This window comes from Manis javanica, chromosome 8, assembly GCF_040802235.1.
Source record: "Manis javanica isolate MJ-LG chromosome 8, MJ_LKY, whole genome shotgun sequence".
NCBI lineage: Eukaryota > Metazoa > Chordata > Mammalia > Pholidota > Manidae > Manis > Manis javanica.
The window spans coordinates 187,285-258,325 of NC_133163.1; the positions used below are offsets into that span (position 1 = coordinate 187,285).

Below are 71,041 nucleotides of genomic sequence, written 5' to 3' on the forward strand. Positions count from 1 at the left end.
CTCCAGAACCAGTAGACCCACTCTCCTCCGGAGCAGCAGGCAGACTGTGCCCTCAGGCAGGAGCAGGCTCCCTTTAGATGCTGGTGCAAGAGACGTGGGAGCCTGAAAGCGTAGTAAAGAAGGGACCACACAGCCCGGCCGGTCCACGTTTTACTACCTACCCTTCCCCATGGCTGACCTCCTCACTTACACCCCAAAGCCAGCTCTTGTTTGCCTTCAAATGGACTGAACCGGATACAGGGTGGCAGGTGCAGTCAACATGGACACGGCCTCCACAGGGCTCAAGAACTCACCCACTCACGGTGGAGAGGCATTGGCCCCACTACTTTCCTGCTTTCTGAGGGAAGCCACACCCTGCACCCTCCTGCAGTACATAGACGACCTCCTCCCTGCCAGTGACACCCAGGAAAATTGTGCAAAAGGCACAAGTCCCTCCTGCACTTCCTTTCACACTCAGGATACCGAGCCTCAAGGAAAAAGGCACAACTCTGCCACCAAAAGGTACAGAACTTGAGCTTCATCCTCACCCAGGGAGAGAGGGCACTAGAGCTGGAGAGGAACAAGGTCATGAACTCCCGACCCCAGCCCCAGGCAAAGAAAGGCAAAGGACAGTTCCTTTCCTAGATTCCCTATACTCAGCAATAGCAAGGCCCCTCTACAGCCTCCTGGGGTGGGGGTGGGGGGCAGACCGAAAGCCCCCTGGCTGAACAAAAGAGGCAAGAGCCGCCTTCCTGGAAATAACGGCTGCTTCAGAACAGGCACCAGCCGTAGGCCTGCCAGATACAAAAAGGCCCTTCAATCTCTTCACACATAAGAAAGTAGCAGTTCTGCACTGCATAGAGCATCAAAAGGAAAACCCTGTAACACAGGGGAACCAGCTTGCAGATAAAGCAGCTAAAACAGCAGCCAAATAAAAAACAGATGAAGCTCCTTCCCTCGCTATGACCCTAACACCCCCAGTGGGGGCCCCTCCACCCAAGTACACTGAAAAAGAGAAGGACTGGTCCGTGGCTGACGGAGCCACCCTAACTAAAAAGAATAATAGATGCTGCCTGACAGACAGATCTTTGTCCCAAGGGCAACCGGAAGGCATCTAGTCAGCGAATACCACCAGCTCACCCACCAAGGAAAATCTGCACTGGAGACCCTCCTCCAAAACCAATACTACATCAGGTGGTTGCCAGCATTATGCCAAGCGGTAAGTGAGCAGAGCATGACTTCTGTCAGAAATAATGCTCCATCTGCACTATGACCCCCGCCCAGTGTCCAGAGAGCAGGAGTTGCCCCCTTTGAGGACCTTGAGATAAGACTTCACAGATGTCCAGCCAAGCAGAGGGCTCAGATCCCTCCTAGTAACGGTGTGTCCATACCCTGGGTGGGTCAAAGCTTTCTGAACCAGGACAGAATGAAGCCGGAAGGCAAAGTCCTCCTGACTGAAATTGTGCCCCAGGCTGGCCTACCATCTACAAATCACAGCGACAGTGGACCTGCCTTTGTAGCAGATGCAGTACAGATTTTAACTAAATGTCCCAACATTACCTGGAAACTCCCCACTGCACACAGGCCACAAGTTCAGGGAAAATGGAGTGAATGAATGGCACCCTCAAAGGAACCCGAGCTAAGTCTGTGTCCGGACCTACTGCCCCCGGCTCTCCTGCGTGCTCGCTGTGCACGTGGGACTCAAGGCTTTTCCCTTTTTGAATTAGTGTACAGATGCCCTCCCCCGTGTCCAGGAAGCCTCCCAGGGAACCCACAGCAGATGGGAGATAAGGGAGCAGGAGAACAGCTTCAGGCCTTGGGAGCCACCCTAAGTAAACTGCAGCAATACAGCTTAGAAAGAGCTCTGATCTCCTTGGGGACCCCAGTGCATTCCCCTCAGGCTGAGGACTCAGTCCGGTTAGAGATTGAAAAAGGGACTCCCTCAAACCTCAGTGGACTGGGCCCCGCATTGTTGTTCTAACCACTCCTACTGCCCCCAAAGTTGCAGGCATCACCCCGGGTGTGTCATTCCAGAGTGAGAAGGACCCATAATCTGGGCAAAAAATACATCCGTGGGAGGCCCAGTCAGACCTCCAGAACCCTCTCTGCACGCAACGATTACCCTCTGACTGATGAGCTCACCAGCCCGCCATGGATCCAGGCCCTCGCTGGACTGGTATCCTTCATCCTGGGCACTGAACTCTCTGCTGTTGCCCCCCTGCCAGGACTGGACTATTCCTCAAAGTTGCCCTGTTTATTGTCTATTAGGCAGTCGTAGGTTGTTTTGCTGTGCTTACCTGTTTCTCCTAACTACACTCAATCCTTGCCTGCATCTCCCCACTACCAGTCTGTCGTTATTTCTACACCTTCTTTCCCTTCCCTTCCCCCATCTCACACCTGGGGAACCTCAGTGTGGTCACACAAAGTCAGACAAATGGGGGACCAGGTTCAGTGCCAATACCTACATGCCTGCTAAATGCTATGGTAAGAACAGGGCCACCCTTTCCCTTAAAGACGGGAGAAGATACTGGACTAAAACACTAAATCAATGAGACACAGACTGTGCGATTAGGGGAAGAAGAGACCCACTGTCTGCCGGATATGCCTCACCTGCACAGGAATGTCTGACGGTGGGGTCCAGAGCCAAGCACGGACAGACAGGGATGAAAAGGTCAGGCAGCCCCCCAAGGCACCGACTAAAGGGGCAGCTGACCACAATGCTGACCTCTCAGGTTTTTCGTGACATTTGGTTCCCTGATTAAGCAGGTGACTATTACTACGGGGTCAGCCTTCAGTCCCTGGAGCATCCTCAGCTCCCACTGCACAGTCAGTGGAGGGCTGGGCTGAAGGAGGGCGCTGAGGAGGACTCTGGGTGGGGGTCATGCACCTCCAGCTGCTTTCTCATTTTAACCGGCCCTTAAAATAGGTGCCCATCCCCTCCAATTGCACAAGGCCCCTCTGACATTAGCGCCTCCCAAGCTGCAGGTGTTAAACTGGAATCTGTAGCTAACAACTCTTTTAAGGGGCCTTTCTGGGCCCGCAGCTCTGTTGCTCTGTGAGCTGTTAGTGGGACCCTCCCTGCACCTCTAACTGGCTCATAAACGTAATCAGGGAACGCATCTCCCCTGTACTGGCTCATGCATATACAGACCCATTATGACAATATCATAAACCTAGGAGCTGATGCCCCCTAAAAGGAAGTGTGGAAAGGGGCATCAGAGGGGGAGTGACAGGGAAAAATTACAAGGACAGCAGGCTAGTCCAGGCGGCTCTCTCCTGCTGCTCTTCTGAGCAAAGATGACAGAAACTCCCTTCACTCCCCGCTCTGCCAGGACCTCCCTCCCTGACCTCCACCCCCCTCGTCTGCTCCCTTGCTGTGCACGTAGAAATGTTGCAGATACGGAAGCAGAAAGATATAAACTGCTCGCCTTGACTTTCTTTGGGGCTCAGACCTTGGGAGATGACTCCCCTCAGGGCCCGCTGGTGTGAAATAAGCCTCAACATCCCAAGACCTCCGAGTGCTGCTTGGTTCTTCCATCAGCGACCCAGTGCAGGTATTTCAGGTTTTTCCATAACATTACCAGCAGCATGTTCTGGGCCCCAGAGGGGGGTGGGTGTCTGGGCTCCAGGCCCAAGTCAGCATCTCTAGAGACACAGTCAAGCACCAAGTGATCTTATAGCTGCCTAGTGTGATGGCTGAGGACCCAGGCCTGTACTGCAGGGCCCAGGGCTCTGTGATGAGGATTCAGTGGAAGCTAGACACACACCTCCCCTGGGAGAGCAGGGCAGGCTGCAGGGCCTCAACTTCTGCAGGAGTCACACCCATGCTCTGGGGCTCTACCCCCTGCATGGAGGTGCAGCCCCAGGGCTGCTATAGAGTCAGAGCTCATGCAAATGGGGACCTCCCTGCCCTGACCCTGCAGCTCTGGGTGAGGATCCCCATCCCTGGGAGGCCCAGGTGTCCCCAGCTGGTCATCAGGACTCAACACACAGAGCTCACCATGGATTCTGGGCTGACCTGGGTTCTCCTTGCTGCTCTTCTAGGAGGTGGTTAATGGGGAACAGGAGAGCCTGGGGTGTGGGTGATGTGACTGGAGGAGGCAGTGGATGAGTGACAGATGTGTCTTGCCAATGGGTTTCAGCCCTGGGCAAGTTCACTATGGATTCAATGTGACCAAAGAAATGACAGTAGAATGTTCTTGGAGTAAAAGGATTATACTCACTTTATTTCCACAGGGGCAGGTTAATCACTGAAATATTGTTCACTCAGAGCGAGTCTGCAGGCTGCAAGCCGGTCTCCGCCTCTGGGCCTCTCTGCCCCCACAGCCGTCGCAGGCTCTGTCCTCATTGCTGCCACCACTCCAGCCTCTGCTCTGCTCCCCTGCAGCCTTGAATCCCATGCCGCTGTGTCACCCAGAGCACGGCCAGGGCTCTTACTATAGAGTCAATAATGACATATTCCCCACACGTGTGTAGGGAGCTAGCTATCCATGCCCAGGTGAGAATCCTGGCCACAGGAACCTTCATTTTATCCACAGGGTGAATGAACCTTCAACAGCCTGAGTCTATAGGAAGTATGTTTACATGTCAGCAAGCAATAATAATAGCAAAGTAATACTAATAATGCAATTGTCCAGGGGTTGGTCCAGAGTCTGGGTGGAAGCTGTCTACTCCCCAAGGTCATGACCCAATTATGAAACAGATGCATCAGGCTTGTGAGTCCAAAGATCAGAGGCTTCTAAGGATCCGTGAGATTCCTCAGGTGATGGGCTCTCTCCAAGCAGCCTTCCGGTTGTTTGGAATTATAAATTTATTCGTCAGGGGTCCTATCTGCTGAAAACTGCAACCACCCCAAAATGTGCCCTTTGAAACTTAATAGCAAATGTGTTGTGTTAGGGGTGGGGCCTCTGGGGGCACTGAGGTCAGGAGGCGGAGCCCCAGGGACGGGGTCAGGGCCCTCATGAAGCAGCACTGAGAAGGCTCCCCTGTCCCCTCCCTTCACGTGAGGTCACAGGAGGGACAGCCCCCCAGGAAGGAGGTTCACCCCAGTCACCCAACCTTCTGGCACCTGATCTTGGGATCCCAGACCCTCAGCTGTGAGAAAGAATTTCCTGCTGTTTATGAGCCACCCCGTCTGTGGATCTTCACTACAGCAGCCAGAGCACAGGAAGACACTGGAGGGCCATGAACCAAACACTGACGCTGGGGCTGTGCAGTGAAGCTTGGTGTCAAAGTTCCTGTTAAATCCCTTCAGTGTGATTCAAGGGCTATTTGTGTGTGATGTTTCTCTCAATACATGGAATGAACAGGATGCCTCCCACAGGAGTCTGGGGAAAGGTGGAGTGGGAGGCAGCCGTCACCTGTTGGTGACGTGAGCAGGTACAGTACACGGATTCTTTTAAACATAATGCGGTGTCTGAATGGATTAGGGCCAAGGCGGCTATGGGAGGAAACACGTCTAAGTGCACGGTCGTCCCCGGGACCATGTCACAGGGGGCAGGAGTGTGTCTGCAGGGAGGGGACCCTGATGCCCTCGTGTCCAGTGGGAACACCTTGGCACGGAGGAATGTTTGGATTGTTTTGTTAAAGAATATTATTTCTTCAACATTCCTTGAAAACTGCGGGTGTGGGGAGAGTGGCATTTGAGAGGTAATGACACCTTGCAGGGCTGGAGTATGATGAGGCTGGAAGGTGTGCACCTCCGTTACTGGAAGTAACAGCAGGTCCACTGCATGCTGGAAACGTGAACTCAAGCAGTGAATTAGGGACTTGAAGGGATGTAGGTTTTTGTCAGCGAGTCACTTCAGGACAAGGAGAAAATACACAGCAAATAAAACACATTCAAATCCATGGCAGGTGGAACTGGACAAAACTCATGTATGTGTACAGGGGACCATTGAGGACCGGCTGCTGGCCATGTCCCTCTGGACAGAATTCCCAGGAATTTGATGTTGCTGGTGTCACATGACCAGGAATAACCTCCGCTGTCTTTGTAAAGTGTCCTCACAAGAATTGGATTTAGGTAGAAACCAGTTGTCCACACCATGTAGTGCAGAGAAACAGAGGCATTTATATAACAGTCACTGGAAGTCCTCTGGCGCCACCACGGAGCTGTGAGATTGCAGATTCTCCATTCTCTTTATTCAACTCCATGTCTGGTCACCTTCAGGGGCTCTGACCCCCACCCGGCATGCACCTGACAACATGGCTCCAAAAGTCACACGCAAGCAGGAGCAGGGACAGGGGAAAGGAGGGGATTTCCCCAAAGTGAGCTTTGAAGAACCAGGGGAGTGACCCCAGACCCAGAGCTGTCACAGGGTCACACTGACAGGTTCCTGGTGGGCTGTAAGGCTGCACCCATGAGGAGGACCTCTGTTCATATACAGCTGGACCCATCAGATCCTATACTGGGGGTGTTTGCCTGATCCGGTGGTTTTCCAATAAGTGGCTCAGAAAACTGAGGCTCTTGTCATCACTGAGGGTTTCTGTTAACATGTTTCCATCTCATTAGAGATCAGCCTCCAGGTTATCATGAACAAGATTCCCTTAACCTGACCTTAATCACTCCCAACGGTCTATGGACACTTAGCGAAAAATTTCTTGTCATATTTGAGTCTCTGCTTTATTTCCAATGTTGGCAACTGGGCTTCCAAGAACATGAGGTAATAAAACCAAAACAAAGAAAAATGGTGACAGTGAATTTTTTATTCTTTCAGGAGCAGAAACTCACCTGAAGCAAACACACCCCAGCAGCAGCGCCATCTCCCTGCACACATTGTCACACGGTTGTTCAATGAGTCCCACAGCCTCTGCTGTGCAGACGTGAGGCCCCCCTGTGCTGAGACCAGACTCTGCTCCCAGTCCATCCTCTGAGCCCTCTCCAGGGGACATAAGACCTCAAGGGAAGGTCCCATCTCCCCTGCATGAGAGCCACCTGCCCCTCTAAGTCACCCCAGGTCATGGTGGCTGATTCCTTTCAGTGTGCTCATCACTGGGGACCTTCAATGGCATCTGTTTTACAGGTTACCTTATGTCCTTTTAATGCTAAAGACCCTTCTGTCTTTATTTTTCTTCCATTTTTGTCTTCCTAGTATTGTAACATGACCTAGTGTCCAGCCACAATCACCATGAATAATGCCCACAAATGCCACCAGCACCTCAGAGCCCCACATCCCTGTTTCTCCCTTCCTGCAGCTGAGCTACACTTGAAACCCACCAGCACCCCCATGAGCAAAGGCACACCTACCCTACTGTCGCCTCTGTGAGTACATGAACCCTGTCTGTCCAGGTGCCCCCATCTCCTGGAGGCAGGATGGGCCCTTCATGTATGTTTGTCCCGTTCATGCCCTGAGAGCACCTGGACACTTACAGACCCACATGGAGGTGGAGGTGGGGGCCTGTTCCCCTCAGCCCAGAGCAGCTCTGCCCACATTTCCAGGTCCCACAGTGGTTGCCAGGGTCCCTCAGGCCCACCGGAGGCATCTCAGGACTCTGGGGCACTGAGCACACCCAGGGGTGCTCAGGATACACCAGGTGCTCATGACACCCTGGGACACGCAGGATGCACTAGGGGACATTGGGACTCCAGGGGGCGCTGAACACCCACAGCACAGACAGCAGCCCCAGGAGCAGGTGCTCAGGGAGGCTGCTTCCTGCCAGAGTCTGTGGTTTCCTCTGCATCTAACCGCTTACCGTGGACACCCTCTGTGCTCCTCAGGCCTCGGGACCTGGGCGTTTGTGGCTGAGGAAACTGTTGGGATGTGTGGTCACTCTATCACATGCACCAAATACAGGGGTTCACCTGTGGAGGCAGCAATGGGTGCAGGGGTCCCAAAGCAGAGTCTCGAGAATGCTCAGGGCCCTGCAGGGAGTTTCTCAGTGAGGCTCAGGGAGGGAATCTTAGGAAACCACCAAGGGCAGTCTGAGGATTGGGGTGACACCCAAGCCCCCAGTGCCCCCACTTTCTCTGAATTAGTGTCTTTCGTTGCTGCATTGTGTAGCCACATCTCTGTCTCCTGCTCCTTGATGTGGGTTCAGGGGTGAACATGGGGCTCAGTCATTACCTGGGGTTCACCTGTGACCTAGGCTGAGGAGCCCACAGCACCATAAAAGGCAGACAGTACACCCTCACCACCCTTGCCCAGGACTTGCCTGCTCCCCTCCACACGTGGACCCCGGGGAAAGGCAATGGGGGTTAGAGGCCCAGGGGGAGGCTGGGTCAGTACCTGGGATGTGGGTGCGGGTCCCGTGAGGCTCAGCTGTCCTGCAGAGGCCACCCTCCCTGTGGGGTTGTAGGGTGGGCAAGGGTGGTGACTGAGGGCTCAGGGCTGGGACGTGGGGCAGGCTGGGCACCCCCGCCCCTCAGGGCCGCACTGGCCCTCCTGAGCCACAGCAGAGGCGTCTGTCCCCTGAGCACATTGTGTCCCTCAGCCCTGCTCTGACCAAAGCTGGGACACCCCGGTTTTCTAGGACAAAACCTGAGTCTCAGGGCACTGAGGAGGTGGACGTTCATGACATCTGCAGACCCCCTTACAGGGACTGTGCGTGACTGTTGGAGACAAGTACTGGAGGGGATGACCCAGCCAGGTGGCCCAGATCTCAGCATGGCCGTGGTCAGTTTATAAGACACCTGCCAATAGGAGCAGGTCTCTATCAGTCACTGGGTGGCTTTTGCCTTAATTCCTGTCACTGTTAACGCAGTCATAACAACTGGATTTAACTGGCCCGGATTCTTTATTCGGGTAGCCAGTTTGACAGGAAGAAGGCAGGGAGCTGGGCAGTGCTGAGAGGTGGCAGCTCCCGCAGCTACTCTGACCCAGAGGGAGGGGCAGAGGCTGTGGAGGGAGGGGGTTTCTGACACTGTTCTGCATTCCAGGGAAGGTCCCATAAATTCATGGGAGTGTCTTTGAACAAAGTGTCCCTTCAGAGACCCCTGTTCATCTCCCAGATCCTGCAGTCACTCCCAGGGACAGATGGCAGCACTGACGGCTTCAGCAGGAGTAGAGGGTGGGTGTCCGGGCACCGCTGTGGGGAGCGTGCCCAGTGCGTCCCACCAGGAGCCACGTGCAGGGCAGCCTTAGGCCAGCGCAGCGTCCATGGGTTTATTTGAGAAAAAATGGGTTTACTGATCTGTTAGATGAGAAACACAGGCAGCCTTGTGGTCTACAAACATTCATTCCAAATACCTTATTCCTTCATTTTCTTCAAACTCATGGCCAAGTCTTGATTTCACCTGAAGGAATTGTGAAAAGTACCTGAAGTACCTGATAGCTCCTCACCCAGGCTCACTGGCCCCTCAGCATTAAAGCTCCTCTGGGCACCCATTCATGTGGATTCTCCAAGATGAGGTCACCTGTGAAGCCCTATAAAGACCATGATCTCGTGGGTGTGAGGACGAGGGAAGGGGTTGGGGGGAGGAATCCCCAGGACACAAGGACAAACCTGGGGGAAGCTTTTGTCCCCTCGGTTGTAGTGATGGTGGCGCACAGGAACACCTACATCACAGTCATTGACATAAGTGTAATGATGTGCATTATCCTGGGCGCCGTACCTCCACAAGGTGGGGTGGGGAACTGTGGGTATCAGAGGGGCAGGAGGGCTGGAGGGTTAGATACGGACCCGGGAAATGTTAGAGCCCTGAGCACAGGTGTGTGGGCCTGGCTTCCTCAGTGTTCCAGGTAGGACTGCAATGCAGCAAAGCCCACACTGCCAGGCAGGAAGGGCCTGAAAATCACTAGGAATGTGGCAGCTCTTCTCTGGAGGTGGAGTTGGAAGCAGTCGGGGCCACTGGGAGGAGCACAGGCCCACACCCCTGGGGTCATCCCACCAGACACGGTCTCAGGGAAACCTTCCAGCAACCATTTGTATTCTTTTTGCAATTTTTATAAGTAAATAAATGAATATCCATGGCTTCCTATGACACTAGGTTTTGCACAAGTGTATGAAACAAATCACCATATGGGTCACTCATTTCTATCAATACACTAAGACACAATGAAAATTCATATAGTTTGAAAGCATTTTAATGTGTTAGGCATCCCTAACACACACCACTGCCCTGGGGCTCCACCCACTCCTTAGACTTCCAGCCCCAGGGCTGCTGTAGAGTCAGAGCTCATGCAAATGGGGCCCTCCCTGTGCTGATGAAAAGCAGCGCAGCCCTGACCCTGCAGCTCTGGGAGAGGAGCCCCAGCCCCGGGAGTCCCAGGTGTCCCCAGTTGGTCATCAGGACTCAACACACACGGCTCACCATGGAGTCTGGGCTGAGCTGGGTTCTCCTTGCTGCTCTCCTAGGAGGTGATGGATGGGGAACAGGAGACCCTGGGGTGTGGGCGGTGTGACTGAGGGGAGCAGTGGATGTGTGACAGGTGCCTAACCGGGACATCTCTGTGTTTGCAGGTGTGCGGTGTGAGGTGCAGCTGGTGGAGTCTGGTGGAGGCTTGGTGCAGCCTGGGGGGTCGCTGAGACTCACCTGTGTGGCCTCTGGATTCACATTTGATAACTATGCCATGAGCTGGATCCGCCAGGCTGAAGGGAAGGGGCTAGAGTGGGTCTCAAGTATTAGTGGTAGTGGAGGCAGCAAATACTACACTGACTCCGTGAAGGGCCGGTTCGCCATCTCCAGAGACAACGCCAAGAACACGGTGGATCTGCAAATGGACCGCCTGACAGACGAGGATTCAGGCCGGTATTTCTGTGCCAAAGACACAGTGAGGCAAAGTCCTTGAGAGCCCAGACACCAACCTCCCTGGAGGACACAGGAGGGGCTGTGCTGCAGGGGCTCAGGACACCAGGGGGCGCTGAGGACCCACGTTGAGAGGGACGCAGCCCCAGGAGCAGGTGCACATGGAGGCTCAGGGTGGCTTCCTGTCAGGGTTCGGGCATCCTCTCCACGTGGCAGCTCCCCCAGGGAACTTCTGTATATTTATGTTCCTTTCCTCACTCCTGACACCTCGCAGGACAGAAGATTTTCTTTTTTTCCTGCTGATTGTAGCTCTGCTCCCCCTTGCATCAAATGTAGTGTGACCCTCAAGGAGGCATAAATGACCCTGGGTGGTCACCAGGATGGGAATCCCAAGGAAGCTCAGCGTCCCTGGTGGGGGCTCCCAATCAGTGTCAGCGCAGAGCCCGCTGGGGGAGCCCCTGACCAGCACAGGGTGTGTGGGTGTGGCAAGAGCCACACAGAGGCTGGGCCAGCGTCGGGTGCTGCAGTCCCTCCCGGGCTCACGTTTGATCCCCTCCTGACCACAGTGCACAGATAAACCTAGGCTCTGACCTGAGCTCACTTTCCTTCTCATCTGTTTCACCACCACTAGTTGTTTTCCTGCTTTGCCCTTTGCTGCCTCTGCTCCTGAGCTTAGAGGATGTGTTATCTGTGCCCTGAATTCAGTGCTCAGGTTATTTACCTGGAGCTCTGCAGTGACATCTGCAGGCTCCTGAAAGGCCTGGAGGGATGTTGTCCCTCACCCTGTCCAGGGCTCCCCTGCTGTCCCCTCTGTGGACACATTGGCAAATGCCAGGGAAGCAGGAGCCCAGGTGTATGTGTGTTTGGTGACCATGGGGCATGAGGAACAAATGACCCTGTGCTGCTCACACTGTCACTGTGTGGCCTGCTCTACCGGGCTCCGGGTGGCCTGCAGATGAGCCTCCCTCATGGCTGTGGGTTGTGGGGTGGCCATCAGGGGGCAGGCCGGGCTCACCCAGGGTCCATGGGGATGGTCATCAGGAAGGCCAAGCTGGACCCTCGTGAAGCTGAGCTGCTGTCCACCAGCAAGGTCATCCCCAGGCCGGTTCTGTGACTCAGGCCCCACCAGATCATCCAGGAGAGCCTCCTGGGGTAGGACAGTGGATGATGGATTTGAATAAAACTATAAAATTTCATCATATCAGCAGTCACCTTATGTCTGATAGAAAACTGGGGCCTGGCCTAGTGAGCCTGTCATGTGCAGTTGACCATGGCCAGGACCATTCTGTGTTCTCCCAACAGAAAGAGGCTCATGACATCAAGGACTCATAAAAGTGGTTTTCTGATGCCGGGCCTCTGAGCGGCTGAATAAAGAGTAAATTAAGATGGTTTGCATGTTTTGCTTTATTTCTTTAGGAAGACACCCTTGTGAGAGACACAGCAAGGGTGCCGGGTGAGGCTGCAGCATCTGTGAGACCACATGGCCTTCAACCACAACGAGGGTGGGGGTGCTGGGGACATTCCTGGTCTGCCTGCAGGACTGCCCAGGGGTGCTCCAACCAGACACCCTTCAGAGGGCCCCCGAGTCACACCACAATGAACCCAATGCAGGCTGGGAGAGGTCACAGGATCTGTGGCTTCAGCAGAACCCTTGGGACAGATTCCAAAAGAGAAGTAGGGGTGGCCTGGTGATCGTGGAGTTTTGAGGACTCGCTCAGGGCCCAGCCGCTGTTCCTTTTCTCATAGGAAAATGTGTTTATCCTGGATCATTGATGGTGACGTGGAGAAGGAGGTACACAGCCTGTGAACAGTCTAGACAGATCCCACTGCACTTGTTTCAAGTTCCAAGGAGGAGCCGACATGTCTTTCAACCCCGCTTAGCACCGGCCCTCGGAGACGCGTCAGGGTCATTCTCCCACCCTCTCCCTTCCACAGAGCACAGAGAGGCCCACACTTCCAGGGTGAATTGATCCTGCCTAGGTTGTGGGGAGCACGAGGTGGAGTATCTCCCCACATGCTGCCCAGAAAACTGGATTTCCACTTGCAAACAATGAATCTGTCCCAACCTTACCTCATATACAAAGACCACCTCATGGTGCTTTGAGGAGCTGAATGTAAGACGGCACATCCTGGGACCCCCGCAGGGGAGCCTGAGAGCAGCTCTTCAGGACCCTGGATGTGTCACGTGGTCCTTCTTATGACACCGAGAGCTGCAAAGAAAGAAGAGCTAGTTGGCGTTCGTCAACCCCAAGGACATTTGTCATTAAAGGACATTAGGAGGAATGTGAAAAGACACGCAACAGAATGAAGTAAAAGATCTGCAAACCTGGCAAGAGTCCAGTGCCCAGAATATGCAAAGAGCACTTACTACCAAACAAAAGAATGGTAAGACACCCACATTTAAACAGGGGGGCAGCAAAGGACTTGAATGAATTTGGCTCCAAAGAAGACATACAATGAGCAACACGCACAGGAAAATATGCTCCACAGCATCAGATCTTAGGGAAATGGAAACTGAAAACACCAGGATGTGCCACTTTCAGGAACCTAGGATGGCTATGATAAGCAGAGGGGAAGTAGGGGTGTGGGGAAGCGGGAGCCCTCACGGCACTGGGGTGCGGATGTGAAAACATGCTGGGCACTGTGGAGCACAGAGCACTCACCCCCCACCCGTGAAAGGACAGCTTGCCTGCCTCCTGTTTCAGCCCTTATGAAGGGGGCAACGACAATCATTCCTGTGCAGTTTGTGTGGACGGAAGTTCTCGTGACAGGTCGGTAAACACTCAGGACCGTGACTTCTGGGTCATAGGATAAAACTACGCTTAGCTTTGTAAAAAACTGCCTTCCTGCGCCCCAGAGCAGCTGTGTAGATTTTCAAACGCACCACCACCAGGTGAGCCTGTCAGCTGCTCTGTATGCATGGTAACACTTGGTGTTGTGAGGCCTTCCATTTTAGCCATTGTGTTAGGCCTGTATAGCCGGCGTTGGGGCTGAGGGAGGAGGGGACTGGGTTTGCTCTGGTCCCGATGTTCTCAGAGGTGTGGACACCATGCCTGGGCCTGCCCCTCAGTAGGGCTGCAGACACACACCCTCACTCTCCTGAAAGTCCGCTGCATTATGACCCTCCCTGGAGGGGGATGGGTGCACACAGAGGCCCAGGGCTTGGTCCAAGGACGGGCTCCCGATTCCCACGTACAAACTCCTCTCCTTCCCGCACACAACAGAGTGAGTCCAGGAGGCCCCTCTCCTCAGCACGCCTATCAATGCTCGCCAGCAATTTCAATCCTGATCCCAGGGGTGGGGAGGATTACAGTGTCCCCTCTGTCTGCTGCCTCTCCGGAAGGCCTGTGTGAGAGCCTGTGGAAACTGAGGCACAGCGCTGGTGTAGTGGGACTCATGGTGACTGTCCTTGCCCCTAGTGTCCCATCCCAGGTGAGGCTGAAGTACCCACAGTGGGGCTGCCTGACCGCATCAGACAATGGCCTATCAGAACTGAACTAGGGTTCTGGATATTCCGACCCCATTCTCTCTACTGGATTCTTGCTAAATCTGACACTGCAGAGAGGAGGGCTGTGCCTGGAGGGCAGGCCTGCTTGGAGAGGGCGCACCCTCTGCCCAGTGCCCAGGGCCCGTGCTGAGCTCCAGGGTGACACCTCTGCTCTTTACCCTCCCCCCAAGGCCTAAACAGGAAGTACAAGTTTGAAGTCCTCTTTTGCAAATGAAATTGACATTGTAGAGAAACTTCAGGTGGTTCTGGAAGAGGGATCTGTGGAAGCCTCTTCCACCTGAGGGACCACCATGCTCACCACCGGGTGATGCTTGTTTACCACGTCTCCTGCCTCAACCTGTAACCCTCCCTGCCCTGGGATGCCCCCTATGCTTGAGCTATGCTAAGGTTACATACGAGTCTCCATCTGGCTTCCCTGCAGGCTCCCTTCATTGTGGACACCTGTGTGTGTGGCTGTGAATGTCCACCAGTCACCAAATATTTGTGCACACACAGTACTAATAATGCAGTTGTCCAGGGGTTGGTCCAGAGTCTGGGTGGAAGCTGTCTACTCCCCAAGGCAATGACACGATTATGAAACAGGTGCATCAGCCTTGTGGGTCCAAAGATGAGAGGCTTCCAAGGATCCGTGAGATTCCTCAGGTGATGGGCTCTCTCCGAGCAGCCTTCCGGTTGCTGGAATTATGTATTGATTCTTCAGGGGTTGCTATCAGGTTAAAACTGAAACTACCTCAAAATGTGCACTTTGAACCCCAATGGCCAACATGCTGTGTTAGGAGGCGGGGCCTCTGGGAAGCACTGAGGTCAGGAGGCGGAGCCGCATCAGTGGGGTCAGGGCCCTCGTGAAGCAGCACTGAGGAGGCTCCCCTGTCCCCTTCCTCCACATGACGTCACAGGAGGGACAGCCCCCCAGGGAGGAGGCTCTCCCCAGTCACCCAACCTGCTGGCACCTGATCACAGGATCCCAGACCCCACAGCCGTGAGAAAGAATTTTCTCCTGTTCATCAGTCACCCCGCCTGTGGGTCATCATTACAGCAGCCAGAGCAGAGGGTGACCCTGGTGAGCCGGGAGCCGGACACACTCTCCGGGTTTCCCCATCAGCGCTGCTACTTAACACTCCCGATGAAACCCCTTCAGTGAGGTTGGAGGATGACCTCCGATGCTCCTCCCAGGGCACAGAGTGATCTGCTCCCCTGGAACAGAAGCTGCAGGAGCACAAGGAGCAGGAGCCCTTTCAGGGGACGGTCATGCACGGTGGGGGCACAGGGGGCTCTGGTACAGGGAGGACAGCGCCTGGGCCGCACCCACCCTGGTGTGGGCCTTCCCTCCAGTGCCTCCAGGTTCTCAGATGGGATCCACCCCCCCTCATGGCTCTGACGGGGGGAGAGGCCTGATCCCTGAGAAATCCCTGAGACCTCCTCCAGGCAGACCCTCAGGGAAGGACTCTCCCGACCTGTGTTCTGGGGCGGGAGGGGATTCCTCCCTGCTCTGGGCCCACCGTCATGTGATGTCATTTAAGGGGTGAGTAATAGTGAACAGGGTTGAGGCTCAGAGAAACATTCTGGGGACCCTACATCTGGGGTGATATTTGGCGGCAAGGGACGTGCTCCATGGAGCAGGTTTGTGAGGGTCACAGCCCAGAGCAGTTCCACTGAATCCCACTGTTTAATCATGAGGACATAATGCCCTCCACACACATACACCACCAAGCGAGATATGATCAGACTATGCTGCAGGTGCCACAGGACACACACGGTGTCTGCACAAGGGGACTCGGGGACACCCAGAGAGAACAATCACAGCGACTCAGGGCAGGACAGCGGTGCCTCTGCGACCCCGTCATCTCCAGACACAGCTCAGGACCCTCTCCTCGCCCTCAGACCCTTCCTCTCTCTGTCCCCTTGGTGACTCTGCCAGAGGTTCCCTGTGCTCATGGGATTTGTGGGGCATCAGGTGGGTCCCAGGTTTACACCAGTAACACAGACCAGGAATGAGTAGGTGGGGGTCCCGCAGGAACCTGGCTGGTGCCGTCCTTGGGGACAAAGCAGAGAGTCTGATGCTGCACCAGATGCCAGGCCTGAGGCCCATGGACAGGGGGTCAGAGGGGAGGTGACGAGCAGGGGGAGCCACAAAGATGGACAGAAGTGAGTCCCTCACGGTGGCCAGGAGTCCTGCAGAAGCCAGGCAGCCCTCACGAGCTGGACTCACTCACCTGCCCTGGCTGCCCCTCCCCTCAGGTGCCCCGACAAACCAGCCTCCCATGAATCAGCTGGAGGGGAGCTGCCTCACCCTCACCCTCAGGGGTCTCCCGTCCAAGCCTGGGGTGCAGGGGGCACAAGGCTGCTCTGTACTGAATGGGCCAAGAAGGGACAGGGTCCCATATGTATTTGAGGGACACCGTGTCCCACTCTCCCTAGGCATCTGCAGGGTCCCTGGTGCTGCAGGAAGAAACACACGGGCATGAACATCCTAATCTGTGCTCTGGAAGGTTCACTGTGGTTCTGACAGAGAGAGTAAATCACTGTCCCCAGGCCTAGAGTTAGTGTGGGGTCACTGCCCATGTGCTAGACACAGGGAGGGGCAAGTCTGGAGTCAGCAAGAACACCACCTTCTATCTGTGAGTGTGTGTGTGTTTGTGTGTGTCTGTAGGCATGCAGTGGGCTCATGTATGAGGTCGGTATGTGCAGATGCATTCAGGTGGTACCTTGTGCAGGGGAGCCTCAAGGAGAATCTAGGTCCCAGAGCCCTGAGGGTCTGGACTCACCCTTGGTGTGGACTGTCAGGGCCTCTGGCAGCTCCTGGGAAGGCCCCCCTGGGTGGCATGAAGTGCCCGCTGGTCTCTGTGCAGAGCATGTGGGTTTAGTAAGGCCCCCTCACTGTCTCAGGAGATCATGTCGGGGCATGTGGTGCCTGAACGAGTACCTGAGGGAGGACACAGCCCCTTACACTGGACTAGAGGTGCTGAGGGAGATGGGCTGGGGGCCCAGACAGGACGCGCCCTGCAGGACAGGACTGCAGCCCTGGAGCAGGTGTAGGGAGTGAGAAGTGCTTCCCTCCTGGGGCCTGGCCCTGACTTCCTACAGAATGTCACCCAATTTAAAGAAGCACACAGACAGCTGCTGTGAGCTACAATATCCTCTATGAGAAGTGTTCACCCAACGTGATACAGTCGTGGAGAGCCAGGGGCCCAGCGGGCATTTCCAGGGCTTCTGAGTAGGAGGAGCTGGGGGACAGGGAGGGATTCACTCACTGGTGCAGCATTTTGGGGACTCTGAGATCCTAGGAGTAAGATACTCAGATTTAATATGCCCGCACAAGGTCATGGGGTGTCCGTGTCATTCAGGGAGGGCTCACAGGGACCAGGAACTACCATGGTGCTTGGCCCAAGTGGGAGGAGCTCTGCCTGCACTGAGCTCAGGGATGTGACCAGGAGACATATCTGCAAAGAAGAAGTGGGTCTTGGGCTCCTCACCCCCCTGAGTATGGTCCCTGTGTCCCCTACCTTCTCATTCTCAGGTAGGGCACAGCCTTCCCTATAAAGTATTCTGCATCATGAATATGCAAATGAGCTGAGGTGCACCAGGTTAAATATGGGCATGTCTGTGCCCCAAGAGCATCACCCCAGCACCGCACCCTCCCTACAGAGCCCCTGAGAGCAACCCCCTCACCATGGACTGGAGCTGGAGAGTCCTCTTCCTGGTGGCACTGGCTGCAGGTGAGGGGCTCCCCTGTCCCTGGGCTGAGGAGGGGACAGGGCCAGTCAGGGGCGTGTCATGCCCTCCCATGTCCTCCCGCAGGTGTCCACTCCCAGGTCCAGCTGGTGCAGTCTGGGGCTGAGCTGAAGAAGCCGGGGACGTCCGTGAAGATCTCCTGCAAGGCGTCCGGATACACCTTCACCAGCTACTATATGAGCTGGGTGCGGCAGGTCCCTGGACAAGGGCTCGAGTGGATGGGATACATCAACCCTAGCAGTGGTGGCACAAGCTATGCCCAGAAGTTCCAGGGCCGAGTCACCATGACCAGGGACACGTCCACGAGCACAGCCTTCATGGAGCTGAGCAGTCTGAGGGCGGAGGACACGGCCGTGTATTACTGTGCGAGAGACACAGCATGAGAACCCACATCCTGAGGGTGTCAGAAACCCTGAGGGACAGGGGGTGTGCTGGGCTGAGAAGGGACAGGGGACGATGACTTCCTGACTCCCTCGAACCAGATCAGGAAGGAGACAAAGCATAAAGATCTCACAGCACAGCACTTACAAGAATTAAAAAGAAATAACAAAAGAAAACAAATGTAGCAGTTCTTTCTTGCCACTTGAATCTGTAGGAAGCCCAACGAATGACTCAGAGTAACTCAAATCTCTCCCGGAGCTCTCACTCTTCACCTCCAGTGATTTTGTAGGAAACCAGGACATTGGCAGAGAAATTTTTCTACACACAGGAAGAAATCAGGTTCAAGAAATATATACCCTAAATCCTATAACTCACAGAAAACACAGGTTTCACCTGAAACTCAATTTTCCCATAGATGTTGGGGACAGCCCACAGTCCATCAAATCCTGGAACCTATCATCAAACTGAAAATAGAGGACTGTGGCCTGGATTTCTTAGTTGGCACTTGTGTGGCTTTCTCCACCATCTGCCAAGGGACCTGTCTGTCCACATCACCTCTCATGGTATCTGCACTCTTGGGGCCTCAGGGCACCACTACCATGGATTGGAGCGGACACCGTGCAGGGCAGGGCACCCACAGGAGCTTCACGTGACACCCAGTCTGATCGGGAAACATGGAGATTGATGGGAAAGGAGACTCCCCCTGAGGGTTACTGTGGGTCAGGGGGAAGGGTGAGGGTCCTGCTCCCAGGAGGGCTTCTGTGGATTCCACATCCCACTGGCATCCACGGAGGGGAGCTGTGCTTTCTACCACATTTCCATGTGTGGGCAGGGGGAGGGGGATGAGCCTTGGGGTGTCAGCAGCCAGACGTCAAAACAGAGCCTGAGGATGTATTAAACTGAAAAGTATAAAATATAGGGGGAGATAAGAGGTCATTATGGGGAGACAACAACCTGGGTCTGCTGAATATAGAGGAAAGTTCATAAGAAAGCAAGGAATTATAATAACAAAATAATGCACATAATGGAATTAGCAAGGGGTGTGACCCAGTCTCAGGAGGAAGCTGTCTGTTACTCAGGGTCATGAGCTTGTTCTCAAGGTCCTGTGTCAGCCGTGTTCATTCAAAGGTCAGAGGCCTCGGATCCCTCAGCCTGAGGGGCTCTGCTGCAGCAGACGTCCAGGTGTTTGGAATGTAAATGTGATGCTTTAGTTACTGATATGGGCTGAAGGTTTGGGTCCCCAAGAATTTCACATGTTGAAACCTCATGCCCACTGTGATGGGGTAGGAGGCGGGGCCTCTAGGGAGCACTGAGGTCAGGATGGGGAGCCTCAGGGACGGGGCCAGCACCCTCATGAAGCAGCACTGAGGAGGGTTCCCTGCCCCTTCCTCCATTGGGGCCACAGGAGGGAAAGCCCCGCTGGGAGGAGGTTCTCCCCTGTCCCCCAACCTGCTGGCACCTGATCCCAGATTCCCAGACCCCACAGCCATGAGGAATAAATTCCTGTTGTTCAGAAGCCACCCAGGCCGTGGACCTTCATTACAGCACCCAGAGGAGAGGAAGACACTGTGAGCTGTGAACCCAAATCCTGACTCTCTGGTGTTGTGCAGCGAAGTTTGTTGTCAAAGTTCTTGTTAAAAATCCCTTCAGTGTGATTCAAGGATGATCTTATCTGATGTTTCTCCCAATAGATAAACAGGTTGCCTCCCACAGGAGTCTGGGGAAAGATGGAGTGGGAGGCAGCCGTCACCTGTTGGTGACGTGAGCAGGTACAGTACATGAAATCTGTTAGATATTTTGCACTGTCCGAATGCCTGAGGGTCAAGTCCGCTATGGGAGAAACATGTCTAAGTGCACAGTCGTCCCAGGGACCTTATCACAGGGGTCAGGCGTGTGTCTGCAGGGAGAGGATCCTGATTCCCTCGTGCCCAGTGGGAACACCTTAGCACAAGAAAGTTTGGATAATTTTACTAAACAATATTATTTTTCCAACATTCCTTGAAAGCTGTGGATGTGGGGAGAGTGGCATTTGAGAGGTAATGACACCTTGCAGGGCTGGTGTATGATGAGGCTGGAAGGTGTGCACCTCTGTTACTGGAAATAGCAGCAGGTCCACCACACGCTGGAAACGTGAACTCAAGCAGTGAATTAGGGACTTGAAGGGATGTAGGCTTCTGACAAGGAGTCGCTTCAGGACAAGGAGACAACACACAACAAATAAAACACAGTCAAATCCATGGCAGGTGGATGCTGGACAAACTCCATGCCTGTGTCGGATGTCCCTTGAGGACCGGGTGCTGGCCATGTCACTCCAGACAGATTGCCCAGGTCTTTGATGTTCCTGGTGTCACACGACCAGGAATGACCTCTGATGTCTTTGTAAAGTGTCCTCAAAAGTATTGGATTTAGGAACCAGTTTGTCCACACCATGTAGTGCAGAGAAACAGAGACATTTATCTAACATTCACTGGAAGTCCTCTGGCGCCACCACGGAGCTGTGAGATTGCAGATTCTCCACGTGGGAAGACACCATTCTCTTTATCAACTCAATGTCTGTGTCACCTTCAGGGGCTCTGACCCCCACCTGGCATGGACCTGACAACATGGTTTGGAAAGTCACGTGCAGGCAGGAGCAGGGACAGGGGAAAGGAGGGGATTTCCCCCAAAGTGAGCTTCTGAAGAACCAGTGGTATGACCCTAGACCCAGAGCTGTCACATGTGCACAGGGACAGGTGCCTGGGGGGACGTGAGGCTGCACCAGGGAGGCAGACCTATGTTCATGAACAGCGGGAGCCATCAGATCCTATACTGGGGGTATTTGCCTGATCCGGTGGTTTTCCGATAAGTGGCTCAGAGAACTGAGGCTCTTGTCATCACTGAGGGTTTCTGTTAACTTGTGTCCATCTCATTAGAGATCAGCCTCCAGGTTATCAGGAACCAGATTCCCTTAACCTGACCTTAATCATACCCAAGGGTATATGGACACTTAGTGAAAATTTTTCTTGTCATATTTGAGTTTCTTCTTTTTTTCCAGTGGTGGCAACAGAGCTTCCAAGAACACGTGGATAATATAACCAAAATAAACAAATCTGGTGACAGTGAATTTTCATAGATTCAGCAGCAGAAACTCACCTGAAGCAAACACACCCCAGCAGCAGCGCCATCTCTCTGTGCACATTGTCACACACTCACCGAGTCCCACAGGCTCTGCTCTGCAGATGTGAGGCCCCCCTGTGCTGAGACCAGACTCTGCTCCCAGTCCATCTCCTGAGCCCTCTCCAGGGGGCATAAGGCATCAGAGGGAAGGTCCCATCACCCCAGCATGAGAGTCACCTGCCCCTCTAAGTCACCCCAGGTCATGGTGGCTGATTCCCCTCAGTGTGCTCATCACTGGGGACCTTCAATGGCATCTTTCCAGCTTTACCCTTTGTCTTTATTTCTAAATACACTTCTGTCTTTATTTTTCTTCTTTTTTCAACTTGTACAATAGTATTGTAACATGACCTGGTGTCCAGCCACAATCACCATGAATAATGCCCACAAATGCCACCAGCACCTCAGAGCCCCACATCCCCGTTTCTCCCTTCCTGCAGCTGAGCTACACTTGAAACCCACCAGCACCCCCATGAGCAAAGGCACACCTACCCTACTGTCCCCTCTGTGAGTACCTGAACCCTGTCCGTCCAGGTGCCCCCACCTCCTGGAGGCAGAATGGGCCCTTCATGTATGTCTGTCCCATTCAGGCCCTGAGAGCACCTGGGCACTTACAGACCCACATGGAGTTGGAGGTGGGGGCCTCTTCCCCTCAGCCCAGAGCAGCTCTGCGCACATTCCCAGGTCCCACAGTGGTTCCCAGGGTCCCTCAGGACCACTGGAGGCATCTCAGGACTCTGGGGCACTGAGCACTCCCAGGGGTGCTCAGGATACACCAGGTGCTCACAACACCCTGGGACATGCAGTATGTACCAGGGGACATCAGGACTCCAGGGGGTGCTGAGCACCCGCAGCACAGAAAGCAGCCCCAGGAGCAGGTGCCCAGGGAGGCTGCTTCCTGCCAGAGTCTGTGGTTTCCCCTGCATCTAACCGCTTACCGTGGACACCCTCTGTGCTCCTCAGGCCTCGGGAACTGGGCGTTTCTGGCTCAGGAAACTGTTGTGATGTGTGGTCACTTTATCACATGCACCAAACACAGGGGGTCACCTGTGGAGGTGAAAATGTGTACAGGGGTCCCAAAGCAGAGGCTCACAGTCCTAAGGGCCCTGAGGGGAGTTTCCCTGTGAGACTCAGGGTGGGAATCTTAGGAAACCACTGAGGGCATTCTGAGGATTGTGGTGACAGCACAAGGCATCCAGTCCAGGGTCTGTGGCCTGAGGACCTGGTGGGGTTGACATCTGACCCTCCTCCTCAGAAAGTGTCCAGTTCAGGCTCTCTGAGCCCTGCTCGCATTGCCCCACTTTCTGTGAATTAGCGTCTTTCTTTGCTAAACTGTGTGGCCACATTTCTGTCTCCTGCTCCCTGATGTGGCTTCAGGGGTGAACCTGGGGCTCAGGCCTTACCTGGGGCTCAGCTGTGTCCTAGTCTGGGGAGCCCACAGCACCATAAAAGGCAGACAGTACACCCTCACCACCCTTGCCCAGGATGTGCCTGCTCCCTCCACACGTGGACCCCGGGGAAAGGCAGTGGGGGTTAGAGGCCCATGGGGAGGCTGGGTCAGTACCTGGGATGTGGGTGCGGGTCCCGTGAGGCTCAGCTGTCCTGCAGAGGCCACCCTCCCTGTGGGGTTGGAGGGTGGGGAAGGGTGGTGACTGAGGGCTCAGGGCTGGTACGTGGGGCAGGCTGGGCATCCCCGCCCCTCAGGGCCACACTGTCCCTCCTGAGCCACAACAGAGGCGTCTGTCCCCTGAGCACATCGTGTCCCTCAGCCCTGCTCTGACCAAAGCTGGGACACCCCGGGTTGCTAGGACACTCGCCAAGTCTTGGGGCACTGAGGAGGTGGACGTCATGACATCTGCAGACGCCCTTACAGGGACTGTCCTTGACTGTTGGAGACAAGAACTGGAGGGGACACACCAGCCAGGTAGCCCAGCTCTGAGCACAGCCGTGGTCAGTTTATATGACACCTGCCCATACAAGCAGGTCTCTGTCAGTCACTGGGCTGCTTTTGCCTTTTATTCCGTGTCCCCTAAAGCAGTCACAAGAACTGGATTTAACTGGCCTGGATTCTTTATTTGGGCAGCAGCTTCAAGGAGGAAGAAGGCAGGGAGCTGGGCAGTGCTGAGAGGTGGCAGCTCCCGCAGCTACTCTGACCCAGAGGGACGGGCAGAGGCTGTGGAGGGAGGGGGGTTTCTGACACTGTCCTGCAGTCCAGGGAAGGTCCCATAAATTCATGGGGATGTCTTTGGTCAAAGTGTCCCTTCAGAGACCCCCTCCATCTCCCAGATCCTGCAGTCACTCCCAGGGAGAGATGGCAACACTGATGGAACAGAGAGTGGGTAACCAGGCACCACTGTGGGGAGCGTGGCCAGTGCATCCCACCAGGAGCCATGTACACGGCAGCCTCAGGCCAGTGCAGCGTCCATGGGTTTATTTAAGAAAAATGAGTTTACTGATCACTTACATGAGAAACACAGGCAGTCTTGAGGTCTACAAGCATTCATTGCAAATGCCTTATTCCTTCATGTTTCTCAAGCTCACGGCCCAGACTTGGTTTCCCCTGTAGGAATTGTGAAAAGTACCCTGATAGCTCCTCGCCCAGGCTCACTGGCCCCTCAGCATTAAAGCTCCCTCTGGGCATCCATTCGTGTGGATTCTCCAAGATGAGGTCACCTGTGAAGCCCCATAAGGATCCTGGTCACCTGGGTGTGAGGAAGGAAGGGGTCGGGGGACGGAATCCCAGGGACACGAGGACACGTCCTGGGGGAAGCCTTTCTCCCCTCAGGTTGTAGTGATGCTGGTGCACAGGAACACCTACATCATAGCAGCAATGTAAGTGTAACAGCGTGCATTTCCGGGGTACAGCACCTCACCAAGTTGGGGTGGGATCTGTGGGTATCAGTGTGGCAGGAGAACTGAAAGGTTAGATATGGACCTGGGAAATGTTAGAGCCCTGAGCACATGTGTGTGAGCCTGGCTTCCTCAGTGGTCTAGGTAGGACTGCAATGATGCAAATCCCACATTCCCAGGCTGGAGGGGCCTGAAAATCACAGGGAATGTGGCAGGTCTTCCCTGGTCATGAACTTGGGAGCAGGCGGGGACACAGGGAGGAGCACAGGCCCACAACGGGGGGTCATCCCACCAGACACGGTCTCAGGGAAACCTTCCAGCACCCATTTGTAGTCTTTTTGCAATTTTTATATGTAAATAAATGAATATCCACAGCTTCCTATGACACTAGCTTTTGGACAAGTGTACAAAACAAATAACAACATGGGTCACTCATTTCTATGAATACACTAACAGACAATGAAAATTCATATATTTTGGAAGCATTTTAATGTGTTAAGCATCCCTAACACACACCCCTGCTCTGGGGATCGACCCACTCTGCAGATGTCCAGCCCCAGGGCTGCTGTAGAGTCAGAGCTCATGCAAATGGGGCCCTCCCTGTGCTGATGAAAAGCAGCCCAGCCCTGACCCTGCAGCTCTGGGAGAGGAGCCGCAGCCCCGGGAGTCCCAGGTGTCCCCAGTCGGTCATCAGGACTCAACACACACGGCTCACCATGGAGTCTGGGCTGAGCTGGGTTCTCCTTGCTGCTCTCCTAGGAGGTGATGGATGGGGAACAGGAGACATTGTGTTTGTTCCTGTGTGTGAGTCGGGGAAGTAGTGGACGTGTGACAGGTGCCTGACCAGGATGTCTCTGTGTTTGCAGGTGTGCGGTGTGAGGTGCAGCTGGTGGAGTCTGGAGGAGGCTTGATGCAGCCTGGGGGGTCGCTGAGACTCACCTGTGTCGCCACAGGATTCACTTTCAGGAACTATTACATGAGCTGGGTCCGCCAGGCTCCAGGAAAGGGGCTTCAGTGGGTTGCAGGTATTAGTGGCAATGGAAACAGCAAATACTACACTGACTCCGTAAAGGGCCGATTCGCCATCTCCAGAGACAACGCGAAGAACACGGTGGATCTGCAAATCGACCGCCTGACAGACGAGGACTCAGGCCGGTATTTCTGTGCCAAAGACACAGTGAGGCAAAGTCCTTGAGAGCCCAGACACCAACCTCCCTGGAGGACACAGTAGTGGCTGGGCTGCAGGGGCTCCGGACACCAGGGGGCGCTGAGGACCCACCGTCAGAGGGTCGCAGCCCCAGGAGCAGCTGCACATGGAGGCTCAGGGTGGCTTCCTGTCAGGGTCCGGGCATCCTCTCCACGTGGCAGCTCCCCAGGGAACTTCTCTATATTTATATTCCTTTGCGCACTCCTGACACCTCGCAGGACAGAAGATTTTCTAGTTTTCCTGCTGATTGGAGCTCTTCTCCCCCTTGCACCAAATGTACTGTGTCCCTCAAGGAGGCATACATGACCTTGGGTGGTCACCAGGGTGTGAATCCGGAGGAAGCTCAGCGTCCCTGGTGGGGGCTCCCAATCAGTGTCAGCGCAGAGCCCGCTGGGGGAGCCGCTGACGAGCACAGGAGGTGTGGGTGTGGCAAGAGCCACACAGAGGCTGGGCCAGCGTTGGGTGCTGCAGTCCCTCCTGGGCTCACGTTTGATCCCCTCCTGACCACAGTGCACAGATAAACCTAGGCTCTGACCTGAGCTCACTTTCCTTCTCATCTGTTTCACCACCACTAGTTGTTTTCCTGCTTTGCCCTTTGCTGCCTCTGCTCCTGAGCTTAGAGGATGTGTTATCTGTGCCCTGAATTCAGTGCTCAGGTTATTTACCTGGAGCTCTGCAGTGACATCTGCAGGCTCCTGAAAGGCCTGGAGGGATGTTGTCCCTCACCCTGTCCAGGGCTCCCCTGCTGTCCCCTCTGTGGACACATTGGCAAATGCCAGGGAAGCAGGAGCCCAGAGGTATGTGTGTTTGGTGACCATGGGGAGTGAGGAAAAAATGACCTTGTGCTGCTCACACTGTCACTGTGTGGCCTGCTCTCCTGGGCTCCGGGCGGCCTGCAGATGAGCCTCCCTCATGGCTGTGGGCTGTGGGGTGGCCATCAGGGGGCAGGCCGGGCTCACCCAGGGTCCATGGGGATGGTCGTCAGGAAGGCCAGGCTGGACCCTCGTGAAGCTGAGCTGCTGTCCACCAGCAAGGTCATCCCCAGGCCGGCTCTGTGACTCACGCCCCACCAGGTCATCCAGGAGAGCCTCCTGGGGTAGGAGAGTGGATGATGGATTTGAATAAAACTATAAAATTTCATCATATCAGCAGTCACCTTATGTCTGATAGAAAACTGGGGCCTGGCCTAGTGAGCCTGCCATGTGCAGTTGACCATGGCCAGGACCATTCTGTGTTCTCCCAACAGAAAGAGGCTCATGACATCAAGGACTCATAAAAGTGGTTTTCTGATGCTTGGCATTTGAGCGGCTGAATAAAGAGTAAATTAAGATGGTTTGTATATTTTGCTTTATTGTTTTAGAAAGACACTCTTGTGAGAGACACAGCAAGGGTGCCGGGTGAGGCTGCAGCATCTGTGAGACCACATGGTCTTCAACCACAGCGAGGGTGGGGGTGCTGGGGACATTCCTGGTCTGCCTGCAGGACCACCCAGGGGTACTCCAACCAGACACCCTTCAGAGGGCCCCCGAGTCACACCACAACAAACCCGTCACAGGCTGGAACAGATCACAGGATCTGTGGCTTCAGCAGAACCCCTGGGACAGATTCCAAAAGAGAAGTAGGGGTGGCCTGGTGATCGTGGAGTTTTGAGGACTCACTCAGGACCCAGCCGCTGTTCCTTTTCTCATAGGAAAATGTGTTTATCCTGGATCATTGATGGTGACGTGGAGAAGGAGGCACACAGTCTGTGAACAGTCTAGACAGATCCCACTGCACTTGTTTCAAGTTCCAAGGAGGAGCCGACATGTCTTTCAACCCCGCTTAGCACCGGCCCTCGGAGACGCGTCAGGGTCATTCTCCCACCCTCTCCCTTCCACAGAAGACAGACACAGGCACAGCTGCCCCAGGCTCTCTCCCAGGTAATAAAGAGGACGGCCACCTCCAGTGTCAAGTACTGTTCTGGTCTTCATCTGAGAACATGGTCAGAACTGCCTTTACTAACCCCTGTACTTAAAATCCCGTCAGAGTAACGTGTTCTCTAGGAAGCAGAGGCCGTCTCTAAAGCTGTCACCTATGTCTCTGAGTCTCAGCAGAATCAACTCCGAAATCCTGTCCATGGCAGCATGGGCCTTGTGTAACACATCCCCAACCCTTCCATTCCCGTTCCAGTCCCAAAGCTGTGGGGTCCTTTGTTCCCTGTGACTTGTCCCCTGTGAGCAGAATGTACATTATGAGAAGTTCAAGTGAACAACGCAGATATAAGCATCATCTATTTGTGGAAGTTTGTGAGAACCTAAGTTTTTACATGATCTGGGTGAATCCCTCAGGACCTACCCGCCCCATTACTTGGACTGTCCAGGTTGCCTCCATAGGGACACTTAAAGTGCCTCTCAAGTGCTTTCACCATTTTGCGTCCCCAGTCATGACTGAGGGATCCTTGTGGCATTTGGGAGGCGCTCAAAACAGTTTCCTCCTGGTATGAGGACTGACACGAAAGCCAGTGGCATGGAACTCAGCGAGCACAGAGAGGTCCACACTTCCAGGGTGAATTGACCCTGCCTAGGTTGCGGGGAGCACGAGGTGGAGTATCTCCCCACATGCTGCCCGGGAAACTGGATTTCCACTTGCAAACAATGAATCTGTCCCAACCTTACCTCATATACAAAGACCAACTCATGGTGCTTTGAGGAGCTGAATGTAAGACGGCACATCCTGGGACCCCCACAGGGGAGCCTGAGAGCAGCTCTTCAGGACCCTGGATGTGTCACGTGGTCCTTCCTATGACACCGAGAGCTGCAAAGAAAGAAGAGCTACTTGGCATTCGTCAAACCCAAGGACATTTGTCGTTAAAGGACATTAGGAGGAATGTGAAAAGACACCCAACAGAATGAAGTAAAAGATCTGCAAACCTGGCAAGAGTCCAGTGCCCAGAATATGCAAAGAGCACTTACTACCAAATCAAAGAATGGTAAGACACCCACATTTAAACAGGGGGGCAGAAAATGACTTGAATGAATGTTGCTGCAAAGAAGACATACAATGAGCAACACGCACAGGAAAATATGCTCCACAGCATCAGATCTTAGGGAAAAAGAAACTGAAAAACCAGGATGTGCCACTTCCAGGAACCTAGGATGGCTATGATAAACAGAGGGGAAGTAGGCGTGTGGGGAAGCGGGAGCCCTCACGGTACTGGGGTGCGGATGTGAAAACATGCTGGGCACTGTGGAGCACAGAGCACTCACCCCCCACCCGTGAAAGGACAGCTTGCCTGCCTCCTGTTTCAGCCCTTATGAAGGGGGCAACGACAATCATTCCTGTGCAGTTTGTGTGGACGGAAGTTCTCATGACAGGTCGGTAAACACTCAGGACCGTGACTTCTGGGTCATAGGATAAAACTACGCTTAGCTTTGTAAAAAACTGCCTTCCTGTGCCCCAGAGCGGCTGTGTAGATTTTCAAACGCACCACCACCAGGTGAGCCTGTCAGCTGCTCTGTATGCATGGTAACACTTGGTGTTGTGAGGCCTTCCATTTTAGCCATTGTGTTAGGCCTGTATAGCTGGCGTTGGGGGTGAGGGAGGAGGGGACTGGGTTTGCTCTGGGCATGATGTTCACAGAGGTGTGGACACCATGCCAGTGCCTGCCCCTCAGTAGGGCTGCAGACACACACCCTCACTCTCCTGAAAGTCCACTGCATTATGACCCTCCCTGGAGGGGGATGGGTGCACACAGAGGCCCAGGGCTTGGTCCAAGGACGGGCTCCCGATTCCCACATACAAACTCCTCTCCTTCCCGCACACAACAGAGTGAGTCCAGGAGGCCCCTCTCCTCAGCACGCCCATCAATGCTCACCGGCAATTTCAATCCTGATCCCAGGGGTGGGGAGGATTACAGTGCCCCCTCTGTCTGCTGCCTCTCCGGAAGGCCTGTGTGAGAGCCTGTGGGGCTGGCTGACCCATCAGACAATGGTCTATCAGAACTGAACTAGGGTTCTGGATAATCCGACCCCATTCTCTCTACTGGATTCTTGCTAAATCTGACACTGCGGAGAGGAGGGCTGTGCCTGGAGGGCAGGCCTGCTTGGAGAGGGCGCACCCTCTGCCCAGTGCCCAGGGCCCGTGCTGAGCTCCAGGGTGACACCTCTGCTCTTTACCCTCCCCCCAAGGCCTAAACAGGAAGTACAAGTTTGAAGTCCTCTTTTGCAAAATAAATTGACATTGTAGAGAAACTTCAGGTGGTTCTGGAAGAGGGATCTGTGGAAGCCTCTTCCACCTGAGGGACCACCATGCTCACCACCGGGTGATGCTTGTTTACCACGTCTCCTGCCTCAGCCTGTAACCCTCCCTGCCCTGGGATCCCCCCTATTCATGAGCTATGCTAAGGTGACATTCGAGTCTCCATCCGGCTGCCCTGCAGGCTCCTTTCATTGTGGACACCTGTGTGTGTGGCTGTGAATGTCCACCAGTCTCCAAATACTTGTGCACACACAGTGTGAAGGGTTCTTACCTGTGCCTACCTGGCGGTCATCAGACAGACAGGCCGCCTCCAGGGAGCCACCCACATCAGGAGAACAGGTGGCTAGAGCATCAGGTGCACATGCAAAGGACCGGGAAGGGGCCGGGCTGCAGCCTGGCAGCCTGGGCCTGCCGGGAGTGACCGTGGACGCCTTTCCCTCCATGTGGGCTGACCTAAGGCTGTGTTCTCAGGAAGATCGAGGCATCCCAAGGCCCTGTGGGATGCAGTCTACAGACTTTGTACAAGCACCCAGCACCGTAGCTGAGGCCCTGAGCATAAAATTAGTCCATTTCCGCATCAGATAGAAATCTTCTCCCTAATTTAAGGGGACACTGCAAGAGTGTGGATGGGTGGACAGGACAATCTCTAAGCATTGTTATAAGGGCTGCCACTCCGTCATTTGGAGTCAGCTTGCAGGATCACAGGAGGGTAGAAGAATGGAAGCCAACTGCCCTTAACTTGCAAACTGAGCCTCTGCAAAGCAAACATTTGACTCACAAGCCCACTTCTGAGCAGCTCAAGGCCTCCTGATACCTTGCCAACCACTGTGTCTCCCGATTTGTCCCCAGATATCTGCAGATATGACAAAAGCCAGGACATTGAAAAACAAGTTGTCCTTTTCTGAAAGAAAAATGAAAACTTGGACACCGATCCAGAGCCCAAGGAGTGTCTGACCCCATCCATGGACAACACCCATCTACTGGGGGGTAAGCCAAACTCGGGTGTATCCCAGAACGACCAGAAACCTAAAATACGCTGGGACTGGACTTCTTAGCACACATGGTCTGACCCTATCGTCTGCTCAGAGGATGTGTCCCTGCCTCAAACGTCGGATTCTCTTCAGGCTCTCGGGTCCCTGACCCCCCCGTGCCCCTGCCCATCATCCCAGGCCTTCCTAACCCTCACTGAGCCTCCTGGTTCCTGCCTCCTCAGCAGCCAACCTTGCAGGTAGACTCACGTACAATAACCTGAGTCTATAGGAAGGATGTTTATATGTCAGCAAGCAATAATAAGAACAAATACTAATAATGCAATGTCCAGGGTTGGTCCAGAGTGTGGGTGGAGGCTGTCTACTCCCCAAAGTCATCACCCAATTATGAAACAGGTGCATCATCAGCCTTTTGGATCCAAAGATCAGAGGCTTCCAAGGATCCATGAGATTCCTCAGCTGACAGGCCCTTTCGGAGCAGCCTTCCGGTTGCTGGAATTATGTATTGATTCTTCAGGGGTTGCTATCAGGTTAAAACTGAAACTACCTCAAAATGTGCACTTTGAACCCCAATGGCCAACATGCTGTGTTAGGAGGCGGGGCCTCTGGGAAGCACTGAGGTCAGGAGGCGGAGCCCCATGAGTGGGGTCAGGGCCCTCGTGAAGCAGCACTGAGTTGGCTCCCATGTCCCCTTCCTCCACATGACGTCACAGGAGGTACAGCCCCCCAGGGAGGAGGTTCTCCCCAGTCACCCAACCTGCTGGCACCTGGTCTCAGGATCCCAGACCCCACAGCCGTGAGAAAGAATTTTCTCCTGTTCATCAGTCACCCCGCCTGTGGGTCTTCATTACAGCAGCCAGAGCAGAGGGTGACCCTGGTGAGCCGGGAGCCGGACACACTCTCCGGGTTTCCCCATCAGCGCTGCTACTTAACACTCCCGATGAAACCCCTTCAGTGAGGTTGGAGGATGACCTCCGATGCTCCTCCCAGGGCACAGAGTGATCTGCTCCCCTGGAACAGAAGCTGCAGGAGCACAAGGAGCAGGAGCCCTTTCAGGGGACGGTCATGCACGGTGGGGGCACAGGGGGCTCTGGTACAGGGAGGACAGCGCCTGGGCCCCACCCACCCTGGTGTGGGCCTTCCCTCCAGTGCCTCCAGGTTCTCAGATGGGATCCACACACCCCCTCATGGCTCTGACGGGGGGAGAGGCCTGATCCCTGAGAAATCCCTGAGACCTCCTCCAGGCAGACCCTCAGGGAAGGACTCTCCGGACCTGTGTTCTGGGGCGGGAGGGGATTCCTCCCTGCTCTGGGCCCACCATCATGTGATGCCACCTATGGGGTGAGTAATAGTGAACAGGATCGTGTTTCAGAGATACAGACTCGGGACCCTTCATCTCAGGGATATTTGGGGGCAGGGGACGTGGTCCGTGGAGCAGATTTGTGAGGGTCACAGCCAGAGGAGTTCCATCGGATCCTATTGTTTAATCCTGAGGCTGTAATGCCCTCCACACACATACACCACCCAGTGTGATAAGATCAGTTTATGCTGCAGGTGCCACAGGACACACATGGTGTCTACACAAGGGGACTCAGGGATACCCAGAGACAACAATCACAGCGACTCAGGGGCAGGACAGCTGTGCCTCTGTGACCCCGTCAGCTCCAGACCCAGCTCAGGACCCTCTCCTCGGCCTCAGACCGTTCCTCTCTCTGTCCCCTTGGTGACTCTGCCAGAGGTTCCCTGTGCTCATGGGATTTGTGGGGCATCAGGTGTGTTCCAGGTTTACACCAGTAACACAGACCAGGAGTGAGGAGGTGGGGGGCCCGCAGGGACCTGGCTGGTGCCATCCTTGGGGACAAAGCAGAGAGTCTGATGCTGCGCCAGATGCCAGGGCCTGGGGCCCATGGACAGGGGGTCAGTGGGGAGGTGACCAGCAGGATGGATCCCCAAAGATGGACAGAAGTGAGTCCCTCATGGTGGCCAGGAGTCCTGCAGAAGCAGGGCACCCCTCATGAGCTGGACTCACTCACGTGCCCTGGCTGCCCCTCCCCTCAGGTGCCCCAAGAGAGCAGCTCCCCTGAGCCAGGTGCCTCCCCCTCACCCTCAGGGGTCTCTCCTCCAGGCCTGGGTTTCAGGGAACAGAAAGGTTCTGTGCCCTGACTGGGCCAAGAAGGGACAGGGCCCCATATGTATTTGAGGGACACCATGTCCCACTCTCCCTGGGCATCTGCAGGGTCCCAGGTGCTGCAGGAAAAAACACACGGGCATGAACATCCTAATCTGTGCTCTGGAAGGTTCACTGTGGTTCTGATGGAGAGAGGAAGTCACTGTCCCCAGGCCTAGAGTTAGTGTGGGGTCACTGCCCATGTGCTAGACACAGGGAGGGGCAAGTCTGGAGTCAGCAAGAACACCACCTTCTATCTGTGTGTGTGTGTGTGTGTGTGTGTGTGTGTGTGTGTGTGTGTGTGTGTGTGTGTATGTGTGTGTGTGTGTCTGTAGGCATGCAGTGGGCTCGTGTATGACGTCAGTATGTGCAGATCCATTCAGGTGGTACCTTGTGCAGAGCAGCCTCAAGGAGAATCTACGCCCCAGGGCCCTGAGGGTCTGGACTCACCCTGAGTGTGGACTGTCAGGGCCTCTGGTAGCTCCAGCAATGGGACCCCTGGGTGGCATGAAGTGCCCCTGGTCTCTGGGCAGAGCATGTGGGTTTAGTAAGACCCCCTCACTGTCTTAGGAGACCATGTCAGAAGCACGTGGTGCCCTGAACGAGCACCTGAAGGAGGACACAGCCACTTACACTGGACTAGAGGTGCTGAGGGAGATGGGCTGGTAGCCGAGACAGGACACACCCTGCAGGACAGGGGCTGGGCTTCAGGGGGCGCTGGCTCTTCGGGGCAGGCCTGCAGCCCTGGAGCAGGTGCAGGGAGTGAGAACTGCTTCCCTCCTGGGGCCTGGCCCTGACTTCCTACAGAATGTCACCCGATTTAAAGAAGCACACAGACAGCTGCTGTGAGCTACAATATCCTCTCCTGTGAGAAGTGTTCACCCAACGTGATACAGTCGTGGAGAGCCAGGGGCCCAGCGGGCATTTCCAGGGCTTCCGAGTAGGAGGAGCTGGGGGACAGGGAGCGATTCACTCACTGGTGCAGCATTTTGGGGACCCTGAGATCCTAGGAGTAAGACTCTCAGATTCAAGATCCCCGCACAGGGCCAAAGGTTCTTTGTGCCACTCAGGGAGGGCTCACAGGGACCAGGACCTTCCATGGTGCTTGGCCCCAGTGGGAGGAGCTCTGTCTGCACTGAGCTCAGGGATGTGACCAGGAGACATATCTACAAAGAAGAACTGGGCCTTGGGCTTCTCACTCCCATGAGGATGGTCCCTTTGTCCCTACCTGCTTGTTCTCAGGTAGGGCCCAGCCTCCCTATAAGGTACTCTGCCTCATGAATATGCAAACGAGCTGAGGTGCACCAGGTTAAATATGGGCATGTCTGTGCCCCAAGAACATCACCCCAGCACCGCACCCTCCCTACAGAGCCCCTGAGAGCACCGCCCCTCACCATGGACTGGAGCTGGAGAGTCCTCTTCCTGGTGGCACTGCCTGCAGGTGAGGGGCTCCCCTGTCCCTGGGCTGAGGAGGGGACAGGGCCAGTCAGGGGCATGTCATCCCCTCCCATGTCCTCCCGCAGGTGTCCACTCCCAGGCCCAGCTGGTGCAGTCTGGGGCTGAGCTGAAGAAGCCGGGGACGTCCGTGAAGCTCTCCTGCAAGGTGTCCGGATACACCTTCAACGACTACAATATGCACTGGGTGCGGCAGGTCCCTGGACAAGGGCTCAAGTGGATGGGAAACATCAATCCTAGCAGTGGTGGCACAAGCTATGCCCAGAAGTTCCAGGACCGAGTCACCCTGACCAGGGACACGTCCACGAGTACACTCTTCCTGGAGCTGAGGAGTCTGAGACCCGAGGACACGGCCGTGTATTACTGTGCGAGAGACACAGCGTGAGAACCCACATCCTGAGGGTGTCAGAAACCCTGAGGGACAGGGGGTGTGCTGGGCTGAGGAGGGACAGGGGACGATGACTTCCTGACTCCCTTGAACCAGATCAGGAAGGAGACAAAGCATAAAGAACTCACAGAACAACACTTACAAGAATTTTTTTTTTAATTTGAAAGCATCAATTGTTTCTTGCCACTTGAATCCATGGGAAGGCCAATGAATGATTCAGAGGAACTCAACCCCCTCCCAGAACTCTTGCTCTTTACCTCCAGTCAATTTCAGGTTTTACAGGAAATGAGGACAATGGCAAAGAAATTGACCTGCACGCAGGAAGTCAGATTTAAGAGACAGTTTCCCTGAATCCTAAAAGCCTCAGAATATTCCTGTTTCAACAAAAAGCAAATTCTTTGGTAAATATTGGGTCAGGTTATCCTCCACCATAGGCTGGAACCTATCATCACACTAAAATTCCAGGTTCATTACTGGGCTTCGTAACTGACACTTGTGTGGCTTTCTCCACCATTTACCCAGGGGATTTGCCTCTCCCTGTCACCTCTGATGGCATTTGCACTCTTGGAGTCTCAGGGCACCATGCCCACTGCCAGGACCCCAGACCACCCACGTATCTGGCTAGGCCCCCTCAACACCCTTCAGGCCTTACTGGCCGCCAGCAGCTCACCAGTAAACCTTCCTGTTGAGATTTGTAACGTGAATGTGATGCTGCTGGAAGCAGCGGTGAGAGGGCTGTTCCTGGGCCACTTCATTAGACCAAGTCCCTGTTTCCTCCTTTCCCTGCTGGAAGCTCACCCTGATCAAAGGCCCCTGAGAGGATGTGTCGCATCATCTCTGGGCGGCACGTGCAGACGGACCTGGGTTACTGTGCCGGGCAGGGCCGTGCGCATCTCCTGGGACGGAAGAAGCCCTGCCCGTCAGCGGCTCATAGTCTCTCTCCAGAGATTCAGGGCAAGTCGTTGGCCCCACAGACGACTGTCTCCTGAATCAGGGAGTCCTGGGCGCTGCTGCCTCGCCCTGTAGCGCCCAGTCTTTCCAGGAATAAACAAGGCAACTGTGACTCAGAAGGAACCGAATTGGACTGTCTGTCTCCGATGTAAAGGACGCAAGCCCTTTGTCATCCCTCAGCAGCCGCTGGGCCCGGCCAGCACGTCTCCCTCCTCAGTGCCCCCTGAGGCACCCTGGCGCCGTGTCAACCAGAAAGCAAAGCTCTCAGTTGCTTCACCAGCAAAGGGGGTCTAGGTGGGAACAGCAGGGACCGCACTTCAGGAGGAGCGGTGGCTCAGCCCCAGGCATGTGCAGGGAACACAGGACAGCATGGTCCTTCCTGGAGCAAGGGGGCCTTGGGGGACTGTTCTCAGCAGAAAGCCCACGGGGGGAAACTGGGAGTTCCAGGTGTCATGGCTGCTCATTGGCTGGGTCGTAACAGCCTCTCATTGGTTGCACTGTTGCCAGGGGAGGTGGAAACTCTTCCTCCTCCTACTTAGCGTTAAAGCAGCCAGAACAGTGTGAGTTGCCAGGTGTCCCTCCCTTCCGTCCTGTGGGCTGTGCAGTTGCACTTCCAGGAGGGCGGGTGTGAGAGGTCCCCCTGCAGGCCTCTGATGCCTTGTCAGTCAGGTTCCTCTTTATCAGTTGTCACACTGCCCCCCTTTCAATCAAGATCTTCCATCAAAAGCAACACTGATACAGAGACAAGTTTTCTGTATTGAGTGACCATCAGTGATAAGGACATTTCGGGGCTGTCATGTCCTGTGTCAGAGGGTTGTTTCAAAGCCCTTGGAAACACTTCTGGCCACATTTGAGTCACAAAAAGGGTTGGGGTGGGGAGCTCTCAGGCTCTTCCCATCCGTAATGCATGTTCAGGCGATCATAGGTGGTGATCGCCTTAGTACTGAGTACATCACCTTGACAGAAGTTTAAGAGGTGACACCACACAGAGCTTAGAATGATCATAGAGAAAAGAAGCAATGTGCAATCCCAAATTGGCCCTTATGCTTTATTTTAGAGCAGAAAAGATCTCCCATTCTGGCAAACGCAAAGGCAGCTATGCCTCCTGGAAGTCCCTGCTGAAATTGCCCACAAAAGCAGAATACGGGTCATTGTGAGAGCTCACTGAAGGAGATAACTGAGTGCATCTGAGTGAACAAAGGACAGGTGTGAACACGGAGCAACAGCTGACGAACATTTTGCAAGCAGTAGAAGCCAAAGACACTTCAACAGTAGTGTTATCTTGATCAGCACAGCCTGTAGGAATCCAAGGTCAGCTAACAGTGAAGCTAAAAGAAAGACTTTGGCTGTGCCTAGCTCACTAAGCCCTCGGAAAGAGCTCAAGGGATTGTACTGTGGCGCTTCCAAAAGGACGTAAGCAGAGATGGGGTTTCCCTGTTTTTACAAAGGTTTCAGAAACTCATGAAGGGCGTTTCATTTCCATGAAGGAGAAAGAAGCAGGAAAGTTTTCCAGGCCGCATCTCTGTGATGTGGGAAAACTGTGTTGTGAGGTGTCGCTTGCTCCCCTTCCGGGAAATCCTTACTTCCTGGTCGCCTATGGAGCTCAGGCCAGGCAGGACTTGGTGCCTTTCGTAAGATGAGTCAGAAGAAACAAGGAATGTATTCCTTGGAGCTTGGTGCCACCAGGGTTGGTTAGAAGCACTTAATAAGGGTGAGAGATCCAGTAAAGTGGAAGAGAATCATTCTGAGGTCTTTGCATTAGACCAAATGTCCATTTTCGAAGGTTTGATGCTTACAGTTTCCATATCCTGGAGTGTGGGGTGAGAAGCTTGCTCTACCCAAGCACTGCTCTTTTCAATAGAAGAAATTAAGCCTTTACGGTATTTCCAGCATATGCTCTTATCAGCTGTGAGTCAGACGAGGCAGGGGCCACATGCAATTGTGCGGCCCAAGACTGACTCAAAGGCTGAAAGCATGCACGTCCCAAAGGGGTGGATCTGAGACTTAGGACCAATGGCTATTCTTTTGCTCATGGTAGTTGGGGGATCTACAAGTTTTGCCATTTGCATCTTAAGAGTGCCATTACTGCACACAAGTAGGTCAGAGGATTGAGGATGGTAAGCACAGTGGAAGTGGTGAAATGGGCCCAAATGTGCTTACTTGTCAAAGGACCTGGGCAGGAACTTCGGTTCACTGATAGGTGGTTATTCCAGAGGGGTCCCCCAGGCAGGGGTCACCACTTACAACTGAATTTAGCCCCTTAAAAGGCATTGGCCTGTGTATAAGGGGTGACCTCATGTCAGTGAGGAAACATACAACTCATTTACTAACATATATTTATATCCACGAGGTGGAGTAGCTGCATGAAGCCAATTTGCCAAACCTCAAAAACTTCATTGGGTAATTGTAAATGCCCAGAGGCAGCATGTCAGGGCAACAATTGAGGCACTTTCTGTAGCCTGATTCACATTTCCCAACAGTACAGCTCATGAACACTGTCATTTTGTCAGCAGACCCAAGGTTTGATGCATGCACAGGGGTAAGCGGAAGCTTCGAATTTCTGGTAGGGTGGGATTGTTATTCGGACCAAAACAGAGTTCTCTCCTTTTGCCCAACCAACAATTATGAAATTTCTAATGTCAGTTTTCCTTTCCTGGGGCCAATTGTACGGTGTCCCTGGTCAGTTTTTCCAAATTATCGCTTGTGAAAACATCCCTCGGAGCAAGAGAGAAGTGTGGCCGTTTGCTCCCTGGGCGGCACTGTTCTTCATGTAAATATCACCAAGGTGGCTTCCTTTGTCCTTCAGGGATGACGTCTAAAATGCCCAGGTGACTTAACTCCCAGAGCCACTGGTGGAAGTATGACATCTAATATAGTTGAGATACAGAGATGAGGAGAACGCAGGAATAGAAATCCTCTTTGTGGTTTACTGAGTTGTATTCCTAGGGAACTTGCAGGCCTCAGAGCAGCTGGAGAATGTTCTGCCCAGACCCTGAGACCATCCTGGGGCTCAGGTCCCACTGACCAAGAGGTGGGAATTCTTACAGCTGTGTCCTGCCCGGGTCCTTGGGAACGTATGCTTGGCTGAAGACTGATTGTTATAAAACCTTCAAGCTTTTCCTATTGCTGCTGTAGTCTCTCAGGTCAGCCCTCCATTCCCTCTGCGTGTGTTAGAAGAGATTCCTGTACATGCCATGGAGAGTCTAAGGTGATCTTTTGGTGTTAATTACTTGTGAAGGGACTCATCTGGATCCAAGTAGTTCCAAAATCACACATCCTAAGAATCAAACCTGAGCTTGAGAATTAAGCTGACCGGGCAGAGGAAAGACCTCTACTCTGAAAACTGTAAGTCACTGATGGAAGGAATTGAAAAGGACACAAATAAATAGAAATCCTTTCCCTGCTCATGGATAGGAAGTTTAATATTGTGAAATGGCCATCCTGCACAAAGCAGTTTACAGACTCAATGCCCTCCCTATCAAAATACAAGTGACATTTTTCAGTGAACTAGAGACACGAACCCTGAAGTCATAAGGAGTGAAAAAATATCCCATATATCCAGAGCAAATTTGATAATGAACAATGCTTTGGGTATTATGCTCCCTGACTTCAGGCTATGCTACACAACTACAGTGATTCAACCAGTATGGTCCTGGCTAAGGCCACCACACAGATCAGTGGAACAGAATAGAAAGCTTGGATATAAACCTATGCATATATGGTCAATCAATATATGGCAATGAGCCGTGAATATACAATGGGAAAGACAGTCTCCTAAACAAATAGTGCTGGGAACACTGGACAGCTACATGGAAGAGAATGAAATTATATCACTGTCTTACACCAAACACAAAGTAAACTCTCAGTGGATTAAAGACCTAAATGTAAGGCAGGAAACAATAAGTCTCTGAGAAGAAATTACAGGAAATAATTCCATGAAGTTCACCATGAGGAATTTCTTTATGGATTTGTCTCCCCAGGCACAGTAACTAAGCAAACAGAAATAAGGGGGACTACATCAAACAGAAAAGCATCTGCACAGCCGAGGAAACTCTCCCCAAAACATAAACGCAGCCTACCATGTGGGAGAAATAATTTTCAACTGATATATTCAAAAAGGGGCTAATATCCAAAATGTATAATGAACTCATAAAATTCAATGCCAAAACAAAAAACCAAATAATCCAATTAAAAATTGGTCCAAGGACCTGAACAGATATTTTTCCAACAAAATCACATAGATGCCAACAGAAACATGAGAAGATGCCCATCACCAAATAATAGGGAAATGCTGCCCATAACCACAGGGAGGTATGACCTCAAACACCAGACAGGAGGACCTCTGTCCCAGTGACAAGAAATAACAAATATGGGCAAGGGTGCAGAGAAAAGGGAAATCTCCTGCACTGTTGGTGGGAATGTAAATTGGTGCCGCAACCATGCAAGGCTGTATGGAGGATCCTATAGAAACTACAATTAGGACAGCTAAAAATATGAATGGAACCAGCTGGAGGACAGGGAAGGTTTACTAACTCAAGGAAGGAGCATTTCAGGGACACAGTGATCCCAGGAGTAAGACACTAAGACTTCAGGTCCCAGCACAGTGTCAGGGCGTCTGTGCCACTCAAGGTGGGCTCACAAGGAGCTGCTCTGCCTGCCATGAGTTCAAGGATGTGACAGGGTACACAGATCCACAAACAAGGACTGGGACATGTTCACTCCTCATCCCCCTGTGCACCGTCCCTGTCATCTACCTGCTCCTTCCAAAGTTGGGCCACGACTTCACTATGAAGTGTTTTTCCTCATGAATATTCAAATGAGATGCATTACACCAGGTTAATTATGGGCATGTCTGTGCCATGAGAGCATCACCCCACAACTGCACCTGCACTGCAGAGCTACTAAGGGCAACACCCCTCACCATGGACCTGAATGGGAGAATCTTCTTCCTGGTGGCAGTGGCTACAGGTGAGGGGCTCCCCGTCCCGGGGCTGAGGAGGGGACAGGGCCAGTCAGGCGCACGCCATCCCCTCCCACCCCAGGTCCAGCTGGTGCAGTCTGGGGCTGAGCTGAAGAAGCCAGGGGCATCCAGGAAGGCCTCCTGCAAGGCATCCGGATGCACCTGCACTGGCCCTGCATGAGCTGGGGGTGGCAGGCCCACGGACAGGGGTTTGAGGGGATGGGATTGATCTTCCTCAGAAATGGAAGCAGCAATACACACAGAAATTCCAGGGAAGTGTCACTGTGACCAGGCACACATCCAGGAGCACAGCCCACATGGAGCCGAGCAGTCTGAGACCTGACGACACAGCCGTGTATCACTGTGTGAAAGACACAGTGTGAGAACCCACATCCTGATGTCTGAAACCCTTGGAAATGCTTCCTGATCAGCAGGGAATCCTGGGTTGGTAGCAGGTCCTGGGGCTGTAGGGCTTTCCTTGTCACAGTCTCTGAGTCCCTCTCAACTGAGAGAAGGTACGCTCAGAGCAGCATGAACACCGACACTCAGCACTGGGTCTATCTCCCATCTGTCAGGCCAACGGCAGTCCATGACCTTCTCACAGGGCCATCCTGCTGATATGTGAGAATCCAGGCATGGGCAGCGGTGCCAGGTCAAGCTGAGGCCACATCAGCAGCTCCCTCTTCAGATTTCTCATCTGTGGTGGGTTCCAGGGGAAGCACATCCCATGGGCCACAGTCCTGCATGTGTCCCTGGCCCTGAGGCAGCCCCAAGGGTCATTGCACAGCTGGGAGCTGGGTGGGGAGATTCCTGATGTGAGATGCTCTCCTGGCACCTACTCATTTCACACTACTGCTAAGGGAAATTATCCCACACTGGGCATAAAACAAAATGTATTAACCTTAACCCTCTGTGGTCAGAAGGCTGCATTCAGATTTATGGCTCTGCAAACACAGTCCTGGGTTGTGTCCACCCCCTGGGACACCCCGGGGACTTTGTTATTTCTCTTCAGCTCCTAGACCCGAGTCCTGGCACCTGTGGGCTCACGGCTCCTTCCTCCACCTCACAGCTGAGGCCTATCTTGTGTCACCGGGCACCTTACCCACTCTGGCTGTGACCCAGTCTCCCTGTGTCTTCCCCTGGCGAGAGCTGTTTGGTCACAGAAGGAGCCACCCCAATACTCCATGGTAATATTTTAATCTCAGTTTCTAAGTTAATTAAACACTACACAATGCCTCTTGTCATTAAGTTAACGTTCACTGGCTCACAGCCTATTCAAACCCCTTCAGTCTATCCTCATGTTCCCAAATTTTCTCAAAATTTCACATGCCAAATACACTCATCACATCCCAACATCCTGCAAAGGGCCAGCCTACAAAAGCATAAATTCATGTCCAAACTATTATAAATATCATCATCTCTCTCATCCTCTAAGGTCTGCCTCAGTTTCACCTTCAGTAATGCTGACATGAATGGGGTTCACCAGGCACCAGGGAAGGGGCTACATTAGGCCACCTGCATTAGTACATGAGGTGCAGGTGCCAGCCTGGCTCTAGGAAGGGGCGCGTCACCATCTCCAGAGACAGCACCAAGAGCATGATGTGTCTGCAGTCAATGCCTCGGAGTTGGGGAAATGGAAGTTTCCAACCAGAATTTCGGCCTGGCAGTGGTATTAATGTGCATATAGAGCATGTTTGCCTGTCAGTGTCCTGTTTACTGCTGCAGAGCCCCAGTCTTTCACAGGACTGTCTGTCCAGGGCAAGGGGTGCAGAGGAAATGGCCATTCCCCCCTCCCCTTCATTCCTGGTACATAATTGGTCAGGCACCTGCCAGTCACCAGGGACCTGCCCACTGAGTTACCCCAAGAGGAAGGAGCTGCAGAGAGGGGAGCCCACTGCAGCAGGAGAGGGAGAGAGTTGGGGAGCACGGAGGGGTGAGCGGGGCTTAGGGCACGGCAGAGAGACTGAGACGTGAGAAATAAACATCCTTTCCCAAGCTCTCACTCTTGTTTACTTCGCTCTCATCACATTCATAGAGAACTTGACCAAACTGGGCAATCCGCTTCCTCCCAGAGCCGCCCCTGGCCAGGCGTTACTGTGCAGGACACAGCGCGGTAGGGTGGTCATGTGATCCTAGCCACCAACCTGCCTTCAAGGAGGCAGGACAGGCCGGGTACAGGCGGCTCAGGGCACCAGGGGGCGCCCAGGAGCCGCAGAGCAGGATCCGTCCTTGCAGCTGATGCAGGTGGAGTTCATGGCTGGATAACCGTCAGCACGGGGCTTCCTCTCCATCTATTCTTCTGCACAAAGAACCCCTCTGTGGTCATGATTGTTCACTTCCCACATCAGTCTCTGAATCAGCAGGGGTCACTGAAGTAGGAGGAAACATTCTCACCTGCACAAAAGGCAGTCTGCTCATGGCCCTGACAACCAATGAATTACCAAATCTTATATCAGGCATCTTACCTTATCAGAGAGGCCAGCTGGCCTGCACGGTGCAGCCCAGAGATGCTCGGGGCCCTGCTGTCCGCCAGCAGCTCAGAAAGTGCCGGCTGGGCACCACACTGCAGATGCCTCATGAACCCAAAGACAAAGGAGAAAATCTGGCGGGGTGCTTATGGTCTTGGCCCCACACGGGCATCATTGACCGGAGTGGGCACCGTGCAGGGCAGGACAACCACAGGAGCTTCACGGGTATGCCCAGTCTGATCGAGTAACATAGAGAATGACGGGAAGGAGACTCCCCCAGGGTTACTGTGAGTCAGGGGGAAGGGGTGAGGGTCCTGCTCCCTGGAGGGCTTCTGTGGATTCCGTCTCCCTCCGGCATCCAGGGAGGGGAGCCGTGCTTTCTATCACATTTCAACGTGTGGGCAGGGGGAGGGGGTGAGCCTGGAGGTGTCAGCAGTCAGACGTCAAAACAGAGCCTGAGGATGTATTAAACTGAAAAGTATAAAATATAGGAGGAGATAAGAGGCCATTATGGGTAGGCAACAAGCTCTGTCTCCTGAATATAGAATAAAGTTCATAAGAAAGCAAGGAATTATAATAACAAAATAATGCACATAATGGAATTAGCAAGGGGTGTGACCCAGTCTCAGAAGGAAGCTGTCTATTACTCAGGGTCATGAACTGGTTCTCAAGGTCCTGTGTCAGCCGTGTTCATTCAAAGGTCAGAGGCCTCGGATCCCTCAGCCTGAGGGGCTCTGCTGCAGCACACGTCCAGGTGTTTGGAATGTAAACGTGATGCTTTAGTTACTGATATGGGCTGAAGGATTGGGTCCCCAAGAATTTCACATGTTGAAACCTCATGCCCACTGTGATGGGGTAGGAGGCGGGGCTTCTGGGGAGCACTGAGGTCAGCAGGGGGAGCCTCAGGGACGGGGTCAGCGCCCTCATGAAGCAGCACTGAGGAGGCTCCCCTGCCCCTCCTTCCATGGAGGCCACAGGAAGGACAGCACCCAGGGAGGAGGTTCTCCCCAGTCCCCCAGCCTGCTGGCACCTGGTCTCAGATTCCCAGGCCCCACAACTATGAGGAATAAATCCCTGTCGTTCAGAAGCCACCCAGTCCGTGGACCTTCATTACAGCACCCAGAGGCGAGGGAGGTATTCCTGAGCCATGAGCCCGAACACCGACTCTCTGCGGTTGTGCAGTGATATTTGTTGTCAAAGTTCCTGTGAAAATCCCTTCAATGGGATTTAAGGATGATTTTATCTGATGTTTCTCCCAATAGATGGAATGAACGGGTGGCCTGCCATGGGAGTCTGGGGAAAGATGGAGTGGGAGGCAGCCGTCACCTGTTCTTGACGTGAGCAGGTACAGTACATGGATTCTTTCCGATATTTGCAGTGTCCGAGTGCCTGAGGGCCGAGGCTGCTATGGGAGGAAACATGTCTAAGTGCACGGTCGTCACAGGGACCGTGTCACAGGGGTCAGGGGTGTGTCCACAGGGAGAGGATCCTGATTCCCTCGTGCCCAGCGGGAACACCTTAGCCCACGAGAGCTCAAGGGTCCGTGAAAGTTTGGATAGTTTTATTAAAGAATATTATTTCCTCAGCATTTCTGGAAAACTGTGGATGTGGGGAGAGTAGCATTTGAGACGTAATGAGAACTCGCTGGGCTGGTTTATGATGAGGCTGGAAGGTGTGCACCTCCGTTACTGGAAGTAACAGCAGGTCCACTGCACGCTGCAAACGTGAACTCAAGCACGGCCTTAGGGACATAAAGGGATGTAGGCTTTTGTCAAGGAGTCGCTTCAGGAAAAGGAGAAAACACAAAACAAATAAAACATATTTAAATACATGGCAGGTGGATGCTGAACAAACTCCGTGTATGTGTGCAGAGGGCTCTTGAGGACCCGGTGCTGGCCATGTCCCTCCAGACATATTGCCAAGGTCTTTGCTGTTGCTGGTGTCACATGACCAGGAATGACCTCCAATGTCTTTGTAAAGTGTCCTCCGAAGTATTGGATTTAGGTAGAAACCAGTTTGTCAAAACCATGTAGTGCAGAGAAACAGGCATTTATCTAACATTCACTGCAAGTCCTCTGGTGCCACCACGGAGCTGTGAGATTGCAGATTCTCCAAGTGGGAAGACACCATTCTCTTTATCAACTCAATGTCTGTGTCACCTTCAGGGGCTCTGACCCCCACCCGGCATGCACCTGACAACATGGTTCTGAAAGTCACACGCAGGCAGGAGCAGGGACAGGGGAAAGGAGGGGATTTCCCTTAAGTGAGCTTCTGAAGAACCAGGGGTGTGACCCCAGACCCAGAGCTGTCACATGTGCACGGGGACAGGTGCCTGGGGGGATGTGAGGCTGCACCAGGGAGGCGGACCTATGTTCATGTACAGCGGGAGCCATCAGATCCTATACTGGGGGTATTTGCCTGATCCGGTGGTTTTCCAATAAGTGGCTCAGAAAACTGAGGCTCTTGTCATCACTGAGGGTTTCTGTTAACATGTTTCCATCTCATTAGAGATCAGCCTCCAGGTTATCATGAAACAGATTCCTTTAACCTGACCTTAATCACTCCCAAGGGTCTATGGGCACTTAGAGAAAAATTTCTTATCATATTTGAGTCCCTTCTTTATTTCCAATGTTGGCAACTGGGCTTCCAAGAACATGAGGTAATAAAACCAAAACAAAGAAAAATGGTGACAGTGAATTTTTTATTCATTCGGGAGCAGAAACTCACCTGAAGCAAACACACCCCAGCAGCAGCACCGTCTCCCTGCACACATTGTCACACAGTTGTTCAATGAGTCCCACAGCTTCTGCTGTGCAGACGTGAGGCCCCCCTGTGCTGAGACCAGACTCTGCTCCCAGTCCATCCTCTGAGCCCTCTCCAGGGGACATAAGACCTCAAGGGAAGGTCCCATCTCCCCAGCATGAGAGCCACCTGCCCCTCTAAGTCACCCCAGGTCATGGTGGCTGATTCCCCTCAGTGTGCTCATCACTGGGGACCTTCAATGGCATCTGTTTTACAGGTTACATTATGTCCTTTTAATGCTAAAGACCCTTCTGTCTTTATTTTTCTTCCATTTTTGTCTTCCTAGTATTGTAACATGACCTAGTGTCCAGCCACAATCACCATGAATAATGCCCACAAATGCCACCAGCACCTCAGAGCACCACATCCCTGTTTCTCCCTTCCTGCAGCTGAGCTACCCTTGAAACCCACCAGCACCCCCATGAGCAAAGGCACACCTACCCTACTGTCGCCTCTGTGAGTACATGAACCCTGTCCGTCCAGGTGCCCCCACCTCCTGGAGGCAGGATGGGCCCTTCATGTATGACTGTCCCCTTCACGCCCTGAGAGCACCTGGACACTTACAGACCCACATGGAAGTGGTGGTGGGGGCCTGTTCCCCTCAGCCCAGAGCAGCTCTGCCCACATTCCCAGGTCTGAAAGTGGTTCCCAGGGTTCCTCAGTGGTTCCCAGGGCCCTTAGGACTACTGGGGGCATCTCAGGTGTCTGGGGCACTGAGCACACCCAGGGGTGCTCAGGATACACCAGGTGCTCACAACACCCTGGGACACGCAGGATGCACTAGGGGACATCGGGACTCTAGGGGGCGCTGAGCACCCGCAGCACAGAGAGCAACCCCAGGAGCAGGTGCCCAGGGAGACTGCTTCCTGCCAGAGTCTGTGGTTTCCCCTGCATCTAACCGCTTCCCATGGACACCCTCTGTGCTCCTCAGGCCTCGGGAACTAGGCATTTGTGGCTGAGGAAACTGTTGTGATGTGTGGTCACTTTATCACATGCACCAAACACAGGGGATCACCTGTGGAGGTGAAAATGTGTACAGGGGTCCCAAAGCAGAGGCTCACAGTCCTAAGGGCCCTGAGGGGAGTTTCCCTGTGAGACTCAGGGTGGGAATCTTAGGAAACCACTGAGGGCATTCTGAGGATTGTGGTGACAGCACAAGGCATCCAGTCCAGGGTCTGTGGCCTGAGGACCTGGTGGGGTTGACATCTGACCCTCCTCCTCAGAAAGTGTCCAGTTCAGGCTCTCTGAGCCCTGCTCACATTGCCCCACTTTCTGTGAATTAGCGTCTTTCTTTGCTAAACTGTGTGGCCACATTTCTGTCTCCTGCTCCCTGATGTGGCTTCAGGGGTGAACCTGGGGCTCAGGCCTTACCTGGGGTTCAGCTGTGTCCTAGTCTGGGGAGCCCACAGCACCATAAAAGGCAGACAGTACACCCTCACCACCCTTGCCCAGGATGTGCCTGCTCCCTCCACACGTGGACCCCGTGGAAAGGCAGTGGGGGTTAGAGGCCCATGGGGAGGCTGGGTCAGTACCTGGGATGTGGGTGCGGGTCCCGTGAGGCTCAGCTGTCCTGCAGAGGCCACCCTCCCTGTGGGGTTGGAGGGTGGGGAAGGGTGGTGACTGAGGGCTCAGGGCTGGGACGTGGGGCAGGCTGGGCACCCCCGCCCCTCAGGGCCACACTGTCCCTCCTGAGCCACAACAGAGGCGTCTGTCCCCTGAGCACATCGTGTCCCTCAGCCCTGCTCTGACCAAAGCTGGGACACCCCGGGTTGCTAGGACACTCGCCAAGTCTCGGGGCACTGAGGAGGTGGATGTCATGACATCTGCAGACGCCCTTACAGGGACTGTCCTTGACTGTTGGAGACAAGAACTGGAGGGGACACACCAGCCAGGTAGCCCAGCTCTGAGCACAGCCGTGGTCAGTTTATATGACACCTGCCCATACAAGCAGGTCTCTGTCAGTCACTGGGCTGCTTTTGCCTTTTATTCCGTGTCCCCTAAAGCAGTCACAAGGACTGGATTTAACTGGCCTGGATTCTTTATTTGGGCAGCAGCTTCAAGGAGGAAGAAGGCAGGGAGCTGGGCAGTGCTGAGAGGTGGCAGCTCCCGCAGCTACTCTGACCCAGAGGGACGAGCAGAGGCTGTGGAGGGAGGGGGGTTTCTGACACTGTCCTGCAGTCCAGGGAAGGTCCCATAAATTCATGGGGATGTCTTTGGTCAAAGTGTCCCTTCAGAGACCCCCTCCATCTCCCAGATCCTGCAGTCACTCCCAGGGAGAGATGGCAACACTGATGGAACAGAGAGTGGGTAACCAGGCACCACTGTGGGGAGCGTGGCCAGTGCATCCCACCAGGAACCATGTACACGGCAGCCTCAGGCCAGTGCAGCGTCCATGGGTTTATTTAAGAAAAATGAGTTTACTGATCACTTACATGAGAAACACAGGCAGCCTTGAGGTCTACAAGCATTCATTGCAAATGCCTTATTCCTTCACGTTCCTCAAGCTCACGGCCCAGACTTGGTTTCCCCTGTAGGAATTGTGAAAAGTACCCTGATAGCTCCTCGCCCAGGCTCACTGGCCCCTCAGCATTAAAGCTCCCTCTGGGCATCCATTCGTGTGGATTCTCCAAGATGAGCTCACCAGTGAAGCCCCGTAAGGATCCTGGTCACCTGGGTGTGAGGAAGGAAGGGGTCGGGGGACGGAATCCCAGGGACACGAGGACACGTCCTGGGGGAAGCCTTTCTCCCCTCGGGTTGTAGTGATGCTGGTGCACAGGAACACCTACATCATAGCAGCAATGTAAGTGTAACAGTGTGCATTTCTGGGGTACTGCACCTCACCAAGTTGGGGTGGGATCCGTGGGTATCAGTGTGGCAGGAGAACTGAAAGGTTAGATATGGACCTGGGAAATGTTAGAGCCCTGAGCACATGTGTGTGAGCCTGGCTTCCTCGGTGGTCTAGGTAGGACTGCAATGATGCAAATACCACATTCCCAGGCTGGAGGGGCCTGAAAATCACAGGGAATGTGGCAGGTCTTCCCTGGTCATGAACTTGGGAGCATGCGGGGACACAGGGAGGAGCACAGGCCCACACCGGGGGATCATCCACCAGACATGGTCTCAGGGAAACCTTCCAGACCCATTTGTAGTCTTTTTGCAATTTTTATATGTAAATAAATGAATATCCATGGCTTCCTATGACACCAGTTTTTGGACAAGTGTACAAAACAACAACATGGGTCACTCATTTCTATGAATACACTAACAGACAATGAAAATTCATATACTTTGGAAGCATTTTAATGTGTTAAGCATGCCTAACACACACCCCTGCTCTGGGCCTCCACCCACTCTGCAGATGTCCAGCTCCAGGGCAGCTACAGAGTCAGAGCTCATGCAAATGGGGCCCTCCCTGTGCTGATGAAAAGCAGCCCAGCCCTGACCCTGCAGCTCTGGGAGAGGAGCCCCAGCCCAGGGAGGCCCAGGTGTCCCAAGCCGGTCATCAGGACTCAACACACACGGCTCACCATGGAGTCTGGGCTGAGCTGGGTTCTCCTTGCTGCTCTTCTAGGAGGTGATGGATGGGGAACAGGAGACATTGTGTTTGTTCCTGTGTGTGAGTCGGGGAAGCAGTGGACGTGTGACAGGTGCCTGACCAGGACGTCTCTGTGTTTGCAGGTGTGCGGTGTGAGGTGCAGCTGGTGGAGTCTGGTGGAGGCTTGGTGCAGCCTGGGGGATCGCTGAGACTCACCTGTGTGGCCTCTGGATTCACCTTCAGGAACTATGGCATGAGCTGGGTCCGCCAGGCTCCAGGGAAGGGGCTTCAGTGGGTCTCAGCTATTAGTAGCGATGGAAACAGCAAATACTACACTGACTCCGTGAAGGGCCGGTTCGCCATCTCCAGAGACAACGCCAAGAACACGGTGGATCTGCAAATGGACCGCCTGACAGACGAGGACTCAGGCCTGTATTTCTGTGCCAAAGACACAGTGAGGCAAAGTCCCTGAGAGACCAGACACCAACCTCCCTGGAGGGCACAGGAGGGGCTGGGCTGCAGGGGCTCCGGACACCAGGGGGCGCTGAGGACCCACCGTCGGAGGGGCGCAGCCCCAGGAGCACGTGCACATGGAGGCTCAGGGTGGCTTCCTGTGAGGGTCCAGGCTCCCTCTCCACGTGGCAGCTCCCCCAGGGAACTTGTCTATATTTATAATCCTCTGCTCACTTCTGACATCACACAGGGCAGGTTTCGTTTGCATCCCTAGTGACTGGGGTTCAAGTTCTCACATGCACCAAATTAATCATGCCCTTAAGGAGGCAGAAATGACCCTCTTGGTCACCAGGATCAGAGTCCCGAGGAAGCTCAGCGTCCCTGGTGGGGGCTCCCAATCAGTGTCAGCGCAGAGCCCGCTGGGGGAGCCCCTGACCAGCACAGGGGGTGTGGGTGTGGCAAGAGCCACCCAGAGGCTGGGCCAGCGTCGGGTGCTGCAGTCCCTCCCAGGCTCACGTTTCATCCCCTCCTGACCACAGTGCACAGATAAACCTAGGCTCTGACCTGAGCTCACTTTCCTTCTCATCTGTTTCACCACCACTAGTTGTTTTCCTGCTTTGCCCTTTGCTGCCTCTCCTCCTGAGCTTAGAGGATGTGTTATCTGTGCCCTGAATTCAGTGCTCAGGTTATTTAAATGGAGCTCAGCTGTGACACCTGCAGGCTCCTGAAAGGCCTGGAGGGAAGTTGTCCCTCACCCTGTCCAGGGCTCCCCTGCTGTCCCCCCTGTGGACGCCTTGGCAAATGCCAGGGAAACAGGAGCCTAGAGGTATGTGTGTTTGGTGACCATGGGGAGTGAGGAAGAAATGACCCTGTGCTGCTCACACTGTCACTGTGTGGCCTGCTCTCCTGGGCTCCGGGTGGCCTGCAGATGAGCCTCCCTCATGGCTGTGGGCTGTGGGGTGGCCATCAGGGGGCAGGCCGGGCTCACCCAGAGTCCATGGGGATGGTCATCAGGAAGGCCTGGCTGGACCCTCGTGAAGCTGAGCTGCTGTCCACCAGCAAGGTCATCCCCAGGCCGGTTCTGTGACTCAGGACCCACCAGATCATCTAGGAGAGCCTCCTAGGGTAGGACAGTGGATGATGGATTTGAATAAAACTATAAAATTTCATCATATCAGCAGTCACCTTATGTCTGATAGAAAACTGGGGCCTGGCCTAGTGAGCCTGCCATGTGCAGTTGACCATGGCCAGGACCATTCTGTGTTCTCCCAACAGAAAGAGGCTCATGACATCAAGGACTCATAAAAGTGGTTTTCTGATGCCGGGCCTCTGAGCAGCTGAATAAAGAGTAAATTAAGATGGTTTGCATGTTTTGCTTTATTTCTTTAGGAAGACACCCTTGTGAGAGACACAGCAAGGGTGCCGGGTGAGGCTGCAGCATCTGTGAGACCACACGGCCTTCAACCACAGCGAGGGTGGGGGTGCTGGGGACATTCCTGGTCTGCCTGCAGGACTGTCCAGGGGTGCTCCAACCAGACACCCTTCAGAGGGCCCCCGAGTCACACCACAACGAACCCAATGCAGGCTGGGACAGGTCACAGGATCTGTGGCTTCAGCAGAACCCTTGGGACAGATTCCAAAAGAGAAGTAGGGGTGGCCTGGTGATCTTGGAGTTTTGAGGACTCACTCAGGACCCAGCCGCTGTTCCTTTTCTCATAGGAAAATGTGTTTATCCTGGATCATTGATGGTGACGTGGAGAAGGAGGCACACAGTCTGTGAACAGTCTAGACAGATCCCACTGCACTTGTTTCAAGTTCCAAGGAGGAGCCGACATGTCTTTCAACCCCGCTTAGCACCGGCCCTCGGAGACGTGTCAGGGTCATTCTCCCACCCTCTCCCTTCCACAGAAGATGGACACAGACACAGCTGCCCCAGGCTCTCTCCCAGGTAATAAAGAGGACGGCCACCTCCAGTGTCAAGTACTGTTCTGGTCTTCATCTGAGAACATGGTCAGAACTGCCTTTACTAACCCCTGTACTTAAAATCCCGCCAGAGTAACGTGTTCTCTAGGAAGCAGAGGCCGTCTCTAAAGCTGTCACCTATGTCTCTGAGTCTCAGCAGAATCAACTCCGAAATCCTGTCCATGGCAGCATGGGCCTTGTGTAACACGTCCCCAACCCTTCCATTCCCGTTCCAGTCCCAAAGCTGTGGGGTCTTTTGTTCCCTGTGACTTGTCCCCTGTGAGCAGAATGTACATTATGAGAAGTTCAAGTGAACAACGCAGATATAAGCATTATCTGTTTGTGGAAGTTTGTGAGAACCAAAGTTTTTACATGATCTGCGTAAATCCCTCAGGACCTGCCCGCCTCATTTCTTGGGATGTCCAGGTTGCCTCCATAGGGACACTTAAAGTGCCTCTCAAGTGCTTTCACTATTTTGCGTCCCCAGTCATGACTGAGGGATCCTTGTGGCATTTGGGAGGCGCTCAAAACAGTTTCCTCCCGGAATGAGGACTGACACGTAAGCCAGTGGCATGGAACTCAGCGAGCACAGAGAGGTCCACACTTCCAGGGTGAATTGATCCTGCCTAGGTTGCGGGGAGCACGAGGTGGAGTATCTCCCCACATGCTGCCCGGAAAACTGGATTTCCACTTGCAAACAATGAATCTGTCCCAACCTTACCGCATATACAAAGATCACCTCATGGTGCTTTGAGGAGCTGAATGTAAGACGGCACATCCTGGGACCCCCGCAGGGGAGCCTGAGAGCAGCTCTTCAGGACCCTGGATGTGTCACGTGGTCCTTCTTATGACACCGAGAGCTGCAAAGGAAGAAGAGCTACTTGGCGTTCATCAAACCCAAGGACATTTGTCGTTAAAGGACATTAGGAGGAATGTGAAAAGACACGCAACAGAATGAAGTAAAAGATTTGCAAACCTGACAAGAGTCCAGTGCCCAGAATATGCAAAGAGCACTTACAACCAAACAAAAGAATGGTAAGACACCCACATTTAAACAGGGGGGCAGCAAAGGACTTGAATGAATTTTGCTCCAAAGAAGACATACAATGAGCAACACGCACAGGAAAATATGCTCCACAGCATCAGATCTTAGGGAAATAGAAACTGAAAACACCAGGATGTGCCACTTCCAGGCAACTAGATGGCTATGATAAACAGAAGGGAAGTAGGGGTGTGGGGAAGCGGGAGCCCTCACGGCACTGGGGTGCGGATGTGAAAACATGCTGGGCACTGTGGAGCACAGAGCACTCACCCCCCACCCGTGAAAGGACAGCTTGCCTGCCTCCTGTTTCAGCCCTTATGAAGGGGGCAACGACAATCATTCCTGTGCAGTTTGTGTGGACGGAAGTTCTCGTGACAGGTCAGTAAACACTCAGGACCGTGAATTCTGGTTCATAGGATAAAACTATGCTTAGCTTTGTAAAAAACTGCCTTCCTGCGCTCCAGAGCGGCTGTGTAGATTTTCAAACGCACCACCACCAGGTGAGCCTGTCAGCTGTTCTGTATGCATGGTAACACTTGGTGTTGTGAGGCCTTCCATTTTAGCCATTGTGTTAGGCCTGTATAGCCGGCATTGGGGGTGAGGGAGGAGGGGACTGGGTTTGCTCTGGGCATGATGTTCTCAGACGTGTGGACACCATGCCTGTGCCTGCCCCTCAGTAGGGCTGCAGACACACACCCTCACTCTCCTGAAAGTCCGCTGCATTATGACCCTCCCTGGAGGGGGATGGGTGCACACAGAGGCCCAGGGCTTGGTCCAAGGACGGGCGCCCGATTCCCACGTACAAACTCCTCTCCTTCCCGCACACAACAGAGTGAGTCCAGGAGGCCCCTCTCCTCAGCACGCCCATCAATGCTCACCAGCAATTTCAATCCTGATCCCAGGTGTGGGGAGGATTACAGTGTCCCCTCTGTCTGCTGCCTCTCCGGAAGGCCTGTGTGAGAGCCTGTGGTAACTGAGGCACAGCGCTGGTGTAATGGGACTCATGGTGACTGTCCTTGCCCCTAGTGTCCTATCCTAGCTGAGGCTGAAGTACCCACAGTGGGGCTGGCTGACCGCATCAGACAATGGTCTATCAGAACTGAACTAGGGTTCTGGATAATCCGACCCCATTCTCTCTACTGGATTCTTGCTAAATCTGACACTGCAGAGAGGAGGGCTGTGCCTGGAGGGCAGGCCTGCTTGGAGAGGGCGCACCCTCTGCCCAGTGCCCAGGGCCCGTGCTGAGCTCCAGGGTGACACCTCTGCTCTTTACCCTCCCCCCAAGGCCTAAACAGGAAGTACAAGTTTGAAGTCCTCTTTTGCAAATGAAATTGACATTGTAGAGAAACTTCAGGTGGTTCTGGAAGAGGGATCTGTGGAAGCCTCTTCCACCTGAGGGACCACCATGCTCACCACCGGGTGATGCTTGTTTACCACGTCTCCTGCCTCAGCCTGTAACCCTCCCTGCCCTGGGATCCCCCCTATTCCTGAGCTATGCTAAGGTTACATACGAGTCTCCATCCGGCTGCCCTGCAGGCTCCTTTCATTGTGGGCACCTGTGTGTGTGGCTGTGAATGTCCACCAGTCTCCAAACACCTGTGCACACACAGTGTGAAGGGTTCTTACCTGTGCCTACCTGGAGGTCATCAGACAGACAGGCCGCCTCCAGGGAGCCACCCACATCAGGAGAACAGGTGGCTAGAGCATCAGGTGCACATGCAAAGGACCGGGAAGGGGCCGGGCTGCAGCCTGGTAGCCTGGGCCTGCCGGGAGTGACCGTGGAGGCCTTTCCCTCCATGTGGACTGACCTAAGGTTCTGTCCTCAGGAACATGGGGGCATCCCAAGGCTCTGGGGGATGCAGTTGACAGACTTTGTACAGGCACCCAGCACCGTAGCTGAGGCCCTGAGAATAAAATTAGTCCATTTCCATATCAGACAGAAATCTTCTCCCTAATTTAACGGGACACTGCAAGAGTGTGGATGGGTGGACAGGACAATCTCTAAGCATTGTTATAAGGGCTGCCACTCAGTCATTTGGAGTCAGCTTGCAGGATCACAGAAGGGTAGAAGAATGGAAGCCAACTGCCCATAACTTGCAAACTGAGCCTCTTCAAAAGCAAATATTTGACTCACAAGCCCACTTCTGAGCAGCTCGACGTCCTCCTGATACCTTGCCAACCACTGTGTCTCCTGATTTGTCCCCAGATATCTGCAGATATGAAAAAAGCCAGGACATTGAAAAATAAGTTGTCCTTTTGTGAAAGAAAAATGAAAACTTGGACACCGATCCAGAGCCCAAGGAGTGTCTGACCCCATCCATGGAAAACACTCATCTACTGTTGGGTAGGCCACCCTCAGGTGCATCCCAGAACCACCAGAAACCTAAAATACACTGGGACTGGACTTCTTAGCAGACATGGTCTGACCCTATTGTCTGCTCAGAGGATGTGTCCCTGCCTCAAACCTCGGATTCTATTCAGGCTCTCGGGTCCCTGACCCCCCCGTGCCCCTGCCCATCATCCCAGGCCTTCCTCACCCTCACTGAGCCTTCCTGGTTCCTGCCTCCTCACCAGCCAACCTTGCAGGCAGACGCAGGTACAATAACCTGAGTCAATAGGAAATATGTTTACATGTCAGCAAGCAATAATAAGAACAAATACTAATAATCCAATTGTCCAGGGTTGGTCCAGAGTGTGGGTGGAGGCTGTCTACTCCCCAAAGTCATCACCCAATTATGAAACAGGTGCATCATCAGCCTTTTGGATCCAAAGATGAGAGGCTTCCAAGGATCCATGAGATTCCTCAGCTGACAGGCCCTTTCGGAGCAGCCTTCCGGTTGCTGGAATTATGTATTGATTCTTCAGGGGTTGCTATCAGGTTAAAACTGAAACTACCTCAAAATGTGCACTTTGAACCCCAATGGCCAACATGCTGTGTTAGGAGGCGGGGCCTCTGGGAAGCACTGAGGTCAGGAGGCGGAGCCCCATGAGTGGGGTCAGGGCCCTTGTGAGCCAGCACTGAGTTGGCTCCCATGTCCCCTTCCTCCACGTGACGTCACAGGAGGTACAGCCACCCAGGAAGGAGGTTCTCCCCAGTCACCCAACCTGCTGGCACCTGATCTCAGGATCCCAGACCCCACAGCCGTGAGAAAGAATTTTCTCCTGTTCATTAGTCACCCTGCCTGTGGGTCATCATTACAGCAGCCAGAGCAGAGGGTGACCCTGGTGAGCCGGGAGCCGGACACACTCTCCGGGTTTCCCCATCAGCGCTGCTACTTAACACTCCCGATGAAACCCCTTCAGTGAGGTTGGAGGATGACCTCCGATGCTCCTCCCAGGGCACAGAGTGATCTGCTCCCCTGGAACAGAAGCTGCAGGAGCACAAGGAGCAGGAGCCCTTTCAGGGGACGGTCATGCACGGTGGGGGCACAGGGGGCTCTGGTACAGGGAGGACAGCGCCTGGGCCGCACCCACCCTGGTGTGGGCCTTCCCTCCAGTGCCTCCAGGTTCTCAGATGGGATCCACACACCCCCTCATGGCTCTGACGGGGGGAGAGGCCTGATCCCTGAGAAATCCCCGAGACCTCCTCCAGGCAGACCCTCAGGGAAGGGCTCTCCCGACCTGTGTTCTGGGGCGGGAGGGGATTCCTCCCTGCTCTGGGCCCACCATCATGTGATGTCACTTAAGGGGTGAGTAATAGTGAACAGGGTTGAGGCTCAGAGAAACATGCTGGGGACCCTGCATCTCGGGTGATATTTGGCGGCAAGGGACGTGCTCCATGGAGCAGGTTTGTGAGGGTCACAGCCCAGGGCAGTTCCACTGAATCCCACTGTTTAATCATGAGGACATAATGCCCTCCACACACATGCACCACCAAGCGTGATATGATCAGACTATGCTGCAGGTGCCACAGGACACACACGGTGTCTGCACAAGGGGACTCGGGGACACCCAGAGACAACAATCACAGCGACTCAGGGGCAGGACAGCTGTGCCTCTGTGACCCCGTCAGCTCCAGACCCAGCTCAGGACCCTCTCCTCGGCCTCAGACCCTTTTTCTCTCTGTCCCCTTGGTGACTCTGCCAGAGGTTCCCTGTGCTCATGGGATTTGTGGGGCATCAGGTGGGTCCCAGGTTTACACCAGTAACACAGACCAGGAGTGAGGAGGTGGGGGGCCCACAGGGACCTGGCTGGTGCCGTCCTTGGGGACAAAGCAGGGAGTCTGATGCTGCGCCAGATGCCAGGCCTGAGGCCCATGGACAGGGGGTCAGAGGGGAGGTGACCAGCAGGATGGATCCCCAAAGATGGACAGAAGTGAGTCCCTCATGGTGGCCAGGAGTCCTGCAGAAGCCGGGCACCCCTCATGAGCTGGACTCACTCACGTGCCCTGGCTGCCCCTCCCCTCAGGTGCCCCAAGAGAGCAGCTCCCCTGAGTCAGCTGGAGGGGAGCTGCCTCACCCTCACGCTCAGGGGTCTCCCTTCCAAGCCTGGGCTGCAGGGGGCACAACGCTGCTATGTACTGAATGGGCCAAGAAGGGACAGGGTCCCATATGTATTTAAGGGACACCGTGTCCCACTCTCCCTGGGCGTTTGCAGGGTCCCAGGTGCTACAGGAAGAAACACACGGGCATGAACGTCCTAATCTGTGCTCTGGAAGGTTCACTGTGGTTCTGACAGAGAGAGTAAATCACTGTCCCCAGGCCTAGAGTTACTGTGGGAACACTGCCCATGTGCTAGACACAGGGAGGGGCAAGTCTGGAGTTAGCAAGAACACCACCTTCTATCTGTGAGTGTGTGTGTGTGTGTGTGTGTGTGTGTGTGTGTGTGTCTGTAGGCATGCAGTGGGCTCATGTATGAGGTCGGTATGTGCAGATGCATTCAGGTGGTACCTTGTGCAGTGGAGCCTCAAGGAGAATCTAGGTCCCAGAGCCCTGACGGTCTGGACTCACCCTTGGTGTGGGCTGTCAGGGCCTCTGGCAGCTCCTGGGAAGGGCCCCCTGGGTGGCATGAAGTGCCCCCTGGTCTCTGTGCAGAGCATGTGGGTTTAGTAAGGCCCCCTCACTGTCTCAGGAGACCATGTCGGGGCATGTGGTGCCTGAACGAGCACCTGAGGGAGGACACAGCCCCTTACACTGGACTAGAGGTGCTGAGGGAGATGGACTGGGGGCCCAGACAGGACACGCCCTGCAGGACAGGACTGCAGCCCTGGAGCAGGTGCAGGGAGTGAGAACTGCTTCCCTCCTGGGGCCTGGCCCTGACTTCCTACAGAATGTCATCCAATTTAAAGAAGCACACAGACAGCTGTTGTGAGCTACAATATTGTCTCCTATGAGAGGTGTTCACCCAACGTGATACAGTCGTGGAGAGCCAGGGGCCCAGCGGGCATTTCCAGGGCTTCTGTGTAGGAGGAGCTGAAGGACAGGGCGGGATTCACTCACTGGTGCAGCATTTCGGGGACACTGAGATGCTAGGAGTAAGACACTCAGATTTAATATGCCTGCACAAGGTCATGGGGTGTCCGTGTCATTCAGGGAGGGCTCACAGGGACCAGGAACTACCATGGTGCTTGGCCCCAGTGGGAGGAGCTCTGTCTGCACTGAGCTCAGGGATGTGACCAGGAGACATATCTGCAAAGAAGAACTGGGTCTTGGGCTCCTCACCCCCATGAGCATGGTCCCTGTGTCCCCTACCTTCTCATTCTCAGGTAGGGCACAGCCTTCCCTATAAAGTATTTTGCATCATGAATATGCAAATGAGCTGAGGTGCACCAGGTTAAATATGGGCATGTCTGTGCCCCAAGAGCATCACCCCAGCACCGCACCCTCCCTACAGAGCCCCTGAGAGCACCGCCCCTCACCATGGACTGGAGCTGGAGAGTCCTCTTCCTCCTGGCACTGGCTGCAGGTGAGGGGCTCCTCTGTCCCTGGGATGAGGAGGGGACAGGGCCAGTCAGGGGCATGTCATCCCCTCCCATGTCCTCCCGCAGGTGTCCACTCCCAGGTCCAGCTGGTGCAGTCTGGGGCTGAGCTGAAGAAGCCAGGGACGTCCGTGAAGGTCTCCTGCAAGGCGTCCGGATACACCTTCACCAGCTACTATATGAGCTGGGTGCGGCAGGTCCCTGGACAAGGGCTCGAGTGGATAGGATGGATCTACCCTAGCAGTGGAGGCACAAACTATGCACAGAAGTTCCAGGGCCGAGTCACCATGACCAGGGACACGTCCACGAGCACAGCCTTCATGGAGCTGAGCAGTCTGAGGGCTGAGGACACGGCCGTGTATTACTGTGCGAGAGACACAGCGTGAGAACCCACATCCTGAGGGTGTCAGAAACCCTGAGGGACAGGGGGTGTGCTGGGCTGAGAAGGGACAGGGGACGATGACTTCCTTACTCCCTCGAACCAGATCAGGAAGGAGACAAAGCATAAAGATCTCACAGCACAGCACTTAGAAGAATTAAAAACAAATAACAAAAGAAAACAAATGTAGCAGTTCTTTCTTGCCACTTGAATCTGTAGGAAGCCCAACGAAGGACTCAGAGTAACTCAAATCTCTCCCGGAGCTCTCACTCTTCACCTCCAGTGATTTTGTAGGAAACCAGGACATTGGCAGAGAAATTTTTCTACACACAGGAAGAAATCAGGTTCAAGAAATATATACCCTAAATCCTATAACTCACAGAAAACTCAGGTTTCACCTGAAACTCAATTTTCCCATAGATGTTGGGGACAGCCCACAGTCCATCAAATCCTGGAACCTATCATCAAACTGAAAATAGAGGACTGTGGCCTGGATTTCTTAGTTGGCACTTGTGTGGCTTTCTCCACCATCTGCCAAGGGACCTGTCTGTCCACATCACCTCTCATGGTATTGTAAGACCCCAACCTCCCTGAGAAATAAGTTAGCCTAAGAGTAGCCATCTTGAAGCCCAAAAAGCCATTCTGATATATGACTCAGAGGGAACAACTGAAACCAGGTAACTCCTCTGGAAAAACAAGTTAATCAATCATGACTGCTGGCAGCGCTAACCTCTCGGTTAGTTAATCATAGATGCCGACCCTACCTTGCTACACCCCCAGGACGTGGCACTAACCCAGAAATCGTAGGTTTGAAAAATTACTGCCTTTGTAGTATTGTTATCTTGCTATGTAGTATTGTTATCTTGTTATTACAAAACAATCTGTAACCATGGTAATCCTCTAGGGCTGAATGCCTCAGAAAATCCTATATAACCACTTAGTTGTAAGTGCTCAGGGTCCTCGTTGAGACCCGCTGCGACGGGCAGACTTGGACCCCAACTAGTTGGCTTCCGAATAAATTCCTCTTGCTTGTTGCATCAAGAAACGTCTTTGGTGAGTGATTTGGGGCGGCGCCTTCCTCAGGGGAATCCAACATTTGGGGGCTCGTCCGGGATCATGCGCTCACCCCGCTTCACTCCCGAAGTCGCTCTTGGAGGAAGAGGTAAGATTAGTGGCGCCTTGAGTTGTCTGTGTTCTGTCTTCTGTTTTTCAGTGAGACCGGTCAGAATTCTGAAAAGGGGTACCCACTGTCTGGCAGCTGTCCCGATCCTGTAAAGGGGTCGAGACTGCGGTCGGTAGACGTACTAGGAGCACCGCAGGCTGCAACCCTGGGGGACGCCTCGGGGAGGTTGAGAGGCCAGGGACGCCTGGTAGCCTCCCGTCTGTTTTTCTGGCAAGGTGAATCTGATGAGATAGGGTTGATTTTCAGGCGCCAGGAATATCAACCCTCTGATTCCTTTCGGTTTCTGTTTGAAAATCTGAGAAAAAACAAAAAGCGGCCGCTGTGTGTCTAATCTGTGTGTGTCTCTGTTTTTTGTGTCTTTCATGTGCCTAATAATTGTTATACTGACAATGGGACAGACTCAGACAACCCCCTAAGTGTGTAAATGAATATATCTTTCTATCTCCGGATGGTATTAATGAAATTAATTTAAAGACAAGCGCTTGTGAAAATTGAGTGTTCTAAAACTTCCAGAAAACCTGATAAAAAAGTGTTAAGCATTAATGCTAATTTGAGTTTGCCTGAGGCGGGCATGTCCTGGTAGTTGTCCGCTGCCTGAGTTTACCTAGAGTCATTTGAGTCATGTTATCTGCTAAATCTTTTAAGAATAGAATGCTTAGAAGCTTGGCTTTGTCTAGTGTTCAGTGGGGGTCTTGTGAGTAGGCTAGCATAGTTGTTGCAGGTAAGTGAACTGGATAAGTGTGGCAAGTGAACACCTTTTTAATTGTGTGTTGCAGTGTGTATGCCTACCTGCAGCCTGAGAATCTTTGTAGTAACTTAAAGCCTTAGAGTTTTGTTAAGTTGAGAAGATGTGCTCTGTGTTTGCTGGGAGATTGTGCTGTGAAGCTCATGGTTGCAGAAATTGTAGAATGTGTTCGTAAGTTTGTCGGTCTAGAGGAAATGTTGGTTTGACAGTTTGCAGTGTCCTGCTTCTCAGTGTTCACTGGAGCTTGAAGTTTCTAATAGTTTTGAGTTCTGGTTAGAACTGCTTAAAATGATAGAGAGGGCATTTCTCTATGTTGAAAGATCACAGCAGTTTCTCATGCTTAAAGTCTCAGTGAGTTGCCATGAAATCGTAATGTTAAAGGGACTAAAAGCTAAAGTTTGTTAACAACTGTATAACCTTTATTTGCCTTTGAAATATTTTGTTATTAAAAATGATTGCATGGCCTGAAAAATTGAATTCCTAAGCAGAATAGTAACAAAGCTTTTTTCAGCTGATTAAATGCACTTAGTTAACAAACCAAAATTTATTAAACTGTAGAATCTGGACAAGATTATGTTTCTCCCAGAAAAACAGGTTTCACTGTAAAGGTTTAGATAGACGAACGTGTGACCACTTTTGAGAAAAGTTGTAATAGATTTTTTGAGAACCACCAGGTCTTCTTGTTTAATTTATATGCTGTATGTTTAAAAAAAAAACATGGGGGACTCTCCATATTTTTTAATGCAAATAATCTTAGAGCTTTTAATAGAATTTGCATAGCAGCTTATATCTACTATTAAAGAGTAAAACATTCTTGAAGCTTTCAGGGAAGACCTGTAAACTTAAGCACTTTCTCTGCTTTTTTGTATCTGGTCTTAGACACTTATGCTGAGTTATGTTCTTATTATTTTCACTGTTTGTAAGCTATTGATTGTAAGCCAAAGGTCATCATTTCTCAGTCCCTAAATGAAGAAGTAAAATGCCTGACCTCTTTCATCTCAAATCATATTTCTGGTCATATCTGAATATCTGTGTGAAAGAAAGAGACATTTAAATTTGAGATTCTGCTTAAACTTTTAAGTTGAATTTGACTATAGCCATATTCATTCTTTGTATGTATCTCTAACAGGTCTTTTGTATGCCTGGTGATATTATACTCTGCCTTGAGTTTAGACAGTTCTTTCAGCTAAATATGAATTCTTATTGTAGCTTTTTTCCCCTCCTGAAGATGAAAGCAGAAGAATCTACCATCTGCTACCATTCTCTCAAGAATGCTTAGTAACCTAAAATTAGTTTGACTTTCTGTATGTTGTCTTTAAAAATTGACAGCAGCAATCTCCCCTGCTGCCCCACTTTTTAAGATATCTTGTTTACTGTGCTGAGTATATAGACAATAAATGTGTAATGATAGTTCTAAAAAAATTAAATGCAAAAAGGTGCTTTTACCTCTAGTTAACTCTGATATTTTCCAGAGGGCCCCTGGAACATGTCAGAAGAATTTTTTCTCACTAGAGAAAGTATTTGACTAATTTGGCTTATTTATCTGATATATATATATTTATTTACCAGGAAAGCACTGTCAAAGAGAATGATGCTAAACTTTGTTACTAAATGTTTTGTATTACAGAAATATCAGAATTTCCTTATGTCAACTGTTTTACAGTAAGCTCTCATCAGATCTTTAACCATTGTCATTTGTAAGTCTTTTGTCATTTATAGTATTATCCCTAAACTAGTAAAGAACTAGATTTCAGCAGAACAGGTATTAGTTACATAAGATTACATAAACTAAAGAAAATGATTTTGTGTCTTTTTGTTTCAAATGTTGCTGGTAAAATGTTTTAACCTTGTTCTCTTAAACTGACAACAGTTTAGTAAATGACTATCTTTATGAGCAGAATTGAAACATCCTTCTCTCTACTTGATCCCTCCAGAGTTTAAACACTTTCAGTGACTGTTTTTATATTCCATGGCAGTATGTTTATTTGCACGAGTTCAATAAGAATCTGCTTTCCTTGTGAGAAGACTACTTAAGAACACTGGTTATACTGCCAGGGCTTTGACTGGAATGTCGTACCTGAGAGACATGTGCATAGACTCAGATGTGAACAACTTTAAAGAACTAAGATTGACTTTATAAAGCCAACAAAGCCCTTTAGAAGAACTGGCCTGGTACCTTGCTTACAGAGTTCCCAGCAGCCTTACCAGGTGAGTAAAGAAGGTCACTTCCTGGCAGGTGCAGAGACCTCGAGAAGAGAAGAATTCATCCAAATCTACAGGTACTGCAGGTAAAGCCTGATGGCAAGTCTGGCTTGGCTGTCTGGCCTCAAGAGGCTTTTAAAAGTTCAATCTGAAATTCCTTACAAAAAGTTCCAGCAAAGCATATCTAAAAGAGCCTGTGTAATCAATTGCTCTTCTTGCTGCACCTGTGCAAATAATCAAGCCAGCTGTTAATTATTTTCTTAACCTAGTTACTTCTAGTAAAAATGAGAGTGATTTTAGAGAGAAGTATCGTTTCAATAATGTAGCCTCCTTCCAGAATAAAAAATCCAACTCCAGATGTTGCTACATAACCTAATAACACAATTTGTTTTATCTTGCCTAGAAGCCACAAAACTGCAAATAGTAATAAAAATGAAACCCAGAACAGAAGCGCCAGCCTTCTGAAGCCCTCTCAACTGACCAGTGATGGAGACCTAGCTGCACCCTTTACTGTGCCCCCTTCTCAGCACGAAGCAGCCAGAGCGGTCATCGCCCCTTTTCCCTAGCAGCAGCTAGAGTCTCTATCTGTAGAAGAAAGAATGAGACCATACCCATAGCCTTCCCTGGTAAAAACAGGTATTTAATCCCTCCTCCCAAGAGATGGTGGGCTTGTAACACTGGAGTGACCCCATGTGTCTCTACTTCTGCCTTCAACTCCTCCCGTGATTTCTGTATCATGGTCCAGTTAGTACCCAGACTAATGTATCATGATGACTTATCATTCGTGGCAGAATTAGAACCTAAACTAAGGTATAAAAGAGAGCCAGTCTCACTCACTCTAGCTGTATTACTAAGAGTAGGAGTCGCAGCCGGAGTAGGACCAGGGGCAGCTGCAATTATACAAGGAAACCAACATTACGAAGGACTAAGAATAGCTATCGATGAAGATTTGAGAACTATAGAACAGTCTATTTCTAAACTTGAAAAGTCCCTAACCTCTCTCTCTGAAGTAGTGCTGCAAAATAGACGAGGGTTAGATTTACTATTTCTAAAAGAAAGTGGATTGTGTGCAGCTCTAAAGGAAGAGTGCTGCTTCTATGCAGACCATACTGGAGTAGTAAGAGACTCAATGTCTAAATTAAGAGAAAGATTAGATCAGCGAAAGCGAGAACGAGAAGCTAACCAGAGCCTGTTTGAATCCTGGTTTTCTAGATCCCCATGGCTTACAACTCTAATATCCACTTTGGCAGGACCCCTGCTTATTTCAATATTGCTCCTCACCTTAGGTCCCTGCATTTTAAATCGAGTAATAACCTTTATTAGAGAAAGAGTAAGTGCTGTGCAGGTGCTAATGCTGAGACAACAGTATCATACCCTCACACAACAAGAAGAAACCAACATTCCATGATTAGAATGTTCAGAAAAAGAAGTGGGGAATGTAAGACCCCAACCTCCCTGAGAAATAAGTTAGCCTAAGAGTGGCCATCTTGAAGCCAAAAAAGCCATTCTGATATATGACTCAGAGGGAACAACTGAAACCAGGTAACTCCTCTGGAAAAACAAGTTAATCAATCATGACTGCTGGCAGCGCTAACCTCTCGGTTAGTTAATCATAAATGCCGACCCTACCTTGCTACACCCCCAGGACGTGGCACTAACCCAGAAATCGTAGGTTTGAAAAATTACTGCCTTTGTAGTATTGTTATCTTGCTATGTAGTATTGTTATCTTGTTACTACAACACAGTCTGTAACCATGGTAATCCTCTAGGGCTGAATGCCTCAGAAAATCCTATATAACCACTTAGTTGTAAGTGCTCAGGGTCCTCGTTGAGACCCACTGCGACGGGCTGACTTGGACCCCAACTAGTTGGCTTCCGAATAAATTCCTCTTGCTTGTTGCATCAAGAAACGTCTTTGGTGAGTGATTTGGGGCGGCGCCTTCCTCAGGGGAATCCAACAGTATCTGCACTCTTGGGGCCTCAGGGCACCACTACCATGGATTGGAGCGGACACCGTGCAGGGCACCCACAGGAGCTTCACGTGACACCCAGTCTGATCGGGAAACATGGAGATTGATGGGAAAGGAGACACCCTCTGAGGGTTACTGTGGGTCAGGGGGAAGGGTGAGGGTCCCGCTCCCAGGAGGGCTTCTGTGGATTCCACATCCCACCGGCATCCACGGAGGGGAGCTGTGCTTTCTACCACATTTCCATGTGTGGGCAGGGGGAGGGGGATGAGCCTTGGGGTGTCAGCAGCCAGATGTCAAAACAGAGCCTGAGGATGTATTAAACTGGAAAGTATAAAATATAGGGGGAGATAAGAGGTCATTATGGGGAGACAACAACCTGGGTCTGCTGAATATAGAGGAAAGTTCATAAGAAAGCAAGGAATTATAATAACAAAATAATGCACATAATGGAATTAGCAAGGGGTGTGACCCAGTCTCAGGGGGAAGCCGTCTATTACTCAAGGTCATGAGCATGTTCTCAAGGTCCTGCATCAGCTTTGCTCATTCGAATGTCAGAGGCCTCGGATCCCTCAGCCTGAGGGGCTCTGCTGCAGCACACGTCCAGGTGTTTGGAATGTTAACCTGATGCTGTAGTTACTGATATGGGCTGAAGCTTTGTGTCCATAAGAATTTCACATGTTGAAACCTCATGCCCACTGTGATGGGGTAGGAGCCGGGGCCTCTGGGAGGCACTGAGGTCAGCAGTGGGAGCCTCAGGGACGGGGCCAGCACCCTCATGAAGCAGCACTGAGGAGGGTCTCCTGCCCCTTCCTCCATGGAGGCCACAGGAAGGACAGCCCCCCTGGGAGGAGGTTCTCCCCTGTCCCCCAACCAGCTGACACCTGATCCCAGATTCCCAGACCCCACAGCCATGAGGAATAAATTCCTGTTGTTCAGAAGCCACCCAGGCCGTGGACCTTCATTACAGCACCCAGAGGAGAGGAAGACATTGTGAGCTGTGAACCCAAACCCTGACTCTCTCTGGTGTTGTGCAGCGAAGTTTGTTGTCAGAGTTCTTGTTAAAAATCCCTTCAGTGTGATTCAAGGATGATCTTATCTGATGTTTCTCCCAATAGATAAACAGGTTGCCTCCCACAGGAGTCTGGGGAAAGATGGAGTGGGAGGCAGCCGTCACCTGTTGGTGACGTGAGCAGGTACAGTACATGAAATCTGTTAGATATTTTGCAGTGTCCGAATGCCTGAGGGCCAAGTCTGCTATGGGAGGAAACATGTCTAAGTGCACAGTCGTCCCAGGGACCTTATCACAGGGGTCAGGGGTGTGTCTGCAGGGAGAGGATCCTGATTCCCTCGTGCCCAGTGGGAACACCTTAGCACATGAAAGTTTGGATAATTTTACTAAACAATATTATTTTTCCAACATTCCTTGAAAGCTGTGGATGTGGGGAGAGTGGCATTTGAGAGGTAATGACACCTTGCAGGGCTGGTGTATGATGAGGCTGGAAGGTGTGCACCTTCATTACTGGAAGTAACAGCAGGTCCACTGCATGCTGGAAACGTGAACTCAAGCAGGGCGTTAGGGACTTGAAGGGATGTAGGCTTCTGTCAAGGAGTCGCTTCAGGACAAAGAGAAAATACACAACAACTAAAACACATTCAAATCCATGACAGGTGGATGCTGGACAAAATCCATGCACGTGTCAGATGGCCCATGGGGACTGGGTGCTGGCCATGTCCCTCCGGACAGATTTCCCAGGTCTTTGATGTTCCTGGTGTCACACGACCACGGAATAACCTCCGATGTCTTTGTGAAGTGTCGTCACAAGTACTGGATTTAGGTAGAAACCAGTTTGTCCACACCATGTAGTGCAGAGAAACAGAGGCATTTATCTAACATTCACTGGAAGTCCTCTGGCGCCACCACGGAGCTGTGAGATTGCAGATTCTCCACGTGGGAAGACACCATTCTCTTTATTCAACTCAATGTCTGTGTCACCTTCAGGGGCTCTGATCCCCACCCGGCATGGACCTGACAACGTGCTTCTGAAAGTCACACATAGGCAGGATCATGGACAGGGGAAAGGAGGGTATTTCCCTAAAGTGAGCTTCTGAAGAACCAGGCATGTGACCCCAGAACCAGAGCTGTCACATGTGCACAGGGACAGGTGCCTGGGGGGACGTGAGGCTGCACCAGGGAGGCGGACCTATGTTCATGTACAGCGGGAGCCATCAGATCCTATACTGGGGGTATTTGCCTGATCCGGTGGTTTTCCAATAAGTGGCTCAGAGAACTGAGGCTCTTGTCATCACTGAGGGTTTCTGTTAACTTGTGTCCATCTCATTAGAGATCAGCTTCCAGGTTATCATGAACCAGATTCCCTTAACCTGACCTTAATCACACCCAAGGGTATATGGACACTTAGTGAAAATTTTTCTTGTCATATTTGAGTTTCTTCTTTTTTTCCAGTGGTGGCAACAGAGCTTCCAAGAACACGTGGATAATAAAACCAAAACAAACAAATCTGGTGACAGTGAATTTTCATAGATTCAGCAGCAGAAACTCACATGAAGCAAACACACCCCAGCAGCAGTGCCGTCTCCCTGTGCACATTGTCACACAGTCACTCACCGAGTCTCACAGGCTCTGCTCTGCAGACGTGAGGCCCCCCCTGTGCTGAGACCAGACTCTTCTCCCAGTCCATCCCCTGAGCCCTCTCCCGGGGACATAAGGCATCAGAGGGAAGGTCCCATCACCCCAGCATGAGAGCCACCTGCCCCTCTAAGTCACCCCAGGTCATGGTGGCTGATTCCCCTCAGTGTGCTCATCACTGGGGACCTTCAATGGCATCTTTCCAGCTTTACCCTTTGTCTTTATTTCTAAATACACTTCTGTCTTTATTTTTCTTCTTTTTTCATCTTGTACAATAGTATTGTAACATGACCTGGTGTCCAGCCACAATCACCATGAATAATGCCCACAAATGCCACCAGCACCTCAGAGCCCCACATCCCTGTTTCTCCCTTCCTGCAGCTGAGCTACACTTGAAACCCACCAGCACCCCCATGAGCAAAGGCACACCTACCCTACTGTCCCCTCTGTGAGTACCTGAACCCTGTCCGTCCAGGTGCCCCCACCTCCTGGAGGCAGGATGGGCCCTTCATGTATGTCTGTCCCATTCAGGCCCTGAGAGCACCTGGGCACTTACAGACCCACATGGAGTTGGAGGTGGGGGCCTCTTCCCCTCAGCCCAGAGCAGCTCTGCGCACATTCCCAGGTCCTACAGTGGTTCCCAGGGTCCCTCAGGACCACTGGAGGCATCTCAGGACTCTGGGGCACTGAGCACACCCAGGGGTGCTCAGGATACACCAGATGCTCACAACACCCTGGGACATGCAGTATGTACTAGGGGACATCAGGACTCCAGGGGGTGCTGAGCACCCGCAGCACAGAGAGAAGCCCCAGGAGCAGGTGCCCAGGGAGGCTGCTTCCTGCCAGAGTCTGTGGTTTCCCCTGCATCTAACTGCTTCCCATGGACACCCTCTGTGCTCCTCAGGCCTCGGGAACTGGGCGTTTCTGGCTCAGGAAACTGTTGTGATGTGTGGTCACTTTATCACATGCACCAAATATAGGGGGACAGCTATGGAGGCAGCAATGGGTGCAGGGGTCCCAAAGCAGAGGCTCACGCACTTAAGGGCCCTGGGGGGAGGTCCCCTGTGGGACTCAGGGTGGGAATCTTAGGAAACCACCAAGGGAAGTCTGAGGATTGTGCTGACACCCAAGGCATCCAGTCTGGGGTCTGTGGCCTGAGGACCTGGTGGCAGTGACATCTGACCCTCCTCCTCAGAATGTCTCTGGGTCAGACTCTCTGAGCCTTGCTCGCATTGCCCCACTTTCTATGAATTAGTGTCTTTCTTTGCTAACCTGTGTGGCCACATCTCTGTCTCCTGCTCCCTGATGTGGCTTCAGGGGTGAACCTGGGGCTCAGGCCTTACCTGGGGTTCAGCTGTGACCTAGGCTGGGGAGCCCCCAGCACCATAAAAGGCTGATGGGACATCCTCATACCTCTTTCCCCTTTGAGCCCTTGTGGAGGTACGTGCCTGCTCCCTCCACACATGGACCCCAGGAAAGGCAGTGGGTGTTAGAGGCCCAGGGGGAGGCTGGATCAGTACCTGGGATGTGGGTGTGGGTCCTGTGAGGCTCAGCTGTCCTGCAAAGGCCACCATCCCTCTGGAGTTTGGGTGTGGGCAAGGTTGGTGACTGAGAGCTCAGAGTCTGGGATGTCGGGCAGGCTGGGCAACACTGCCCCCCACAGGGCTGCACTGCCCCTCCTGAGCCACAGCAGAGGCTTCTGTCCTCTGAGCACATCGAGTCCCTCAGCCCTGCTCTGACTGAACCTGGAACACCCAGCTTTTCTAGCACACTCCCCGAGTCTCAGGGCAATAAGGAGGTGGACGTTCATGACATCTGCAGACACCCTTACAGGGACTGTGGGTGACTGTTGGAGACAAGTACTGGAGGGGACAAGCCAGCCAGGTGACCCAGCTCTGAGCACAGCCGTAGTCAGTTTATATGACACCTGCCCATAGAAGCAGGTCTCTATCAATCTCACTGGGGTTTTTTTTGCCTTTTATTCCGTGTCCCCTAAAGCAGTCATAAGACCTGGATTTAACTGCCCTGGATTTTTCATTTGGGCAGCAGCTTTGTGCAGGAAGAAGGGAGGGTGCGGGGCAGTGCTGAGAGGTGGCAGCTCCCGCAGCTCCTCTGACCCAGAGGGACGGGCACAGGCTGTGGAGGGAGGGGTTTTCTGACACTGTCCTGCAGTCCAGCGAAGGTCCCAGAAATTCGTGGCGTGTCTTTGACCAAAGTGTCCCTTCAGAGACCACCCTCTATCTCCCAGATCCTGCAGTCACTCCCAGGGACAGATGGCAGCACAGACGGCTTCAGCAGGAGCAGAGGGTGGGTGTCCGGGCACCACTCTCTGGTGGGGAGAGTGGCCGGTGCGTCCCAACAGGAGCTACGTGCAGGGCAGCCTCAGGCCAGCTCAGCGTCCATGGATTTATTTCAGACAAAATGGGTGTACTGATCACTTAGATGAGAAACACAGGCAGCCTTGGGGTCTACAAGCATTCATTCCAAATGCCTTATTCCTTCATTTTCCTCAAGCTCACGGCCCAGACTTGGTTTCCCTGAAGGAATTGTGAAAAGTACCCTGATAGCTCCTGGCCGAGGTTCACTGGCCCCTCAGCATTAAAGCTTCCTTGACATCCATTCATGTGGATTCTCCAAGATGAGATCAACTGTGAAGCCCCATTAAGATCCTGGTCACCTGGGTGAGGAGGAGGGAAGGGGTCGGGGGGAGGAATCCCAGGGACACGAGGACACATCCCAATGGAAGTCTTTCTCCCCTCGGGTTGTAGTGATGCTGGTGCACAGGAACACCTACATCACAATCATCGATGTAACTGTAATGATGGGTATTTCCTGGGCGCTGCACCTCTGCAAGGTGGGGTGGGGAACAGTGGGTATCAGAGGGGCAGGAGGGCTGGAGGGTTAGAAAAGGACCCAGGAAACGTTGAAGCCCTGAGCACAGGTGTGTGAGCCCTGCTTTCTCGGTGTTCTAGCTAGGACTGCAATGCAGCAAATCCCGCATTCCCATGCAGGAAGGGCCTGAAAATCAGTGGGAATGTGGCAGCTCTTCCCTGGAGGTGGATTTGGGAGCAGGCGGGGACACAGGGAGGAGCACAG

General features: G+C 52.9%; 1 long non-coding RNA gene and 4 gene segments (V, D, J or C); 4 read left to right on the forward strand and 1 right to left on the reverse strand.

The window, feature by feature from the left end:
• The first annotated feature begins 17,762 nt into the window (after nt 1–17,762).
• Nucleotides 17,763–18,414, forward strand: LOC140850663 (immunoglobulin heavy variable 1-46-like). The segment is given in 2 exon segments: nt 17,763–17,887; nt 17,970–18,414. Coding segments are annotated over 2 exon segments (363 nt in total).
• A 15,784-nt stretch (nt 18,415–34,198) lies between these two features.
• LOC140850666 (immunoglobulin heavy variable 1-46-like) lies at nt 34,199–35,122 on the forward strand. The segment is given in 2 exon segments: nt 34,199–34,327; nt 34,410–35,122. Coding segments are annotated over 2 exon segments (363 nt in total).
• Nucleotides 35,123–49,334: 14,212 nt separating this feature from the next.
• On the forward strand, nt 49,335–51,072 carry LOC140850662 (immunoglobulin heavy variable 3-23-like). The segment is given in 2 exon segments: nt 49,335–49,484; nt 49,589–51,072. Coding segments are annotated over 2 exon segments (375 nt in total).
• A 127-nt stretch (nt 51,073–51,199) lies between these two features.
• Nucleotides 51,200–55,733, reverse strand: LOC118967120 (uncharacterized). Its single transcript, XR_012133604.1, has 3 exons — nt 55,440–55,733; nt 54,529–55,112; nt 51,200–52,720 (listed from the first exon to the last, which is right to left on the reverse strand). It is a non-coding gene; the product is annotated as an uncharacterized lncRNA (long non-coding RNA).
• Nucleotides 55,734–58,680: 2,947 nt separating this feature from the next.
• On the forward strand, nt 58,681–62,869 carry LOC140850664 (immunoglobulin heavy variable 1-2-like). The segment is given in 2 exon segments: nt 58,681–58,806; nt 58,889–62,869. Coding segments are annotated over 2 exon segments (363 nt in total).
• The last annotated feature ends 8,172 nt before the right edge of the window (nt 62,870–71,041 follow it).